Consider the following 72,089-nt stretch of genomic DNA (forward strand, 5'->3'; position numbering starts at 1 on the left):
GATAGTATGCTCACCAGCAGTGCGCAAGAAAGGAGGGGTCATTACAATCATAAGCAAAAAAGCCAGACTCACGATCCAGAACTACAGCGCACACACAAACGGAAGGGTATTAATAACAAGCCTGAAAAGGGGTGAGGAGTCGATTCACGTAGCCAACATTTATGGGCTAAACACGGCAGACAAAACCTTCTGGATGGGGGTGGAGAACAAACTAAGCAACATCCCCCAGGGTGAGCTACTGATCCTAGCGGGGGACATGAACCAAACCATAGATAATGCCACAGACAGACACCCACATAGAACCAGCCACGGACCACAAGAACAGAGCACCCTCAAAAACCTCTGTGCCAAACTAGAGGTAGCAGACCCATGGAGACTCCAACACCCAAGCGCAAGGGAATACACCTTCTACTCACACCCGCACAACTCATATAGCAGAATAGACTACATCCTCATGTCTACCACCCACATACACCTCACTGACTCAACGGAGATTGGCCCAATCACAATCTCAGACCACGCACACATCACCCTCACGATCAGCGGCAAACACAATGAGACCCCCAGCCGCAGCTGGCGACTGAACAGCGACATCCTAGAACACCCAGCCAACATAGCGGAAATAGAGGAAGCAATTATAGAATACCTTGACTTCAACAACACGGCAGAGGTAGACAAAGCTACCCTGTGGGAAGCACTGAAAGCGACAATTAGAGGCAAAACATCAAATCTAGAATGAACAAATAAAGGAACAAAAAAATAACAGAGCTAGAGAATCAGATCAAAACACTAGAAAGAAGCCACTGCACAAATCTCTCAGACAAAAACACCCTCACAGAGCTAACCAAAAGGAAGTATGAACTCAACAGAATCTTGAGCGAAAGGGCCGGCACATGGATTAACAAATATAAATCCATAAACCTATGCTCGGCCAATAAAGCAGGGAAGGCTCTAGCAGGATACCTAAAAGCAAAGCAGAGACAACACTCCATAGCAGCAATAACAGACAAAACACACAAAACGCACACATCCAACAAACAAATCCTAGAGGTTTTCAAAGACTTCTACAAAGAACTTTACACAGCTGACAAGAACCTAGCAACAGACTGAGGTGCGAGTCTGCTAGGGAAACTCAACCTTCCTAGGCTCACAGACCAGCAAAGAGAAACATTAGAAGGAGAGATAACGGCAGCAGAAGTAGAAATGGCAATAAGCTCCCTGAAACCAAACAAAGCGCCTGGCCCCGACGGGTACACGGCAGCTTTCTACAAGCAATTCCAACACCAGCTGAAGGACACCTTGGTCGAGGTGTTCAAGCTCTGTGCGCAAAAAGGCAGCATGACCGACTCTATGGCCGAGGCTAACATCATAGTCATTCCCAAGGACGGGAAAGACCCGCAGCTCCCACAAAATTATCGCCCGAAATCACTCATCAATGTCGACTGCAAAATATATGCCGAAATAATGGCTGCAAGGCTAAACATGTTCTTGCCCCACCTCATCCACAAATAACAGGTAGGATACCAAAAAAATAGGCTCTCTCAGGACAACACAAGACTCCTTTGTCATCTCATACACCGCACAGCCAACTGCCAAGAAAAAGCAGTCATGATCGCGCTAGACGCGGAAAAGGTCTTCAATAGGGTCTCATGGCCTTTCCTGGACCTATGCCTGGAAAAATTCGGTCTAGGGGCCAGATACCGCAGCATGGTCATGTCGCTATATAACTACCCCAAAGCCCGGGTAGTAGTCAAAGGGGGCACATCAGAAACTTCACACTAGAAAGAGGTACAAGGCAAGGCTGTCCGCTCTCCCCAGGCCTATTCCTACTAGCTCTGGAACCACTCCTTGCCATGATCAGAGACAACCCGCAGATAACAGGCGTTCAAGTCAGGGACAACACAGTTAAATTAGCGGCCTATGCAGATGACATTCTGATCACAACCAACAACCCCGAAACCTCAATAGCAGCACTAATGCAAACAATTGAGGAATACGCCGCAGTTTCAGGTTACAAATTAAACAGGGAAAAGTCTGAGTGCAAGCCCATGAACTGTCACACAACAAGTACAGTCCTGGGCACATCGAGACTAACATGGCAAAAAAAAAACCTAAAATACCTTGGCCTCCTCTTTGGCAGGGACCTAAGGTCGACCCTCGACCACAACGAAGAGGCTATCCTCAAGACAATCAAAGCAAAACTAGATGCCTGGAGCCCCAAATTCATTAGCTGGTGGGGAAGAGTAGAGTCCATCAAGATGATGATCACCCCTATGCTCAACTACCTGCTCAGCATGCTGCCATTAACACTAACGGAGGAATTCCACAAGAAACTCGATAAAACGATCAACACATTCTTGTGGAGAGGTAAGAAAGGCAGAATAAACCTACAAAAACTAAGATCAAGGAAAGAACTGGGGGGGCTGAACATGACGAACTTCAGGGCCTTCCAAACAGCATGCCTAGCAAAACAAAGTATACACTGGATCAACCCAACTCCAGACTTCACACCTGTCTGGCTCGATTTAGAGAGAGACATCCTGGGGGGGGGCAACCCGGTAGCAATACTCACAGCCAGAGGCTAACAACGCTGTGCTCAAAAACACTAGGATAGCGCTCCTAAAAGTAGACAAAGAAATGGAACGCAGCATCAAAAGGTCAAAATGGGAGTCGATCTGGTATAACTCAACAATAACGTACAGAGGTAAAACACTGGCAAATAAAGAGTGGTACGAGAGAGGTATCACAACACCTGCTCAACTAGAAAAGGATAATGCTCCGCTCACATTTGAAACGCTGAAAACAACCCACAGCATTCCAAATATCGAATTCTACGAATTTCTCAAAATCAAAGCAGCAATAGCCAAAGCAAACCTCTCCAAAGAGACCCCCTCCATCATCAAATACACGCAAAACCTAAACAAGATAGGCCACCAAACAGCCCATCTATACAGACTCATATGCCCACGCACGACAACAATAAACACCAAAGCCATGTCCTTCTGGGAAACAAGACACAACAGGACCCTCAGCGAGGATGAGAAATCCAAGCTCTGGGTCTCAGCGTCCAAGAATAAAGTATCCCCTCAACTAGCGCAAACAAAGTTCTGGCTACTGCACAGAATGTTCTGGACGCCAGCCCGACTAGCTGCAGTAGGCGCCACAGAATCTGACAAGTGCTGGAACTGCTATAAACAGAAAGGGGATCTAACACACATCAAATACGAATGCCCTAAGGTCAAAGTCTTTTGGAGCAAAGTGTATAACTTCATTGACACAATAGTGGGAGGCAACATACAACGGAGCCTAGCAGGAATAGCCACAGCTTTCCTAGCCCCTGACCTAAAATGCAAGGAGGATAGGGGACTAGTGGACCTTCTGCTCACAGCTGCTGTCAAGACAATACTAGCAAACTGGAAAAACACCAGCAAAGCAACAGTTAAGAGGTGGTTCAACTGGGTAACCTTCCTGAGAGGCGCTGACAACATCACCGCGAAATACTCAGCGAACCACACAGCCAAAGGGGGAATGTGGGCCGCCCTAGACTCACACCTTGAAACACACAAACCCCCGTAGACCGGCATCACCCCACTGGCACACACTGGTACACACAGCCAAAGGGGAAATGTGGGTCGCCCCAGACTGGCACACGCCAATCCCCCCGCCCCCCAATTTCTTCTCTTCTTCTTCTTTCTCTCTATCTCTCTCGGCCAAGCACTGAGGGGCAACGACCACCTGCCAAGCAATCATTGAGCAATGCCAATTGTCATTAACCCCTTCTAAGCTCATGACAAGGTCAGCTCGTCATGAGCGTTACCTGCGCTACGCGGATGACGAGCTGACCTTGTCACGTAACGCGGGATTTTTAAAATCGCGGCGCGCAGCGGGAAAACCGGTTAATGCCAATGTCGATATACATAACTAGGCGTTGAGATCGTCTGTCTTGCCCCCGCATCACTACTGTACTCTATTGTATAATTATATCTGTAAAAAAAATTCTATTAAATAATTTTGAAATAAAAAAAAAAAAGTGGCCACATTTGCATATTGCCTTTGCAAAACACTGCTTCGCCGAAGTTTTATTAAAAAAAAAAGAGGGGGGGGTGTGTGAAAAAAAATGCACGGATTACCTTCCACTGATGAAACACACCTGAATAGAAGTGAGGCCACTTTTTCTCCGGGCCCCCTGCCCCTGCACAATATGCATATGGTAATGGGCCGGCCCCAGCGAGAGAAAGGGAGTGACACCTCTGCCCTTTGATAAAAGGAAGGTAATGGAGGCCTATCTACCTCCAGAAAGGCCACTCAGGCACCCACTGGGCTGATGGTGGCATCTGAACAACACAGAAACCGCCAAATCGTCCCCCAGACTGCTCAGTGTTCAGAAAAGCAGCCCACAACTGACACTGGACACCGGCCCCTCGGGCAATGCCCGAGTGCCCGCGTTACCAATCCGACGCTGCCCACACACCATTGGGGTGTGTTTAATCAACACATCCGGTGTTTAATTTTAAATTCAATTTACATTTCTATGTAAAAGGTTTTATAAGCGCTACCAATCCCGCTGGGTGGTTCTCCCCTTTGGTATAGGACTCTATCCATTCCAATGGCGGGTGCTCAATTCAAGCACATTAATCTCTATGGGTTGCATTTACATTACCAATCCAGTAGGGTGGTTCTTTTATTAAAGTGTAGATTTGACTATTCTAACTGAACCCTTTCACCCCCAGCAATCAAGATGATGAGCCCCTCTCAACATTGACTTGAGCCTAACCAGGAGTCCCTCTGGTTATTGTTAGGTTAGTCACCACAGTCACCCTCAACACGATAGCTACTAATAAGCTATTGGAACACAGATGTTTTCCTGAAGCTCGTTCCTTCTTACTCAGCAGGCTGCCATTCCCCGCCCCCACCCCAGTCCTAATGAAGACCCACTTTGACCAATAACTATCGCGCATATAGGGTTGAAACGTTGCTGATACCTCCCTGTCCAGTACAAGGCCCCGCTTGCAAGAATATTGAAAGTGAATAGTGCAGAGATTAATTTTGTATCTGTTTACCCCGGCCTCTCCCGTATATATGTCATTTTCACGTGGTACATATCGCGCACTTGTTGAGTCACTGAACACAAAATGTCTCTTTATCACAATTCACCTTGATTCTCACCCCATTGGCAGCTGTGTATAACAACATTTCTCATATGTGGGTATATATAAATGATTTAATTTATATAAAATACTGTAATACCCAGAAATTCTCTTTTGTATTTATTCTGTGTTCTTTGGAAAATGCTTCCACATCCAACAGGTGCATAAATCGACTTGTCCGCAAATTGAATTGCATTTATAAGAAATATTGTGTTCATACCCGACAGAACCATTGTACTTTTTGCCTTGCGATACCCAGGTTCTGAGGGACACAGAGTCACCCCATTGTTTATTGAATATAGGATAAGATTCAAGGCAGTGAAAGGAGTTGGACAAGGAAAGTAAGAAATAGATTAAGTGGTATTAAGAACCTCCATTCTGAATGTGGTACAATTATGTCCTGTTCCTCTTTTCCAGGTAAACAAGTATTGAAAGAGTCTGTGGCAAAGGTGGCCAGAGCTCTTGACATTGCCTACTGGAGTCAGAAACCTTTGTTCAGTTTTTCAATACACCCTCTAGGTCTTGATTCAGTTTTCCCCTACCTGATGCAGGTACCTGATCCTGGCCTGAGGCATGACATTTTACGGGCAAGAGCGGGATGTAATCAAATCCATTCATCCCTACTGTTAGGCTAGGGTCCAGGATAATAATGGTCCTTGTCCCTGCCCCCTGAATGTAAAATGCTCTTTGTGCATATACTTATGGACTGTGGGGCAGATTTACAAAACCCTTGCAACACTTTTGCACTGCCGTAACATTACTTTTGTGATGCAGCGGCGACGTAAAATATGCGGCCAATTTACAACGTCACGCATCTAGGGTGATGGGTCACGTTGTAAAGCCCTGCGTCACATTATACCTGCGTCAGGTACAATGTATGCAGGGTGGGGTTCCAATGCAGGAAAGCTGTGTAAATTGATGCAATGAAATTGACAAGATTTCACTGCGCCACTTCTAGGACGCCACTGCGTCAAAATCATACGCTTGCTTGAAGCAGGTGTAAGGAGTGACACAGTGTTGTGAGGATAGGGGCCTCCCCATGCATTGCTGAAGTTGTCATGCTTGCAACATGACTCCAGCAATGCGTGACTTTTTCACTAACAGATGCATCGAAATTTCTAATGCATCTGTCAATCCTTGCGCCGTATTGTAAATACGGCTCATCCATGGTGGCGCAAGAGTTTTACAGGCTGACGCAGGGAAACTAACACATCTCTACAGATGTGTCAGTTTCTTGTAAATCTGCCTTTGAGTTTTTTATCTTTTGAGCCAGATTAAGTTCATGTGAGCTTTGTTTTTTAAGTCGGAATTGTACACAGGATGAAGGCTGTAGAGTTGCTTTCAGAAATGCGTTATTTAGATGAGGCATTAGGAATTGCTCGGTTCTTACGTTCTGTTAATGAGTTTTAATGATGGATTACAGTAGGCGGGGTGATGGTTTGGCCTCATGGGTTTTAAATCAATTTTACACTGTAACTGTTTTATGTATTTTTTGGGACTGTTTTATGGACAATTGTCAAAATACACTTTGTTTTTGCCTACCTACCATTAGGCACATATATTTATTGTTGTGAGTTCTCACACCCTTAAGAAACAAGTGAACACACACACAAAGAAACTCTGCACTGTTATTTTAAAGGCTTTATTGTATGCCAACTGTAGTGTAGAATACATTAAATAAAATAGTTGCAGGAATCAGTAAAATCTTCCCTACATGCCTAACTATTGAGCAAGAAAGTTATTGCCATAATGGGGTTTGAGTATTTCGACACAATCAGCACACTTTCTTATCTGAAGTTCATAGATTGTCCTAGTTTGTTGGCCTGCTTTCAAGACAATGCTAAATGATATCTCTTTTGGATGAGCTACGAGACAAACAATTCCCAGATGACCATGGGTGGCTCAACTCAGAACCGTGCTGCTCTGCTCTCTGGAATGCTACTGATTTTGCTTTCTCTTTCTCTCTCTCGGACTGGGCAGTGAACATCTGTTATATACTCTCTGAGCCATCCAACCTGAGAAAAATAACCCTTGTGCTTGTGTTGTGAGGTGAGAGAAATAATGTGAGCATTCCCTTGGAGACTCATATTGAAGCCAAAGCTATTTTCCTAAGCACCATCTATTATAGTGAATATATCAAAATATGAACTAGAACCTTACGATCAAAACACACAATAAATGTAATGCATGGTATGCACATTGTAATGAATAATACTTATGAAAATAATGGCAGAAGCTATAACAAAAGTAAAATAAATTGTAAAGCTTAGGCAAATGAGCAAATGTACCATATGGGGGCATAAAAAAGACATGAGGCAAAATATATGACACTACCTTTAAGTTATTTAAACCAGGTGATAGAGGATCTGTCTGCCCAAGACATTTAGAACCTTAGCATAGGGAAGAAGGCCTTCAATAAACTAATCAACTCTACAATAAAACATTTGTCTCACTCAGCGGATGAGAATACTTTACTTCAAGGACGGTATGCCTGGACAGTGATCAGCTCATATGGGACAAGGAAGCCCCAAGAATATTTATCCGCCTAATCTTCACTTACCCAAAAACATCAATTTGTGAGACCGCGTCTTGGCATGTGGGAAACAAAAGATCTCATTCCCTCATGGAAAGATCACAGGGAAAATCTAGACTGCAGATTATGCGGATACTAATATGAATCCATCCAACATATTTTTTGCGTATGCCCAAAGTTATTAAAAGAACGGAAGTCACTATTAAAAGTACTACTGAACAGTATGAAAATACGAACATGTAGAGAGGAAGTAGTCATCTGGCTCCGCGGGTCCACAATCCCCCTAGTATGCAGGGGGGTAAAACTTTTGAATTTGTATTTGAAAGAAATTGGTTGGAACACTGTGGAGATCGAAATAGATTATTGGACAACCATTGAAATTTCGAAAAGCAAAATGCTGTCTTATATATGGTCTGTTATATTTACATGGGCTTTCCAAATCTCGATTTTAAAGGAATTTTTAAATAACTGTTGCACAGAAGTAGTTTGTAGATTAACTGTGTAAAAATTCCACCAACGATTTTATTTTGTTTATATAAGTATGTAGTAGCACTATCTGAAAATGTCATTGGTATAATGGTTTTATTTTTAAAGACCGATCACTTAAATAAAATTGAACTTAAAATGAATGGATACCTTTAAGAACACGTTTTATGCAAACATATTTTTGGCATAATTTCTTTTCTGTTGTATTGCATAATGAGAGCAGACCTCCAAGACTAAAGGTTTGCATTTACCAACACTTTTTTTTATGTAAGTGTGTGTGCTCTGAATGGTGTTTATAAAACATTAACTCATCAGATGTACGCCATCTCTTCCCTTCCAGCCATCCACTTTACCTTTTTTCTCACTCATCTGTTTGCTCTCTCCTCAGTTTGTGCCTCTCTCACTCTTTCTTTTGGGTCTCTGCTTTCTTTTATTTTCTTCGTTCCCAATCTGTTTGCTCTCTCCCCTGTCTGCTCCTTTCCCTCCCCTACTTCCTACTCTGCACTTTCTCCCTGCTCAGTTCTGTCTAGTCCACTCTGTGACCTTTTGCTGCGCTCCATTTTTTGGAAGAAAGATTTGTCTTTTTGTAAGGATGTGTCAATTACGAATTTCTTCTTTGAATGTGTATGCATTTCTGCGCAGACTTCATTCTTAATTTACCCTTCAAAAATAGCCAATGTCTGTCAGTCCCTCTGGAGGGGCCATGGAACAAGCAGGACCCACTTGGCCTAAACCAAGGGTCTTGATGTTGTTTGCATTTGACATTCTAGAGACCCTCCCACTCCAGAGGCCCACCATCACCAGAGTCCAAATATAGCTCTGCTCAAACTTCTTCTGGGTGACCCATAGACAGCGGGGTGCTGCTGCATCCCACTTCTCAAGTACTGTCACTCCTTCTGTAGGTTTGCCATGCTCCTATAAGCCTGTGACAAGCTTCTATAAGTGTCATGATAGCTACACAGCTCTTTTAGCAATAGGTCAAAAAGGTAATGACCCCCTCTCCTGTGGGAAGCTGGCTGACACCAGCTCTGGCTGCATAACAGTTCAATAAATACTCTGCGGAGCACTCCCTTTCTTAACTGTTGAGAACATGGAACTGGAAAAAGCATGTGGGGTGTTTAGGTCTCACTTTTATACAGCAAAACTAGACTGGAGACTACTTTTTCAGGGCTGTTTTATAGTGGTTCACTTTTTAAGGCTGCCCTCCAGACGACACAGCTTTTGTGTAGAGTGATACTTCTCAAAGCTGGATTGTCCCAAGCCTGGTGCCCCCACAATAAAGGCATTCTGTAACTGGCTGTCATCAGCCTCACTGAAGAATAATCAGGTAAAAGAAATAAGGCTGGCCTAAATGAAAGATTCTCCTTGCGTTGCTCATCAGAGTCTGCAGTCCTATCCCCTACCGTCTAGTAAATGGCAGTCTTCAGGAGGATTTAGCAGCAGCTCTTTGTCAAGCCAAAGACCTAATCACATTTCTAAAGGAGCCATGGCTCTACTTCCCTCATGTAAGTGCCTAGATTTCCTGCCCCAAGCTCCAGGAATATTAGCGTGCACTGGTAAATTTTGGGAAAAACATATACCCTCTATTTTGTGAAAAGGCCACACAGGGGTTATGCTAAAGGAATTTCCCTAGCCTCCATTACTATGGCTTACTCACACACACTATGCATATGCAATGCAGGGCACAAATACTACCAACACACACTTGGGATATTAGCACTAAGAGTTAGGTAGGTGGATAAAATCAGACCTTTACCTAAGTAGCCCAGTAGGCTTCCACTCCAGTCATACAAATAAAACTGTTAGGTCAAATCTATGGATTCATAAATCACCACCGCTTTATGTACTAAATTTACAACAGTAGGTCACTGTCTGTCAATTAGGACATACTTCAATCACCTCTTCAGGTCACAGGACAAGACCAGGACCTTACATTTGTCAAACAACAGGCCTAGACTTCGATATACATGCTAGATTAGTATGCATGTGCAAGCATACACACGCATATGCACACAAGGGCCATGATCTCAGAATGTTTTTTGTTGTATTTTAAGTGCAAAATATTTTCATCATGGATGCTGTCAGCCACACATGGGCAGCCTTCTTCATCTTAAAATGTTTTTTCTCATATTGTACAACAAAAAGCGTTCAAAGTTGGCCACCTATTCTTGCGCGAGTGCGCACATGCATGCTGACAATGCAGCATCCATCTTGGAATTTTTTTATACTTTGATATAACATTACTATTCTAAGATGGTGGGTGGGCATTTTTGTACGGTAAATAAATAATATAGAATGGTTGCCAAAGTGCTGAGTGGTTATAGGAGCGGCAATGTCCAGCATAAATAAATACTCCAAACATATAACTTTCATGGGTATTCACAGATTCTTGGCATATAGAATCCGAATTTGAAAATACACAAGCATTTTGCTTCTCTCAAAGTAGGAGTAAGTGGGTTTCCAGATTGGGAACAGAGATAAAAGCCCTCATACATTAAGCAGAGTGGTAAAGGGGAGGGGTTGTCCATGGGGAGTACATTTTTCTATATTTGCCAGTATTTACTCTTGTGGATTTTCAACCTCATGGCCGTAGGGAATGCATACATTGTAGGTATGTAACTCCTCCTAGAAATCTGCACCTACACATTTCCAAGAGCACTCATATGCATAATATTACAAATATGATACCGCAAGGTGTGTCTTTCGGTATATTTTTTCAGATGAACAACTTTTCCTCCCCATTCAGCTCTTCCAAAACCACACCGACCTGCTATATTTGAACTTTATTATACTTTCCTTACTTTGATGTTATTTGAAGACTAATTGGTAGGTTATTACATGCAAAACGATAACAGCTTATAGTCATTTGCATATAGCACAAATCCACATTTGTGCCATTATCTTTACAGCCCACTTTTAATACCAGAATAGAAAATCATGCTCTGCTTTTTTTATTAATACAAAATTAAATGGCCTATCAACCTCTAAGGTTGGCTGAGGACCTGATGTTTGTCCCCCCGTGGAGGAATATATTTAGATATCCTTGCCTATCTAGTGGGACTTTCTGTGCTTGCAGTGAATTCTCCATTGTAGTGGATTCGCTGTAACACAACTAAATGTTGAGAGGGCACTGTTTTTTTCGACAGCTATGCATTACAAAAGCAGAGGTTTTTCAGATAAATACAAAAGAAATGCCCCTGGTGCCATCTCTCTATCTCCATCTGGGCCATTGTTTGTGATGTGGGCAAACCCTACCTCTGCTAACTCATTGCCTTTTGGCAGATAGATGACGTGTCATCACATTGAAACACTGGAGCCAGCTGAGGCTGTACCATTGAAAACCTCAAGACTCCCATCCTCTAAATGGAGAGAGGAACTGTAGGTTTGGTAGGGCACACGCTCTATAACCTATGTGGAGCTCTGACTCTGCCGAACTCTCAATGGCCGCCATAGCTTTCATTATTGGTTTATGCCAGTTTTCTATTAATGTGAATTTTACATAATGGAGACCTCTATTTTCTGAATTCCTATCTCCTTTTACATTATTTAGGCCTGGACTACAATCCATCCACCAGTAGTTTCAGAGTTATTAGGTTGTAGATATATTTAGAGAGTGGCAGGTGGCAGGATAATGCTGTATAATCCCTGCTGATGTAGAACCATGTTAGTTCATCAGGTAAGGGTGGGGTGTGCTGAGGACTCCAGCCATCAAATACAACCCAACAGATGACAAAGCTTTGAAGAAACATAGTCCTCAAGAGTGAAGCATGCATGTGAGCCTTAGGTATCTGACAGCCAGGGCTTTAAAGACCAACTAAGGAGAATGTTTTGAATAGATCTGGATTATCACATGCCAGGAACAATAGCCAAACTTAAAAAATGTCCTGAAGTTGGCGTTGAAGTAATGCTTAAATCTCAGATGGAGTGATTAGGAGTTCTGCAGGTATGAACTCTAAATATGAAATATTGAACCCCTGAAACTCTTGTATCTGGTGGAACAGGAAGACAATATACATCTATTTATGGATCTGAGACTACTGATGGGTCTGTTTGACAATTCAGTGATCAGGCAGTGATTACATTTTGTACTAGGCAAAGTGCTTTAAAGGTTGCTCTTTTGCTTAGTGGGGATTTCTAGATCGATGTGTTGCAGTCACATCTTTTCAAGCCAAACAAGAGATGGAATACATAGGGCCTCATTTATGAGAATTGATGCATCGACTAAACCTGGGTGGAGATGGCTGAGTGGCACTATGCGGAGGTGCACGGAGTTGGACCCCAACTCCGTGGGCCTACGCATTGTGCCGCTTGCCTCCACCCCCCCAAAGAAGAATTGCATTAAATATACTTTAAAGGTTAAAAAAAATCAACACTTACCTTAACTGCGGCGACCCCGGGCTGCCGTCCTCCTCTTCCTTGGTTTCACGATGATCTGCGAGTGCGCCCGTGCATGCGCATTTCTCGCAAGGAACAAAGCAGAGCTACTGCCAACTGAAAGGCAACAATAGTGCAACTTGGCCACAATTCCTACAAGTCACACATGTCCTACACATCAATGTTGATCTCAAAGTTGATGAGAATAAATTCTTTACATCATCCAGAATACTCATGTGAACATCTAGCATAGATCACCATTAATATATCTCTATTTCATTGCAGAGTGAGAAACAACACCTCCTGAACAGGTGCCTGTCCTGGATGATCAACCTGCTGGTGATGACATCAGGCCCCTGTGGACGATGACACCTTTCATCAACTCCTGGACTCCGTTGGAACACCTTCTCTGGTTGCGGATGGGCTGACACCATCACAGTGTCTCCAGAGGAACCACCTACCATGGGACATACCTCATCTGTCAGTCCAAACCCTGTCCTGGACTCCGAGGACCTCACAATTGTTTTCCAACAGCAGGTGGTAGGAGTTCAGCAGTAGCTGGTAGATGAGATGTGGGCAGGGATGAAAACCGTCACGGGCACCCTAAAGGGAGTACATAGGTGACTCAGTCACAATAAGGACACCTCAGAGGCAATAAGAGGCACCTACCCTCCGCTTCATCGATTGGAACATGACCGCTGGTGTCATGTGGCAGAGGCAAGAACAACAGGCCTGCCGATGGGATACCAGTGAGTGTACCAGCCAGCTGGGGTCTATCCGCACTATCTTTAAATCTTTGGAGCAGAAGCAGGACTCCTAAATTGCAACAATGGGTGCCTCCCACCACAACATTGCTGCTGTGCGAACAAGACAGCTCACCCTTTCCTGCTCTGTGCTGCCTTCCTTGGTGGCACAGGCAAATGCTGTTGGGGTCAGGGAGCCACATCTTCTGCCCCTGATGTGTGGGTGAGTCTCAGATGCCTCCTGCACCAACACCACACTCAGGGGGGGCACCACACCATAGGATGAAGATGGTAACTTTAACCCTCTCTGGTGGACAAGTCCCCACTGAGATTTGTGTGCCACTTGGCCAGTTTCTCATTGGACCTGTGCTCATGATCATTGCACCAACCTTGCTACCTGGTACTTTTACCTCTTTTGCAATGCCCACCTGTTTATTGATTCAATTGTGAACTGTCAATATGACCTATCTTCCCTAATAGCAATTTGGATCTCCTCACTGGAATACTCCTCTCCTCAACATGTCACATGACGTGTATCCCCCATGGACTCTGTCTGAGAATCCTTTGGCTTTCAAACAATGTTGGGGTTGTAACTGCAATATCCGCTACTGTGAATTATCCTATGAACACACCTACCTTGAACCTGTGTGTTGTATGCCTGTGGAAGATAGGACTAACTAAACCATGGTGGATGTGCAGGAACAAAAAGTACTTCCTACCATCTCTAGGAAATTGCGCTACAGTCCCTATCACTTTCTCTTGTTGGACAAGACCAAGCATGTTGGACCACCCTTGCCATGGGATTGAATTGCAAATCCCTTTGAACTATTGAACATCATGGCGTGACAATAAGCATTGGTAACTTCAGTGTTACACAGTGAAATAGGCCAACTAATCACACAATTGCAGAACTGCACAAAATGGGTCCTGTGATGCAGATTAGCCACTAACACATGCTCACACTTCCACAGATATCTTGCTCAGTTATCATGACAATGTCATTATACACATATGTCAACTGAAATGCTTCAATTGAAGATATCCTATGAGTACCATAATAATGCATGCACTGACTATAAGCAGATATTTATGGCCAGACTCCTTCTGTATAGCATCATATCTATGCGACTCAAGGATGTAGAAGCTCAGTGCTACACTTTGGGGGCCTCATTTATGAAAAGTGTCACATTGCTGGGCAAAAAAGAGATGCAACACTTTTCTTTGGTCCCTCCTTGCGACACCATGGAGGCGCTGTATTTACACTACTGCACACCATGTCGTAAGTATTGTCCATTTACGTCATGAATCCTGACATACCTGGTGGTGCAGTAATGATGCATTGCTGGAGTGTGTTGGTCAACTGACACAACTCCAGAATTGGTGTCTTCACACATGGGTGAGTGTCATGTGAAAAGCCCTGTGTCACTCCTTATGCCTGCTTAATACAGGCATAAGGATTTGAAGCAGTCAAGTTGTACAAGTGGCGTAGTGAAATCTCATAAATTTCACTGCACCACTTCTACGAGCCTTATTTATGTGGGAAAGCCCACCCTGCATACATTATACCTAACACAGTTATAATGAGGCACAGGCATTTACAAAGTGACACAACTACCTAGATACATCACTTTGTAAATGAGGCAAAGTATGGCATATTGATTACGCCACCACAGCGTCACTGAAAACTGATGCAATGGCGGTGTAAGGTCTTCATTAATAAGGCCCTAGATGACATTAAGCATGAACTGCAACTTTTAAGTATTTGGGGACCTGTGTCAAATGATAATAGGTTTAGTAAGGCACACTGGCATACGTAGTGACAATGTGCCCCTTTTGCCCTGAGAGCTCTCACAAGCATTGAGTGCGAGTGTAACCAAAAATGACATCAATTGTACCATCCACACACATAACAATATAGAGGAGCCAGAGCACAGATCCTGGGACCAAGCTACAAATCCCTAGGCTAAGAGCAAACATCAGATAATTGTGTATTTTAACTTAGCAAGTAGTTGCACAAATCCATATGCAGAAAGTGACACATTTAGCAAGTACTCAAGGCCAAGGATGAAAGACATGTCGGGGCTGGTGGGGAACACTTTCAAGGATACAAATCAGCAAACAACAATGACGCACAAGTACAATGCTGAGTGAGTGCGTAAGTGGCGGACACCAGTGTGTGTACCAACACAGCCATGAATGGCTACCACGGGGTGACAGATTCATCCCTACTATACATGTAGCATAACGTACACACACAGTGCTACAGTAGGTGACTGTCTCTGTTGGGCTGTGCATCCATTACACAATGAGTACCACTTTCAGAGCCCAAAGATTCTTGAAGATCCCTTAATTGATTCCATTGCAACATTGACTGACTCTTAGCCATAGGCGTTCACAAAGTTACACACATCTACAAACACTGCAGGAAAACTCAACATCATGTGCTAACCTACCCTACCTAACTAACTAAATCGAATCTAAGTTTCAGATATCTTAACCTACCTATCCTACACTAACTTAACTTAAAACTACCTTAACCTAGCTAAACCTAGCTTAATCGATGCTACACATTTACCACACTAGACATGTTAAACATTAACCTCCCCACCCCCTTAACACACATAGGCACACAATACAGACATACACCACACCTATACAGAACAATCTACACATTAAAATCTAAACAAATATATATTGTATTGGTATTTAGTTTTTTTTCTTTTTGGGAATTTTTCTTATTTTTTTTAAACAAAGCCTAAAATTAACCCCCACCCACTAACACCTTATTAACCTAAATATTCTAAAAGCTATAAAGATACTTAAAAATACTAAAACCTATCTAATCTAAACCTATTCTATATAATGACTACCTAATTAACAAAAATAAACACTAAAATATACAACAAATTTGATTGTTCACAGTAGCTGGGAATTCTGCTCATCTGCCTCCTGCAGGTTGTTCAGGTAGATGCTCTGCTGGCTCCGTTCCTCACGTATGCCATCCAGTTTCCGATTCGGTTTCTGTAGTTCCTGGACAATGATGTAATATCATTGCTGTTGGGGTGCCTCCTGGACCATATAGCCACATGCTGTGTGGCTGCTGGGAGAGCTGGTGTGGCAACAGTTTGGGCTGGCTTTGACTAATTTGGGGCTGCTCTGGGCTGGTTCTGCCCAGCTCTGGCGTGGGTTGGGTCCTGGTCTGTCCGTTTGAGGGGGTAAGGTTGGCACTGCAGGTGTTGTTGGTTGGGCCATGTTCTAGGACCCAACTACTTCGGTCCACACATTACAGTTTTTGCATTTTTCTGAAAGCCGTTGCTACATTCTGTGCGCGTTTCACAGCTGTCATGTTGACTAGGGTGCAAATAGAAATAATCAGTTAGCACAGTCAGTACATGTACATAACATCTAAGATATATCGCCTGACTTTGTAACAAATATCATATCTTTTTTAACCAAACTAAACCAACAATGTGAATAGATGCATGGCCAATATGTTTTCACTGCATAGACAATTAGACATCCCGTACTTGAACCTGGAAAAGTGGGTCAAGTGCCATCTGTGTGGGAAAATGCCTGCCTGTACCCACCCATTTCCACAAATGTGTAGATTTCTCTGACGCATCCGTACTAAAATATCCAATGCATGAATAACGCACAGCACATTCATCACAATGCGTATTCAACGTATAGGCGCTGATGCGCGACTTACGACCCACGCAACGGGGGCAATGCACAAATGGGTCAATGCGTGGGTGGATTCTAACACACACAACTGGCCAATTGTCTATTACACTGAGTAATGCAGGTACATACACCTTGGGCTCACTTTCCTTGCCCTTCTTCTCTTACCTAACAGCCTTAATATCTTCAGTTGTCTGGATTTCTAGCGGTAAAAGTGCACCTATATGTAATGTTTAGCCTTTATCGTGGTGAAATATGGAGTGACAATATATTGATCATGATTACACATACATATTGATATGTAGAGAAATTCATACTTTTAAATTCTTTTTTCAGTTTGTAGTATGCTTGAGTGAACGTAGGTCGCTGTTCAGTAGGCATATTATTGGTCAAATATGTTGCTTTGCATTGCCTATGACTTACACTACTGTATTCACCATTATGCCCATTATCTAACTTAATACACATTTTCAGAATACCTGCTATACGATGTGTTACAGATTTAATACACACTAAGGGAAGCACAGGGACTGGCAGGTTCAGCCAGTCTACAGTGTATGCGACATCCTGCTTGACATTTACCTGAATGGATGTGATAGGTATAGTGCTAGGCCAATATGACGCAAGTTATGTTGGCCAAACATCATTTATCACACTAAACTAGTCAACTTCCGTATGAAAATGTTGTGGTACAGGCAGATCTGCTGTCTGGGCTGGAGGTCTGACACAATATGTGCACCTCATGCACACGGCACCTTGGAACATGTCTTTGCTCAATCTGTTTGGCTATTGCTTGAGTATCACGAGCCCAGATGGAGTAGAATCCCGAGTGACACTATATGTAGTATATCACTTGTTAGTTATATTTATAAAGCGTAAAAAAATCGCCCCTGTAGGGGTCTATAAAACAGAACCGCAATTTCAGAAGGAGCTAAAATAGCCAGGTTTTGAGGAATATCTTGAATTGTGCTACGCCCAGACAGGATCTTATGAACAATAGCGGTGGGTGGGAATGTCCATTCCGCTGGCAGAGTACACCGAGTTTTGCAACTTCGTGCTCCACTTGGAGTGTGGAGTTCGGCAACAATCCAGCCACCCGTCGCTTGATGTATACCAGCATGCCTACCCCTAACACACAAGTAGCCTTTGGGATTACACCTGTATCTCTTTTGATTTGTCCTAAAACTGAATCCGTACTGCTTAAGTACCTTGGCATGACATCACGTTTCATCACGTGACTATGCAATTTAGACAATGGGGAAGCTTTCGTCTCCCATGCATGCTTGTTCAATTATCTTAAAAGTTACTCGTGAGAAGAGCTGAGGCATGATGAGACAATTTGCAGTTCTCACATTAGGATTCAAGTAATGGCATTAGCCAAAAGTCATCCTTCAGCACCGTTTATGGGAAGAAAAGAGACGGATGAGAAATTCACTGCAGAGAACAATGCGGCACATCATGGGCTGCGAGCGCAGAGACTGTAAGTGCATCAAATTCAAATAAAAGAAGGGATGGCTGAGAGGACTACTGAGACAGAGGGGGAGCGGGGTGGAAAGAGGAGAGGGCATGTAATAAGTACAAAGGTCCTATAGTATTTGTGCATCATCCATTCTTATTGTAGGGCTCCTCCTTGCCTGTGAGGCTCATCGCTCAAAAGAGGCACTTTAACGATTAATGATTATGGAGGGTGAAAATAGCAGCATTATTGAACTTTCAGGAGGGAGAGTATCCTGCAGAAAGAGGCAAGATGTATTACAATTTATTGGCTTGTGTGATTCTTTATGTTGTTTAGAGAAAAAAGGGGTAGCACCATGAAACACCAACAAGAGAAGCACAGACAGTCAGTGTCCATTACAGTTCTCAAGCACTACCCCACCACCTTTGCACTCACCTCATCAGGTCGCTCTCTGCCAAGCCGCCACCAGACGGGACTCTCATGCCCTCCCGCTGTCCCCCTGCTTCCTTATTAAGTTGTGGTCCAGCTTGTTACTCCATCGAATTAGAGCTGTGGACAGCAGAAATTAAAGCAGGGGATTGAAAACCCTTTTTCCACAACTACTGTTAAGTGAAGTCATCCATCGCAGCTTTCAGAGCTCACCACTTCACCCCCACCACCCCCCAGGCACAACACCCATTCCTCGCAGCTCCAGGCTCAAGTGAAAGAGGGACATCCACAGGGTCGAACCTGTAGGTTTTCTGTGCTGAGCCATGAATCCCATTCTAAAGAAAGGGGCTAGTGAGTGTGTGGAGTGGTCCTGGAGACCAAGGAAACTATAGTTGGCATGTTGCATGCATCTCCAAGACCAATGCACCAGTTTGGGTGTGCCCTGGGCTCTGCAGGTCATTGCAGTTTTACATTTCAGAGCGGCAAGAACAGACTGGGGCTAAGAGCTGCAGCTGTGCCCAGAGACCAGGGAGAGACTTACTGGTTATCAGTGTGGCAGCCCTAGGCACTGCATGCGAGTCTGCAAGAACTCACCACAGTTTAAGGTTTATTATTATTTGCACAAGTAACGCTGTTACAAATCACATTGCGGGTTTGGCGGACGTCCACAGAATAACAAGGAGTCTTTATGTAACTCCTCAGAATTCCACGGAGTACGACTCCACGAGGGCCACCCACCCCTAATAAACAAGGGTAATTTGCTCTAAATATAGGGTGCCAAATATGAAAAGGATCTGCCCCTGTGTCTAACGGTATGAATGCGGTGGGGGCGAAGTAATGATTGAGCTCTGGATCTGAGGTTATGTGTGGAAGTATAGAACTGCAACTTGTTCCACAAATAGAAAAAGTGACTTGTGAACAGAGAAGTACAAAAAGGGAGAGCTTTTTTATCGGAAGCCAGTACAGTGACCTAAGAGTGGGCCCAAATGGAGAGTAGGATAGCAGGGTAGCAGTTTGCTAATCAGGCAGGCAGTTGTGTTTGGTACCACCTGAAGTTTAGAAAATAGCGCTTCATTTGCAGCAACCATAAGGGCATTTCCATAATCCAGGTGACTTATAATATATGCCTGAGTTATGGATTATCTGGCCTGCAGAGGCAGCCATTGGAAATCTCTCCTGAGAAGGTGCATAATTCCAAAAACAGGGCCCAAAGATAGAATTGATCTGATATTTCATGAAGAGGGCATCATCAATCAGTATGCTCAGATTTCTAACGGCCTGTTTGGGATAAGGACCAGACCTAGTTCAAAAGGCTACCAATCATCAGACCAGAAAGAGGAAGCCTTTCCTAATAGCAGGATTTCAGTTTTTACTGCATTAAGTTGGAGGTAATTGGACAACATCCAGAGGGCTACTTTTTTCCTTGCATTCCCTGAAACTGATCTTGGTAGATTCAGGGGTTTCCCTATGTTTATGATAAGTTGTGTGTTGTCCACATGTGATATAACTTTGAACCCTCAAGATCTTATCACTTGAGCCAGGGGGGCAACATAGATATTAAACAGTGTATGGCTCAAAGATGAGCCCTGGGGTACCCCCTGTCCAGGCCCATGGTTCGAGAAGTAAAGAGGTCTAACTGGACTGTATCAGTCCAATCTTTTAGAAAGTGTTTTAGTCAACCCAGGGCTCTTTGACCGATGATAATCTCCATCAATCTTTAGACTAGAATTAAATGTGAGATGGTGTTGAATGCTGCAGATAGGTCTAAAAGAACCATCATAGCTGGGTGGTCATCATCCAGAGATACCCTGATGGTATCAAGAACATCCACTAATGCAGTTTCTGTACTATGGGATGCCCGAAAGCCAGACTGGAAAGAGTCCATCAAAGAGTGGGTTTCGAGGTGACACCAGCTGTTTATTCACTATTGTCTCCAGGATTTTTCCTAAGAAAGGGAGCAGCGAAATTGGCCTGTAATTCACCAGTTTGAGTGGAACGACGTGTGTTTCTTTAACATAGGTCTCACCTGTGCAGTTTTCAATTTTGTGGGAATATTTTCAATAATAAGTGATTGATTAAACAGACGTGATCATATGAAGAAATGCAGTAGCCTTTGTTGCCATGATAGGGGGAGGAGCAAGGGCCACTGGTGCACCCGATTTAATCTTTTTTATCAGGACCAAAATTTGGTTGGAGGAGATTGCGCCAAAAGGTTCCAAAAGAGTAGGGTAAATAGAAGATGAAAACACAGGTGGATCCATCACATCCTGTGTGAGACCTTTCAAAAGAGTGTGATACATTTTCGAATGCTTTTTGTTGAAGTGATTCACAAGCTCATTACAAAGAGACTGAGATGCTGGAGTAGAAGAGGCACATACCACAGGCTTGACAAATTCCTTTAAAATCTTCTATAGTTCTTTTGTTGCATTTCTGGCTTTGTTAAATCAGTATACTATGTGAGTCTTCATAACAGATTTAATACTTTTGTGGCAAATAACCGACTCTGCTTTATTGGGGAATTTGTCTGCAGGTGTTTTGGTGGTTCACTACTTGCTTCTGATTTTCTGCAGGCTGTCTTTACTGCTTTAAGGGACTCTGAGAACCAAGGGCACATAGCTTATGTGTTTTGGAGTTTTGGGGAGTGATGGTATCTAATGCCTGTGTAAATGCTTTCTCAAGGTCCTCCAGAGCAAGATTCAAATCTTAGTGGACGAACAGAAGGAGGAAGGAAAATGTGGAGTAAAAGATTGAAGAGACACCTTATCCATGATCTGACTTTACTTGGTGCTACAATCTTGGGACTCGAGGATTCTTCCAAGTGACCATTGAAGTTAATAGAAAAATGGTCTGTCCAGACCTGTGGCACGAGAGGGCGGGTTCAACTTGCAAGTTAGGTGAGTTTGTAAAAATCGGGTCTAATGTGTGCCCAGCTATGTGTGTTGGGCCTGATACTTTTTGATAGGTCTGAGAGCAGGCATGAAGTATCGGGGTCAAAAGGTAGGTCTGTGCGATATTTGAAATGCCCAATCAACATGAAATAGTCCGATGCCACAATATGAGGAAGAACAATTTCAATAAAATCCTTGCTAAAATCTTTTTTTTTAGACCCTAGAAGGTGGTATACTAGAGTACACATCCAGATTACATTAGATAGGGATTCCAATTTGAAGACACAAAGCTTCCCCACTCTTTTAGAAAAGAGTCCAATAGAGTGACTTTCAGAGGTTTTCGATAGGCAACAGCCGCTCTGCTGCCTGTTTTGGGCTCTCTAGCTATTCTAATTAGACTGTATTCAGGAGGAATGATGTCGAAATACAGGAAAGTGCTATAGGGTGGAGCCATGTTTCAGAGATAAAACAGATGTCTGGTTTATCAGTGGCCAGAAAATCCCAAAGTTTGAGGGTATGTTTGGGGTTAGAGCAAGCATTGCAATTGATATCACGTAACTGGGTGTTACTGGATTATGTAATGTTAGAGGTACTGTTTCTGTTGTCTGAGGAGAACAGCCCGTCATAATGTCCAACTGCTGGGAATTATTACAAAAAGACGTATGTCTTTCCTGAGGAGTAAGGAGCAAACATTCACAATTACAGATTCAACAGACATGGGGGCCGTCTTGTCCTAATAGGAGTACCGAAGTACATAAAATACTGCAAGCCTGAGAAAGAATATTATTTGTTTAATACTTTTAAGAATATTTACTGGAATATGTTATTGTGAGCAATATCTTACTATTTTGTGCAAAAGTAGCAGCATTTCTGGTGTCCAGGTGCATCAGGGCGAGTCCAGGCGCAGACAGGCTGACCTTTGGCACGCTAGCAGGTAGCGTCCTCTATGCCTCTGCGCCAGGACTTCTCTTATGTAGGCTTCAGCTCCCAATGAGGCAGAAGAGGACTGCAGAAGACTTGACTGCCAACCGCACAGAAAAATGGCAGCGGCAGCTGTCTTTCTGAATCTCTAAGTAAGTCAGCAGTCTCCCTTTGTTAAATCGGCCACGCCATGACGGACCGGGGAGCCAGCAGAATGCACATCACACCCAAATGCAGTGTGGGCCGGGAAAATCATTAGAACAGCAGTCTGTGCAGTACATAAAAGTGTGCTTCGGCAAAGTTATTAAAATATCGCAATTGTTCCAAAGTAAAAACATTAACTATGCGAATATAAAACTCCAATAAATGTTAAAAGCGGCATTGTACAGTTCAGCGCATCCTCGCCAGGACTCCTCTTGTGTAGGTCTCAGCTTCCAATGAGGCAGAAGAGGACTCAGAAGACTAGACTGCCAACTGTACAGGAAAATGGTAGACGCAATTGTCTTTCCGAAATTCTAAGTAATGCATTCAATTAGCACACCCTGTGATGCACCTGGGACACAGAACAATGCAAATCACACCCAAAATCAGTGTGAGCAGGGACAAACCATAAGAGCAGCTATCTGTGTGGTAAATACCAGTGCCTTGGTGCAAAGTTATTAAAATATTGCAATTGTGCCAATGTAAAAACATTAACTATGCAAATAAAAAATTACAGTAAATGTTACAAAGTTACCAGTAGAGTTCAGCGCATACTCCCCAGGCCTCCACTTAATGTAAGCCTTAGGACCAATGAGGCAGAAGAGGACTACGGAAGACTAGACTGCTAACCACAATGGTAAATGGCAGCTGCAGCTGTCTTTTTGAATCTCTAAGTAAGTTTGCATTGCATTTCTCAGTGCATCAGAGGGCTTCCTTGAGCTTTGCATGTGAGTAAGCATTCACCTCAGATGGCAATATGTCCATTTACTTTCAGGTGACACCAGGCAAACATGGTAAGGTCTGTGAGTACTACCTTCACAGGAGTGATATGATATGTAGATAGTCCTGGACATCTTATCTTTACTTTGATTGTCTTTGCGTCTTGTGTACAGATGCAGACATAGATGGAGGACTAGGGCTAACAGTATTTTTAGGTTAACAGTAAGACACACCATCACAGTCTCATCCATTCCTGCATGTAACAGTTGCATAATTTCCTCATGGGGCAAGTGTGCCTGCACTGGGGTTAGGTGGCCAATCCAGCACGGGCACAGGTCAAGAGTCAACATTTGTAAGTGTTATTTTAGATACTGTACTTATCTTGCTATGTGCTTGCAAACATTGATGTGGTATAGGGAGACTATCTTTGCTGCACTGTGTGGTCATGTCCATTATATACCCCTCTGTTTACAGTCACAGGACAGCATGTAAACTATACTTTGATTGACATATGTAAGATGGCAACATACATCATGAAGTGCATGACACACAGTCATTGCACACTGTTTGGTACTAAACTCACTTTGGACTGTGAAAGAGGGTTTGTAGCTGAACAACTTAAGCAACACACGCAATCTCTGCATGTGCAGACTGTTCACACATTATAAAATGTCAGCTGTGACTTGCACTGGCACACATGTGACACACATTGTGGTATCATGCCCACATATGTCATAAAACATGATGTAGATCTGTGGTCGGTGTGCCACATAGCAACAGACCTTTTGATAGGTGAGAAATCCATCAGTCACCAATGGAGTGAGACATGGATAAATAGTCCATTGTACTTGTGATGTTGAATTAACACGATGCTGCCATCCACACATGATCTGTATCTTACTCCTGTCAACATTAGTAGCAATACATAGTCTCTGAGGGCAGGCCTTTGTGGGTGCTACCTGGTTCAAGGATGCTGCACTCCCTGGCATAGGCATATGAAATGGCACACACTCAACTAACATTTCACCTTTTGGGTGGATAGTATATGTGTTATCTGCTCAACTATGCATTTGTCCACACAGTTCTGTGGTACACAACTATTGACATGCTAAGGTAAGTTCATATCCAAATCACTCCATCTGACTGTGCAATTCAATCTGTGTGTGCACTTGCATTTTTATCTGACTTTTGATCCAAGTGACATCACACTCGACATCTCAGTATCCTTCAGGTGTTCAAATGTTTACATATTGTAGTATTGATGGTGGGTTCATTGTCGACATTGCTAAGTTAGCATGAGCTTCGCTGCCATGAGGCTGATTATTGCGCATGACACTATATGCTTTTATTTTGCAAGACTTTGTTTGTGCCCTTTTCACATGAGAACTGTCTGCTTTTCACGTTCTCTGCTGTGCTCTGAGGTTTAGTCTGCACATGATGTACAAGGTCGATAAACAATGCACTTGTTATTCTGTTCTGGTCAGTCCCTCGCACCTAGACATAACATGACACACAGCTGCATTACTGAAAGTCGTATTCTTTTATGTTACAGCGAAGCATGTTGTTCACGCACTTGGGGAGAGACCTTTCCAGAGAGAAGAGCTGTGCTTGTCCTGAGATTTAAATCTTTCATCTAGGCCTTGAGGTATGGGGTACCTGACAAAGCCCAGAGGTCTTTATTTAATAAACTACTTCTTATCAAGGGGAGGGTGGTTAGGCACTGTAGCCTTTTTCCACTCTCTTTATAAAATGATATTCTCGTTTGTATTCTATGGAATTGTGACAATGCTGACAATATTGTTTTTATGCATTTTGCTGCTAGTAATGGCACGTGTACTGTACCATAGAGCGCGTTAGTTAAAGTAAACATTTGAAATTATACAGTGAATCTGAATACTCTTATTGTGGACAATTATGAGTGAGTGAGCGAAAGAGTTGTCTTGCTTACATGATTCCTGAGAGAGTCGGGAGTGTTGTGTTCTGGGTTGTTTACTCATTGGTAGCTTCGCTGTTAGTTGGAGAATGTATGAGACACTATTGCGATTCAGTTCTGGGGATTTTGGGCACTGAGGTGATGGGTTGGTACACCCCTATCCACCAAGGTCCTGGTTTCCTATGCATAGTTCTGTATATGTGCAGAATCCCTGCAACATAACGCCGCCAACGTTTGGTCTGATTCTTATCTGCGAGACGCTTGAGTAGTGCTTGTGCTTGTCCACAATCCCCTCACTTCTGTTTCCAGAGACAGCTGTGATGGTGTAGCCTCCTATATTGGTGTTTTTAAAGGTTCTTTCAAGCTTGACATTTTAAGAAAAGGTTTTCTCTTTATTGTTAACCCATTGTTGCGCTGCAGCTCTCTAGGTTGTTAATCTTTCCTTTCCGTGACGGCGTTTAATATTATGCCTCACAGTCAAGCAGCTCTCCAAGTCTTTTTGACTCAACATGGAGTCCCTGATGCTGGTGTTGTGCTGATTTTTGTAGTAGAAGCAGATGCAGCATACCTCTTCAAAGTGTTTTATTCTTTCCGGCGGTGGATGGAGCGGATAATCTGTTTCATTAATACACTGCCATGACCCTTCCTGATGCTTATCAGCCCTATCAGACTTTGGAAATTCCACTTACAGTTTAGCAGCACCTAATTTGGTTTGATGGCACCCTTCCTCACCCAATAACGCCTGTCCGTTTAGGACCTTTATCAATAGATTGGGCCACATGGCCCGTTTTGGCGGGGTATACCCCTCACCCGTGTCACCTGATGGCAGCGATGCTTGCAGAACTCTGCGTATTACATACTTCTTTGATCCACATGCATAGGGCTGTTATACAGTTCATGGCACGCAACTTCCAGGTGGGACCACATGGCTTTGCTGCACAACCTGCTGGACCTGGTGGTGTAACTATCAGTCCAGTTATGCTTAATTCAGTAATAGATAAGCGCCCACAGAATAAGGATGATTGACCTTATTGGCTTGTTGAAAAATTTGGACAACTTGAGGCTGCCTTTCCAAATACCAGTCCTGTAGAGAAACACAGGATATTTCCTATAAGTCTACCTAAAGACACACTTCCTGAGGTAGCTGATTATAGCACCTGGGGCATGGTGTTTGCAGCAGTGTATTCAAAGTGTTTCAGCACTCCCTCCATGACTGTACTCCCGTCCGTGAGTAAATGTGCTCAAGATGAACACAGAGAAGAGGCGACTGTAGAGCTGGGGATGAGACTGTGGGGTTTTTCAATGTGGTTGCTGATATGATCCTTGCCAATGTCAAGGACGATGCAGTATGCTTTCAAGTGGCAAGTCGCTTCTGGCGGTCACATATGGGGATTGACAGCTGGGTGCGCTTCTATGGCATACAAAAGGGCGTTGGGACCAATGTCCTCCACTGAGCCGACTGCTGGCTGCTATCTGGTCTAGGGTGGTTAGACGGCTTCTACAGGTGCAACCATTTGCCCCGGAGGCAGACTTTTGGCTGATGCCGCCTTTTGCGTTCATTGACTGGGTCATGTCTATCGATTAATGGAAGGCGGGATGCTGTCTTATGTTGGTGGACCTCTATCCTGAACAAGGGTTCATAACATATCAGGAAGCAGTAGACTCTTTTGAACTAGGACCGGGGCAATTCTTACAATATGCCAAAATAGCGGCAACGGCACAGCATCTATGGCCTACGTTCCCGAACGCCCCGGAACACACACATACTCTGGTCACAATGATAGCCATGGTGGGAGGGCGGAAACTTGTCACTCATCTGTACAGGGCATTTCGGGACGATAGAAAATGTGCACCTCTAAAAATAGAAGGTAGATGGCAGGAAGTGAGCCCTCAGGAGATCACACAACGAGAGAGGGTAAAAATTCATGAGGGCGTCCGTAAGGTGGCGGTTTCTAATAGATTTAAGCAGATACAATACAACATGGTCCGCATGACATATCTCTCACCCAAGCGCCTCCACGCCATCGATAGCTCGAGAGACCCAAGATGCCCCAGATGTCACTATGTACAGGCAGATTTTTCACATATGGTTTGGTCATGTCCCTTGGTACAGAGGTACTGCACAATTATCCTAGAGGAGTTACACAGAATAATGGGATGGAGAGTTGCCCTGGAGATACATACTTGTCTCCTTGGACTGATCCCCCGGGACCCTAAACATAAAACCAGCAGGAAGTTCCTGGTGTTGGGACTTGTAACGGCTAGGCGAAGAATAGCAATTAACTGGCTGACACAGAGTGGGCTGCTGGCAGCGAACTGGAAAGCAGACCTGAAGGAATGGGCGCTAGCAGAGGAGGGGCACATACGCAGTGCTGGAGGGATGCTAAACTCCCGGAAGTATTGCAGGCATGGGGGGTAATGGTCCAGGAGATAGGGAGGAGCTCCCCGAGCAGACAATGTTAACTGGTGTTAGTCATGTGGGGACTGCAGACAGGGGGAGGGACGGGAGGGTACCCCTGAGGTACCCCTGATTGAGATGTGGTTAGAGAGACCTCTGGACGGGTGGGCCCGATAAGGCGGTGTTAGAATTGGGAGGGGGTGGTCAGTTAAAAGTTCATACGATTGCTACTGACACTGTTTACACTAATTGCTGGTTCGGTATACGCTTCAGAGACAACCCAAATTGGGCTGACTGATGAAGACAGCTGACACGCTGGTTGCCCCCGATAGACTGTATAATATAGTTTTTCAAATTGAAGGTGACATTGAGCATGTAATCACGGGGATCTTTTGGGAGAATCTGACTTCTTCTTACGACATTTTGCTGGCGGAGGCTGATTGGCCCCCACCATTAGTTCTGGTCGCATCAATGGGGGAGGATGTGATACTTCTGAGTTTTTCACGCTACATCCCCAAGGAGCATGCAGAGGCCTTTGCAGCTGAGTGGGCTTTGGCCCTTGCACCGGCGGTGTACCATTATCAAGTGGGCTGGGATAAAGATTCTCCACCACTTGAGATTCCATTGCGGTCTATGCCACAGCCTCAACCTCAATATCCCATCGGCGGGAAGCTAAAGGTCCAGTTTCTGATGTTCTAACTGAGTTGGAGTATCAAGGTGTGATTGAGACATTTGTGTTACAGATGAACAATCCTCTTTCTACTGTATCAAAACCTGATGGGTCTTATCGCATAGTGTTAGCTTACCGGCATGTGAACTCTCATTGTCGTACTTTTGCGGTACAGAATACTGATACCTCTGCTCTTATAGACAGTCATGTTCATAAGAAATATAAAACGACACTTGACATTTCCAATGGCTTCTATAGCCATAACCTGTCCCCTGAATGCAGTCAATGGACAGCATTTATGGCCAGGGGAAAACAGAAATATTTTTGGCATTTACCTTTGGGGTATAAGAATAGCCCCGGGGTTTTCACTGCCTGTGTTGTCTTTTTGTTGGACAGCATTGACCCAGATGCGTACTTGTACGTTGACAATATTTATCTAACAAACGATGAACTATGGCCACATGTATGCCGCGTTGAATGCATCATACTTATGTTTGCAGAGTATGGTTACAAATTCAATTTTGCTAAATCACACATCGCTTGTTATGCAGTGCTCTTTTTGGGCTATGAGCTCAATAATGACGGTTGGTGCCTGGCACCCCACTTTCTGGAGAAATGCGCACGCTTGCAGTCTCCATCTATTCTTAAAAAACTTCAGTATCTGCTGCGATTTTTAAATTTCAGGCGGTCTTACATTCCTGATAAAGCCCATCGTATCAAGCCTCTTTATGCTTTGATACAACCTACCTCTTCAAAACCCAGCTGGCTTCCGTTACATTCTGCTATTCTGCACTCTTTGCAGTCAGATCTACTTGAATCTAAGTATTTGTTGACACATGATAACCACACAAATCTTGTGATACGAATCATCCATGGCGCAGTGGGTTTCACTTATTTGACGTACAAGGAAGGTGACACAGTACCTATTGCATACAAATCACACTTGTACACTTCAGCCGCAATGCGGTTTTCCACTGTTGAAAAAGTTTTAACAGCTGTGCAGATGGCAGTCCTGAAGGAACGCGCACTGGCGCAGGGGAAACGTATTTTGGTGGGTCACACCTTTCCCTGCTTTAGAAGCTGGGACTAAGGCAAGTGTGCCAAACTCTAAAGCATTACATCCCTGTTGGATGCAATGGGCTGCTTCTTTGACGTCTCCTGATGTCATGTTTATCTTTGACCCCTCTCTTAAGACACAGGAGTTCTTGCAATATGAACATGTTCATCCACCTCCTCTGTCTTTGCTTCCTTTATAGAAGTACACATGTATCATTTACACTGATGGTTCGTCGCAACTGGCCACCAGCTCTAAACACACTTATTCAGCAGCTTGTGCTATTGTGGCTGGTACAATAGTGAATGGAGAATTCAAGTCTAATATAGTGCATACAAAGGTGCTAGGAGACTGTACCGCCCAACTGGCTGAGCTGCGCGCTCCGGTTCTTGCTCTCTAGTTTGCAGATCCAAATGTGTCTACTCTTATTGTGTGTGATTCTTATTACTGTGTTCAGTCTTTCAATGACAACTTATTCTTTTGGTCTCAAAATGATTATCAAGATTCTACAGGCAGCGCAATTAGGCATAAAACGCTTTGGGTTCAAGTAGCAGATCTTCAACAACGTCTGCCCCTCACACATGTTATTCATACTATTGGCCATCAGCATGTGGGGGCACATGCTCTTGGTAATTCTTTGGCTGATGAAGGAACCAAATCTGCAGTAGCCACGTGTTCTGTAGCAGCCGTTACAAGGTCCATGACTAAGATTGATAATGAGATTTTGGCAGCTATAGCTGCTACTACGGAGGGCACTAATTACCCGCAGGGTTTCCCTTCAAAGTATAATTATCAATTAACTTCCAAACAAGTTCCTTTTGCAAAAATACCGGACGTTGGTGATCGGCTGATTCCCAACGTGGACCACAGATGCTCTATGATCAAAGCCACACACGAAGGCATGGCCTCGGCCCATGCCGGAGTGTCTGCGACAGTTTCTGTCTTGAACCAACATTACTGGTGTTGTGGTTTATATATATAAACAGACCCGCAATTATTTATTTTCTTGTGACATATGTCAGCAAATTAAGCCTTCTACGGTAACACGTCCACCACCAACTCAGCTATGCATTTTTGACTGACCTTTTGGTTGCGTATAACTTGATCACTACGGTCCATTTTCTTCAGATACTGCATATAAATGCATTTTTGTTGCAGTTGATTCGTGCACTAGATTCATTTGGGTTTGGCCACAACGCAGTGCTGACGCTTGAAATGTTATCAGGTATTTGTGTGTTTTTGTAGGGATCTTTGCCTGTGGCACCTTTCATTCAGACCAAGGTCCAGTGTTTGCCTCTAAGGCGTACAAGAACGCGATGAAGTATTTGGGGGTGCTGGTGCAGTTTTCGTCTCCATACAGGCCTGAGGGCAATTCAATTTTGGAGCGGATGAAAGATGACTTAAAGCAATCTTTGACAGTTAGAGTCTTAGGTACTGGCGGGAACTGGCTAGCCCATTTGTATAGAGTTCAACGTGCACTTAATAATCTCCTTAGAAGACTTCTGGGTGGGCGGACCCCATACGAGATGCTCTTTAGCATCAACATGTTTGTGCCAGACCGTGATGGTCTGGACATTGCGGCGGCTGCCGCAACCTTTGACATAGATAATCATTCTACTATGTTACAGTGCCCTCTGCCACTGATGCTGCACTGCTGATTCTGGTGGCTGGCTGGCTGGCTTCCAAAAGTTGGTGATCTCGTCCTAGAGAAGTTGGAGAACAAAAAAGAATTTGGTCCCTCTTATCGTGCACATGTTCCAGTCCTTGGCTTAAAGGGTACTCATACAGTCATTTTACCACCCCTTCCTGGTCGCAAAGACAACAGATACATCTCAGTGGACGATGTCAAGTTAAAACATCTGGCTGATTCTGAATAGTGTGACGCCTGCTGTTTCGTGCCCCACAATTTTCCAGGAATCCTGGGTTAGGCGCATCTTTCAACTCACCACACGACACTGTTGTGGAGATGGACCCTATTGTTGACCATTTGCCTGTCCCTCCTGCTTCCTCCTGCAATGAGGAAATGGAATACACATACCCCACAGGAGAGTCTTTGCATGGATTGCCCGTAAGTCCTTTACACCATGGCAGCTTTTCTTATGCCTCCACCTCCTCAATTGGCCTACTAAATTGACTATTTTTGTCTCTTGGATTAAACAGACTTACTTAGTCCCTCCTTGGACATATATCTGGTTGACACTCATCCTGATTTTTCTCTTCATGTCAATTGGTTTTGTGACAGTGTTTTTCCTAATCATAAATGGTCACTACTTACCCGAACGCTCTGCTGTGTACTTGGTTGTTGGTATTTTGGCTCCCCACTCATCTTCCCACACCATGAAGCTTGCCATACGTATTTCGTGTCTTAATGGGTGATGTGGTAACACAGGACATACATTCAGATGACTGAGATGTGCATGCAATACAATTATTGTTTTCAGATTTGAAGTATTATGCTGCTTTTAACCACTTCGCTGTGGCGAAAATTCCGTCTCTGTGCTGGGACATTTTAATCTTGGGCGTGACTCGGTCGGCCTCCGGCAGTCGTATGCACACACCCACCGTGACTCTTGACCGCCGGGGGCCGTCATGAGCACAGAAGAAGCTAATGCTGAAGATTTATATTTAAATTCTGCCAATTATGCCGATTTATCCTGTTATCAACATTATGGACATCATTTCCTACATAAGACTAATACATTACGACCTGTTTTTAATTACAAACAGTGGGAACATTGCCCAACACCGTTAAAAGGGAGCTCGAAAAATCTTAGAAATAAATGTACTTACTTCTCAGAATTTGAAAGGTCAACACATGAGTCCTATTATTTTAAATTAAATCTTTCTTCAAATCCCAAAGTCATGTTGACCTGTACTAAATTATTTATTCAAATTCTTTTGGGCACGATCTGTCAGTAAGCCGTTATGACCATTGATTTGAAATCTATCTGGGGTTCTAAGAGCTGGCAGGTGCGAAGCACTGAAGCCTTACATCGTGCCTGCCTCACCCCAGCACAAATTTTGTTTTTAAATCATACAATGTACCAGACAACTTTTTTTGGTTTGGCAACTGCAAAAAAGTTGAACGCCCCTTCCATTCCCTCTTTAGCTGAATATAATAATTGGCGCTCATACACAAATTATATCATTGATGTCTTACAAGCTTTATTTCAAAATAACACATTTAATGTCTCTGAAGCAGATCCTTTAGGTTGGCTGGTATGGCAGATGAAGTTGAATGCCTGCCAGCTACATTTTTATAACACTACTTGAGTTATACACAAGATAGACTCGACACAAGACTTTCGGATGCACATTCGGTAACAACCTATTCGGTTAGGAAATTATGTCAACAGTGGTTATAGCACTCTACACTATCATCCGTCAAACAACACTTATTGTTGTTGTCCAATAACAGGAATTTGGCCGACTTTGTCTTGGGACCCATGGCTCCTAGAACAAAGACATTAATTTACGCAGTTTTCAATGAAATATGGAAACTTTCACAGATTGAAGCAGCGTCACGTCTGCGGGAAATTAACCAAGCAAACTTAGAAAAGGTTCTTGCTGTTGGTGACAAGAGTATTAACACACTCTCTTCACGCATTTACACATTGGATAATATTGTTTCTTCTGTGATTGATATTGTACAAGAAGATGTGTCTTTGTTAAATCATGGCCAAAATCAATTGCGCTCTATGATGCAATTCGCATGAACTTTACAAACTCTAAAAATTGGAAAAGTACCATGCGATTATTTAAATGTGTCTGCTCTGTTTTTGCCATTTAATTTGGCCGACAAACAGCAGTTTATGTCCATGAAAGATGCAACCGACACTCTTCCACACATAGAAAAAATAGCCCCTTTGCCTTTCCCTGTGGCGAAGACTGACTTTGCTGTTTGACTAATTCATGGAGTGATATCTCTACCTTTCTCTTTGTTTGAAGTCAGTTCTTGTATGAAACATTACCCGCTAGGCCGCTTTGAACTTCTGGGTAGCACTTTTCTGCTTGAATTATGGTGTTTGCATGTCACATACAGATGTTTTCAGGAAGAGAAGGAGGTATACCTCACGGGGGGCCTGTGATTCAACTGTAGGTCATTCCCTTGTTTGCAAAATCATAAACTTGCACAGGGCTTGTAATGTGTCTGCCCCGAACCTTGCTTGTATTTTAAAAGTTAATCCAGTTCCCACTATAATTCCCACATTCACTCTGCTTGATAATGGTAGTTATCTTATATTAAATAGCCAAGAATGCTGCGGTTTGCTTGCTGGAATACTGTACATTGTAACAATTTCATAGCACGTGATTTATTGTAAAAATGTGCTTTTTACTCCCCAATGTAGGAAGCTCAATAGCTCGATTTTGTCTTCCATACCAACTTTGAAACTAGATTCCAGCAAGTTGAGCAGACTAAAAGCACTTTTATTCCAACAAGAAGTCTCCCTTACTTCCACGCTTGACACCTTCAATTTGCAGGTGACCAGCACTGCTAGTGAAATTCAGACCCTTCTGAACACTAACCTCCCACTACATTTTGGGGAGCTTATACACCGCATTTTTAATGCGTCTAATACTCATGGCCTTGCACATTGTTTTACAGCTGTCGGCTCTGGCCTTATGACTTCTTTTCAGACAATATATGGTGTAATCCCTGCATTCATTCATTCTATCTTTTCCAGTGTCTTTGGGGGATTCCCTTTATTACTGGCTTTAGCTGCTGAAATCCTGCTTCCGCTGTGCCTGCTTCACAATGGCTGCTCCTCTTGTAATACTGCACAGACCAGACCGGCTGCAATTGTTCCGTGACCGTATGTAGGGATGCTACAGTACACTACCACTGGCAACTCTCAGTGTGTTTTATGGGTTGTCCTTCCGCTTTGTGTACTTCACTTGCATGCAACCAGTCTTTTCATGTTAACGATGTCCGTTTACATGGGCGTTGGTTTTATGCCTCTCCAATACATCATGGTCAGACCCGGATTACCACCAGTTAATGGGTCCCTTAGTGGACCATGAGCAGGACTGTTCTGGGATTGGCCTTATGGCATGTGTGGCTGCACTTGGAGTCTTGGCTCATTGGGATATCTGTGAAGCTTCACAGAATCTCCTACTTCAACGTTACATCACATATCACGCAAGGTATCCAGCGATGATCTTGGAGGCACCCAACTGTGAGGAGCACGCTTGTTCACTCAGCTTGCTGAATTGGATGGCATCCCTTTTTTCTACCAAGGACAATGATGTCCTTTTGGAGGGTGTTGCATTCTTTTGCTCATACACTATGATGGATTAACCTCGCTAATGCACCACACACATCTCGCAGGTTATTAGATTTCAGATTGATATCTTCGAATTTTTTTCCCTAAATGTTTTTTTTCCCCTCTTCTTTTCGCTCTTTTATTTTTACAAATGGGAGAGCTTTTAAACTGTGCTCGCACTTTTGAACTCTGTTTTCGTCCTATATCTACATGCTATGGACCTACCAGGGGGGTGTAGTGTGGATGGTAGGGTCACTATCAACATTGCTATGCTAGCATGAGCTTTGCTGCCTTGAAGGCTGCTTTTTGCGCACAACACTACATGTGTTTATTTTGCGAGACTTTGTTTTTGCCCTTTTCACATGAGAACTGTCTGCTTTTCGTGTTTTCAGCTGTGCTCTGAGGTTTAGTCTGCACATGATGTACAAGGTCGATAAACAATGTCCCTTGTTATTCTGTTCTGGTCAGACCCTCGCACCTAGACATAACATGACACACAGCTGCACTACTAAAAGTCGTATGCTTTAATATTACAGCGAAGCATGTTGTTCACGCACTTCTAGAGAGACCATTCCAGAGAGAAGGGCTGTGCTTGTCCTGAGATGTAAACCTTTCATCTAGGCCGTGAGGTATGGGGTCTGCTGACAAAGCCCAGAGGTCTTCTTTGGTATAATAAAATACTACTTATCACGGGGAGGGTGGTTAGGCACTGTAGCCCTTTTCCACTGTCTTTATAAAATGATATCCCTGTTTGTATTTTATGGAATTGTGACAATGCTGACGATATTGTTTTTATGTTTTGTGCTGCTAGTAATGGCACGTGTACTGTACCACTGAGTGCATCAGTTAAAATAAACATTTTAAACTATACTGCGAGTCTGAACACTCTTATTGTGGACAAGTATGAGTGAGTGAGCGAAAGAGTTGTCTTGCTTCCACGATTCCTGAGAGTCGGGAGTGTTGTGTTCTGGGTTGTCTAATCATTGATAGGTTCGCTGTTATTTGGAGAACGAATGAGACACTATTACTAGTCGGTTTGGGGGATTTTGGCACTGAGGTGATAGGTTGGTACACCACTATCCACTGAGGTCCTGGTTTCCTGTGCATAGTTCTGTATATGTGCAGAATCCTTGCAGCAATATAACCTATTGAATTCCATAGTGTCTACCCATTTACGCACTATACAATGTCATCTGAACATGTTGTCTTTTTAAAGACCTTTAGTGCTCATTGCATTGCTTAGCAATGCATGGCAAGAAAGTCTTTTATCAACTGTACCATGATCAGGTATATGTGGCGTAGGCAGGAAATAGCTCATATGAGCTTTGTTTGTGGTAAGCCACATGTGCATGTATACTTTCTTTCCCAGTGACTGCGTTTACATGTTTGCATGACAGTGGGCCTTTGTCCATGGCAAATGTCACTCCTGATCTCACATGGCATCTGCAATGACATGAGTTCTGCAAAATGCTGTTAGTCAGCATGAGAAGACATTGGTGAGAAACACTGCAATGTAAGGTTATTCTCAAGAATGGTAGTTTGTATTCCTGACTTCACAGAGTAGCATATGTTGTTCACTTTGCTGTGCTCAACACAGCAAGACTACTAGCTGTGACACTCTGCACTGCTCAAGTGCAAGGGGAGAGTAATGATCAATGTGGATCTTGAAATGTGGCATGGCTGGCTTGTTTCTTTAATGCAGAACACTGCTTCTCATATCGGTTCTGTTTGTGTGCAAATGATAGATGTGAGGCATGGAACAGTGTTGATCAACCGGTCTGATGACATAATAGCTACATTTTGAGGCCTACTTCTAGTTGATGAGATGTTGGTGAGTTAATGTTTACTGGGAATGTGACATACATACCAACGCAATGATGGATGCAAACTTTTATTTTCACGTTGAACCTTCCTATTTTGTTTGAACATCATCTTACCGACACCGTGCACTGTCTTTGTTTTCATCGTTTGCCAAGGTACTGTTCTTTGGGGGTCTGTGTGACTCAGTGCCCGATGCCCCGCACCTCGCTGTCTGCAGCGTACTTTGGATTTTCATCTGTCCCAAAGTCATAATAGCTCCAGGTGGAGCTATTTTTTGCCACCCTTTATTTGTATTAATAACCCACTTTGGAGGATATCTTGTATATATGTATTGTGGATTTTTGTCATTATGGTCTTGTTTGGTTTAGATAAAGATTGCTTGTTTTTCTAAACTGGTGTGGTCTCCATTAGTCATGTTTTCACTTTATTACTGTATGTATCCACAAATGCTGTACACACTGCCTCAGAGATAAGCTTGTCTGCTCATGCCAAGCTACTAAGGGGATGAGCAGGGGTTGTCTAAGGGCGTAACTCCCTTACCTTGACTAGAAGTAAGGGTCCCTACTGAGACAAAGGTGCAAACCATTTCCAACTAGAGACCCTTATTTCAAACAGAAGTAAATTAATTAAATGTAATTCATATTTAGTTTTTAATTAATAATAATTATTTTATTGATAAATGATTATGTTAATTGTTCATTGAAACATTTTTTACACACATTTTAGATTTGGGTTGTGGATTTTGTAGGGGTGTAGGGTGGGAAGTAACTTAATTTTAATTAAGTCATAATACATTTTTTAATTCTTATTAATAATTACATTGATAAATAATTATAATAATTGTGTAAGTTACCCTTCAGGAGTGTGTTGTGGTAATTTTGGAGGGCATATTGTGGGAATCAACTTCATCATAAATAAGTAATAATTAATTTCAAACTAATGATAATTTAGTTTATTGATAAATGGTTATGTCAATAGTGTGAATAATTTGTTTTTTAAAGTTGAGGTTTTAGGTTGGGGTTGTGGGTTTTGTAGGGTTATAGGGTGGGATGTAACAAAAATAAAATTATTTAATAAATATTGTTTTGTTAATAAGTAGGTTTTAAATACAATTATTTATCTAAAAGAAAAATATTGTTTATGATAATTATAATAATATTTGCAGTTATTTATGATCTGTATTTAACATTGTAATACAGATATTTGTTTAATTTTTCATATTTATTAAATATGTATATTTTTATTTGTTTACTGCGTTTCTGAAATTATTTTATTGTGTCGAAGAGTGTTTGCTTGTTTTTAATGTAGCACTGACTGTAGAGGGAATAGTAAATGTTACCCCTCTGCAATCCATCACTTTCCCTATTGTTGCACTTATTGAAGTTGGAAAAATATATGTTACCCCTCCACAGTCCTACACTTCCCCTACGGTTGCACTCATTGAAGTGGGAATAGTGGATTTTACCCCTCCGCAATCCAACATTTTCCCTACTGTTGGACGGACTGGAGTGGGAATAGTACATTTTACCCCTCCGCAACCCAACACTTTCCATAATGTTGCACTGAATGGAGTTGGAATAGTAAATTGTACCCCTCCTCAATCCAACACTTTCCCCACTGTTGCCTTGATTAGAGTGGGAATAGTAAATTATATCCCTCCGCAATCCAACACTCACCCTACTGTTGCACTGACTGGAGTGGGCTATAGTAAATTTGCCTCTCCTCAATCCATCACTTTCCACACTGTTGCATTGACTAGAGTGGGAATAGTACATTTTACTCCTCTGCAATCCAACACTTTCCCTACTGTTACATTGATTGGAGTGGGAATAGTAAATGTTATCCCTGAGCAATCCAGCATTTTCCCTAGTGTTGCACTGACTGGAGTGGGAATAGTCAATTTGACCCCTACGCTGTCCAATATTTTCTCATGTACCAGTTTTCCTACTGTTGCACTGCATGAATTGGCAGTAGTACATTTTATGCATCTTTAGTAGAACACTTTTTGAGCTTTTGTATAAATTGTAGTGGGAATAGTATATGTATTAAATGTAAAATTATGTAATGTTGTTTTTTTTACAATGTATATTATTATGTTTTGCTTGTTAAAAATTATATTATTTATAATTATTAATGTTTTTAATGTGTAAAATATGTTTATAAAATTGTTAGAAATGTATGTTGTTTACTTTTTTCTTTATTTGAAATGGTTTGTTTTATGGTTTTATTTTATGTTATTGATGTATGTATGTATATATATATTATATCATACAGTTCATGCTCTCTTCCAAGTAAGTAGACGGCCCAACACAACTCTGGGGAATAAACTAATGGCTTTAATGGTTTTTCCATGCACAAAGAGATTCTGTCCCTGAAACGCTTGGCATACGCGTTTCAGCCTTCAAATGGCTTCATCAGTGCCAGTTTCAAGGTGTTCTTGATGTTCCAGGGGGGGGCAAGCGATGTTATGATCTTCCTGAGAACACTCCCAGTCAGGTGGTCTCTAGCCCCTCCTCCGCTGAATGATGTTCAGCTGCTTTGCTTACAATCCCCAGACAGGTACATGCTGGTCTTGATAGTCCATTGAGGAGGCCCATTGAGTAACAGGGCATTCCTTGCACCATGTGGTACCCCAAACACAATTGGCTGCGAGTATCAACATCACTCCTGGTTCCTGGGAAGTCCAGCCATTCCTTTGTCCCCTTATCAGGCACACATTGTTGCTTCCTCTCTCCCCTCGCATCCATATAATATATATATTTATCTGCTATATTATTACATTATAAAAAATTCAGAAATTATTAGTTTAATAATAGTTTTTTAAATAGATATTTGTAAATATATATAGATAAATAGATATAATAATATATTTGTTTCTTTAACTTTAAAAGAAGTTTATTGGTTATTTTTGTTGAAACATATATTACATCTATTTTAATTTTATTGAATTAATGTTACTATTAAATATATTTAATGTTTAAATGTATATATTAAAAAAACTACATTTAATACAACGATGATAATGACAACAATATATTTTTGGGATATTTTCATACTTACAATTATAAGTATAGGATGTCTATATTTTTGACATCGATATTTTGGTCACAATATTTTGCTATGACGATATTTTCATAGGCGATATTTCGGCAGTGTACCTAGGGCACCTGCATGACTAAGACTGCTGTACTAATATTGGAATTGTTATTATCACAGATGATTAAAGTATATTTGGCTACCATGGCAGTGTTTGAGTACATCCCCTGTGCTTTTTTCTGTCACATGCATGTTTACAGCATATTGTTTTCCTCTGGGTGAAACGGATAGGTTTCTTATAAGTTTCTGCATTCATTATATAATGTTTAACAAATATTCATTATTTGCTTTGCCTCTAGGGCTAATTTGTCATCCCTTTCTCTCTGGTCATGATGAAGCCTTAAAGATTTTGAAGGCTGAAACTCGCTGACCAGTTCTTTTCTTGGAGAAGTATGTCTACAGATGGAAATTATGAATTAACCTATTCTTGATGGGATATTGTATTAAGAGATATAAATAAATCACTGCGTGCCCTCACAAATTACCTTTTGGTTGGCATTTAAACCTCTGTAATAGAACTAATATAACCACCTTTATATTTGTTAAACCTGTTGCGAAAGATGTGAGTGAGAGACACCAAAATTGGTCTTGATTATGTTTTGTGTTTTTAACAATTATTTGTGTATATTTGTGGCAGGCGTTCCCCCACTGACTGTACAGCCCCTGAGAGATGGAGGTCCCGGGGGCAAACATGAGCCTTGGTAGTGAGCCCAATGCACACCTCCTCCCTGGTTGGAATAAATAAATATTCCTTGTGCAAATCCTTAGACCCTGGCCCAACCCAGGGGTAATGGACAGGAGATGCAGCGGAGACCTATGTGCTCCATTTTTGTAAAAGATGAAAGGTCCCCAACATATAAAAGGCCATAACTCAGGCCTTGTTGGGCAGATATAGATGATAGTGGTCGCATTTTACTCCTGGTGGTAACTTCTAACCACCAGGAGCAGCTTTAGCAGACCTCCTCATCTCCAAGGCAGTGTGCTTTGCAAGGAACTATTTCCATTTGCTCCCTGTGCCAGCTCTCCTCCTGGTCTTTGTTCCTGGGAGCAAACCTTTCCCCCAACTGGTCCTCAGATTGTGTAAGGGGACCAGCCTCCCTGGTCCTTGGAAAGACCAACTGGTCCCAGGGTCAACAGGGACACAGGGTCCAGGAGCAAAGAGCACAAAAACATCAACAGCCTTTTCTCTCTGTTTAAGCAGGAACTACAATCCAAGTCAGGGTAAGTCACAAACACACCCTAGATTAACCTGTACTCACCCCTGTAAGCTTGGCACAGAGCAGTCACACTTAACTCCATGAGTAAAGTATTTATGCAACACTTCAAACAGTAAAACAGTGCAAACACTACACTAAAAGATGCCACAACTAGTTGAAACGATAGACCTTAAGTTAATGAACAAAACAAGACCAAACCAACAAAACTCCAATAAGTAGAACTGGAGTTACACATTGTTTAAAAATAAACTGAAATATAGCGCTTGAAAGCATAAAGAGCCAACCAAGGCTATCTGGTTGCGCTAGACAGGGTCAACTCTAAAAATTCAGGCGGACCACCGATGGAGCATGGGTCGGATGCAGAGTCCAGCCTTTGCCCGCTGCAAAGTACCTTGTTTGCGTCGACTTCGAGATGTGAGGGGTAGAGGAGGCGAAGCGTCTTCGAGGATCCAGAGTATACAGGCTATGCGCCGGTTCTGAGCAACGCAAAGTCGAAGATGCATCGCAAATTACGTTGATGCGCCACTGAATCGGCAATGCGTTACAGATTATCCTTGCAGCGGCTGAGATACGTCATGGTCGTTCCTTGCGTCGATGGAGAAGTGTCGGTTCCAAACCGCGCAAGGGCATTGATGCATGGATTTTTGCAGGAACAGTACTTTATACCCACATGCAAGGGCCCATGACTGGGTTGACACCACTTAGCAGGGCAAGGCTCACAGATAGCAGAGTATAGGTTCTGTAGCAGTATGGTTGGAAGTCTTTGATGTCCCTGAGACTTCAGACCAGGAGTCAAGCCAGCAAGCCCTTGGAGTCACTCTGGGTTCAAGTGATGTGGTTCCAGTCCTCCTCACACAGGGAAGGAAGGCAGCAGGCCAGCACAGCAAGAAAGATGTTCCAGAGCAGCAGTGTGGCAGTCTTTCAGCTTAACAGCAGTCCTTCTTCTTGACGGAGTATCCACAGGTCCAGAAGTGAACTGAAGTGGCAGGGTCAGATGTTCAATTCTTAAACCCTGTGATGCCTTTGAAGTGGGGGTGGCTTCAAAGAAAAGCTTTGAAGTGCACAGAGATCCTCCCTTCCTGCCCTGACTCCAGGCCCACTACAGGGGGTATTCAGCCAATTGTGTGGGGACAGGACACAGAGTATTCAGTTGTAAGTGTGAGGTTGTGTCCAGCTACCGTCTCCCATCCTGCCCAGGAGGACCCATCAAGTCACATCTAAGCTCCCCTTGTGTGTGGCTGTCTAGAGGGAATGCAAAAGCCTAGCTATCACCCACCCAGATGTGTAATGGAGACTGGATGCAGGCACAAAGGGCGAAGAGCGGAGCAATGCCATCTTTCCCTAAACTTTACCCCAAAAGAGGGGGTTGGCCCTAATTTACGCATCTAGAACAGACCGGTAAATACAAAAGAACAAATTGTCTAGCTGGCGGCTTACAATGATGTTTTGTACTTCAACAGACTAAGACCAAACTCAAAGTTCCTTGGTCTCCATAATTTATTATGTAACATGATCAATTATGGAGACTGAGACACTTTGAGTTTGGTCTTAGTCTTTGAAGTAGAAAGCAGTATTGTAAGCCGCCAGCTAGACAATTTGTTCTTTTTTATCTATCCAAAAGTGGCATTTTTACACTTGTAGTGATAAATTTGACTTTGCCAGTAAAGAGGGTTTATCATTACAGTTCTATAGGTGCTCTACTTCCTTCCAAATTGGAATTACAGCTTATTAAGGGTAATAAGAAATCCCCAATGTTAACCTATAGCAGGGGTAGGCCTCACAGTAGTGAAAACTCATTTAGGTGTTTTTTACTACCAGGTCATGTAAAACTTAAAAGTACACGTCCTACCTTTTAACTACACAGTACCCTGCAATATGGGCTACATAGGGCCTTTCTTGGTGGTGACTTATATGTAAAAAAAAGGAGTTTAAGGCTTGGCAAGGAGTTTTAAATGGCAAGTTGACATTGCAGTGTAAGTTGCACACAGGCCCTGCAGTGGCAGGCCTGAGACATGTTTCAAAGGACTACTTAGGTGGGTGGCACAATCAGGCTGCAGAATCACTAGTAGGATTTAACTTACAGGCCCTGTGCACATGCGGTGAACTTTACTAGGGACTTTTAGGGAGAAACCACAAGCACTTTAGCACTGGTTAGCAGTGATAATGTGCCAACAAAAACAAATTCAGTTAAAAGGAGAGGAGGAGGGTAAAACGTTTGAGGGTGACCCTGCAAAAAGGGCCACTTTCTAAACTCTCAATTATGGAGGAGTTTCTTAATGGGGTGGACGTTTCTAAAACCAGGCACTAATCATCAGGTGCCACATCACCTCTCCACCCTTGTCCTAACCCTCCTGCACAGCATCCTGGGATGGTTCCAGTTGATGTCATCCAGGAGTCACTGGCCACATCTGCTGCTGGGGTCTCAGCTCTGCCACTCACTTACATCGCTACCAGGGCCTTTCCACCAAAACTTCAAAGAGGAGCCCCCTCCTGTATTGGCTCCAGTTGTCTGGAATTCCTCCTTTGTTCTGTGCGACTGGACTGTCCCTGGTATAGTCTGACAGGTAATTAACAGATGCTGCTTGTTATCCCCACCCTTTCCTCTGCAGGAGCTGAGGCAAGTACTCTTAATTACTCCTTTGGTGTGGGGACCTTTGCTCCTGCAGCTGGAGTGCAGATTAATGAACTTGGCTCAGTGGGGTGACAAAAGGGATGGACAATGATCTTGAGCTGACTCAGAGAAATATGCCAATTCTGGATGACCCATAACATGTACGGATACACTTTTGGAACTCTCAGAATTTGGAGCACATGTTCCACCCTATTGTGATATTCTACTAAACATTGTAGGCCAAAGGAAGTGAAGCTGCACTCTTGGGCAGTTTTCCCCCTATGTGTATAATAGAGTGTCACTGAAGACAAACAAGTAAACCACACTGACTTTCCCTATAAGCAGGGACACTGGAATTAGGAGATTGAGCAGCCACAGTGATTTTTGAATAATTATGAATTTGCTGGATTTGCTACATAATCCATTATCCCCCACATAATCTGCAGATTTTAATAACAAAGTTGTTTCTAGCTCAAATGGATCAAATATTGCACAACATATGGCAACTAGTGCTCCTGCGCACCAGAAGGCTTTTCATAAAGACTGACTGGTCATCTTTCATTTGCTTATTGCTGTATTTGGGTGTTATATTGGCACTAATTAAGGTGAACCCTTTTCTGAGACACTGTTACCGGTGGTAAAAATGACAAAATAATGAAGTAATACTATGACAAACTGCGCTGCGTTATGCCCCATAATTTGCCTGTTATTGGCACATAATTTGGTCAACATTGCAGGGTAATTTATTGCTCCTCTACTACATATTTGCAGTGGACCTGCCCATGAGTGTACACTAACATTATACAGTCTACTCCTGGTCATTATCAATTCCTGCTGAGTCCCCTCTGTTGCAGGCTACCTGTGCATAGTTACCGGGCTGCGCACAACAGTAGTCTCACAAGAGCAGCCCACACACATGTGCACATGCGTGTGCATGTGTTTACAGGTAACCAGCCAAGTACCCCTTACCAAGCTGCATCGCAGCAGCCTTATATTAAAAGGGGGATACTGTCGGTAAACATGTGCAGTGCATTTACCTTGTGATTACCTTGGGTTAAACACATGTAGTGAGACTCACCCACATTACAAAGTCCTAAACTGGGTGATCCAAAAAGCAAAGAAATCCAGGTATACTGATTGAGCAGAACCCAATTGCAACATATCTACTTCCAACTACCACCCAGACACCTCTGTTCTGTGGGACTCCTACTTGCACTCATTCCAGTGCATACACAGAACCAGATCAGGAGGAGGGGCATTCTCTTACATTGCTATTATACGGTAGAACAGCCTCCTACTTCACATCAGAGCCTCCTTCTCTCTTCCTGAATTCTGCAAGAAGCTGAAGACCTGGCTTTTCAATTAACCTAACCTACCATAGGCAGGGCTAGTGACACAGACCTGCTCAGAACAAAGACACCCTTACTGGTGATAGTACACTCTACAAATATACAGAACAAAACAATGCTGTGAAGCAATGTTTCTGTCCCCGTAAACAAAGGTTGTAAAAAGAAAACCCAGGACTTTCAAATATTGTCCCGGGTGATATGCGATCATCTGGTAACCTCTTTACAATCTTCATTCAGTAGGACTGACAGATGAAGATTCTGCTAATCAGAACCTGACAACGGCTGGTAGCATTTTTTGGGCTCCAGATTTTCACTTAGGTGCGCAAAAAGTTTAAAGAAGTGGTCCCTAAACAATTAAGAAAGTCTTATTGTTCTAAAGCTTAACAGCCAGCATAAAAGACATGCTATTCTTGAAAAAATAATCCACATCCATTTTGAAAAGTGATTTGGTGTATTACATGCAGATGCCACCCGATAATAGTCAATATTTTGGTAAAGGTTTTCAATAGTTTAAGAAAGAAGATAGATATTGATTGGAATGTTCTTTCTGCTTCAGCAATTTACATATTTGTGCTGATTATGGGGAGATGTGATCCTGATAGGGTCGTACCTAGTAACTCCAGCAAATATTAAATACTGGCAGAGCAAGAAGGCATAAATAACCATAATCTAATTATGACAGTAATACCTGTTGGCAATACTCAGCTGTCCGCAGGAATCACAGCGGTATATTCCTAATTGCAGCCAATTAGGTTCACTTAGACCCTTGTGAGCAGCTTGACCATATATTAGATCTGCTCCCCTGGCAAAGGACCTCTGCTCCATAGTTAGAGATCCTTGACTGTCAGGCAGGGATCTCTTTGCAACAGCAGGCTAAGGTTTGAGCTTTTTAAGCAGGCGCTGTGCTTGTTGGACTTGCTCAGCAAAGTACCAGTCCCAGAAACAATATCCTAAAGTAGGGGTTTGGTGCTGGAAAATAAAAAATAGCTAATGACTGTGATGCCCAAAGAATGTTCTTCTTCTGCATCAGGGCCAATTAACTAATTTCTCTGCACGAGTTTGCTATACATGCCGATGCAAGGAAAACTAGGGATGGTTGCCCTGTCCAAAACAAAGAAGGATAATTGTCACTATACCTCATTGAACATTTGTCAGATGGGATCCCAGGTCAAAGGTTGGCAGTGGCAGAGCCAGCTGAGGTTTCAAAGATGCAATATCTTTAAATGGGGTGTAGGAACTGTAGGTTTGATAGGGTAGGAGAATGACCAAAATACGTCAGGTCTCCGGCTCTGAAAACACCCTAAATGACCACCTACATCTCAAGATTCACAATATACCAATATGGCTTTATTAAGAATTAATGGGCCTCTTTAGGACAAATGAGTTATCCTAGTTGTAATTAATAAAACACAAAACACAGTCAAGGTGCAATTTAGAACAACAACTTCTGCTTCACGCAGTTATATTTTCAACTATTTTTCTCCTGCTTCTAGCTGAAAAATTGAGCTCTCAGTAATTAAAAGTTGCCTGGTGTAGATTAATTAAAAATGAATTTCAGAGATGGAAATATGTGTGTGCCTATGAAACCACCTATTTGTTATTGCCTTCATTGCTGGAAGACAGCTGCTCCGCAGTCAGATATTTTATTTTCAATTTTTTTATCAAAGCATTTATAAGAAAGATATATCTCAATGACTCATAATTTTCTCTAAATGCATTTAAGAGATAACTCGAGTGCTAGTTCTTTGCTAAGGCTCACAAACAGTGCCCTATGCCGTGGTGACTCATACGTTCCAATGTTCCTTTTCATTACCTGCTTCAGTTTGTAGGCATTTTAGTGTTCAGTTCCGGTTTTGATGTTAAATATTACCTGGTGTACATTAAAATGCATGTAGTCACACTTTGTACTCTTGCAGAAAAATCTACTTATTCTCACAATTACAGGTGCAATATGCAAATTTCTCACATTGGCAGCTTTTGCCGTGCATAATTGGTGGGGTAAGCACATCAATTATTTGACCCACAGACCAGCAATATTTTTAAGGTCAATGCCAAAGCTTTCAATCATTGCTCATTGTAAACAGTGTTCATAACAGACCACGAATGAGAGCTCTGGTGTTGAGGCTGAAGGCAGTGTGAGTTTCGTACAGTACATGTCACTGGGTCATAAATATAAAAATAAAATATACACCTAACCACTTCAATGCACTGGCTCGCCGCCTCTGGTCCTCGTGCTTCCAGCCTGTCTGCGCTGGTCTGAACCAATTCCCCAAACCAATCCAGATGCTGATCTCATTCTGCTGATAATGTTAAGAAGCATGAGAGAAGCACCAGGATGGGTTGGAGCAGGCTGCCTCAAAGCTCCCGCAGCCACTGGGATCCTTTGCCTGCTCTTCAATCAGCTCTCTAAGACAATAAGGGTTGAAGAGTTTTAAAGTGCGCAAAATTCAAATAAAAAAATTGAATAACTTATAAAAATGCAACACATATATTTAAAATACAAACAAATCTTCTACAAAACATTATACATCACATATATATAAAATATATACTAAAATACATAACAGTAATAAAAAATGATATTTTTAACAACTATATTTTTGCAATCAATATTAAACACTTCAATATTTTTAAAATCAATATTACTTACCTTCAGTCGATATTCTTGACCACGATATTCTTGCTGTCGATATTTCTGACCCAATATATTAATGACTTGATATTTGTGCAACTCGATATTTTGTACTCGATATTCTGTCTCAGCACTGATTTCACCAATTTGTCCTTGAGATTGTGATTCTTCCAAAAGGCAAACAATGGTCTAGGTAGTACCGAATCCACCTCATTAGTTTTAAGAATGTGGCATTGAGAATGAATAACCTGCCTGGTTTTATTGTCTTTACATATATTGATTATTGAGTGAATTGTTTGGCTGATCATTTGGCATCATAAAACACTGAGTGGTTGGCAGGTTTTTTTCTCTGTAGTTTGTAACCAACAGTAGCTGTGGTTCCATCAAGATCAAGTAAGAAACAAAATAACACATCTCTGAATCATTTGGAAACATCTGCACCCAAGCAAAATAAAAGCACAGATTTCCCGCTAAATGTGGTTGATCCATCAATGAACAAACATATGTTATGCTTATTTTCCAATACGTCCTTTGTACATTTTTTCCTTGTACCCGAAGCTAAGAGGTATATAATTGCAGTAAATGAACTGTTACTGTGAAGAATGTGGTTCATATTCAATCCGTTCAGTTGTTGCACGTTTATATTCAGCGACATATGTACAAATGGCCATCCACATTTCTCAATATTGTGTGGTATACGAAACACATAGCATATCATTTCCTGTTCTGCAATATTAATCAAAAGTGTATGAATTATTACCACCTTCAGACACAGCATATTCAATACCGTCCGCACACTCCAGCTCCTTTTCCTTCTTTTTCATACCTTGGAGGTACTCTCCTTTTGCAACCATTTAATAAAACAAATTTTTACCATAAAGACTAGGGACCTAATTAGGATGTCAGTGGGACTGCCATTGACAGGCTGTCGGTGGTGGTTGCAGTGACATACAAGCCATTAGTCCGACCGCAGCTTTTGGATGCAGATGGTCGGACTGCAGAAGTCAGGAGAAAGGACCGCCACCTCCAACAGGATCCAATATCCCATCGTGGCAGTGAGCTGAAAAGGCACTGTCGTAGGGATTAGAATGTCCCTTTCTGACTGCCTTTTCATGGCGGTCCACCATGAAAAGGCAGACAGAAACAGACTTTGGAGGCCCCAAGCATGGCTCCGTCCTCCGTGGGCCTCTGCTAAGTGGCCCTGGGGGCACATGTAGTGCCCCCCACACATCCATGCACCATGTGCCAGGTTCCACAGGGTGCCTGGCACCCAGTGTACGAATGTGCAAAAAGTGCTTTTTTCTACTGAGGCTTGTGCTGCAGCACTTATCCTGGGCCGCAGCACAAGATACAGTAGTGAAAAGCACTTTCGGACTGCCTGCACATCGGTCTCATCCTAATTGGGTGTATGGGACTGCTGCCCACTGACATGGAGGTTGGGCCTAAATTTGTATATGAAACTACTTAGGGGCCGATTATGATCTGGGTCGGAAAGCTCTCCAGCCGAGCCAGATCCGGAGTGTTTTCAGACCGAGCCAGACTCCTGCAGTCTGCCCGAGCGAGTACGATGCAGCCACATGCTGCCAGAATCGGTTCGGTCAGACTCCCATAGAAGTCAATGGGAGCCGTCCGTACGACGCGTACATGGGCTCCCATTGACTGAATGGGTACGTCTCACACAAGAGCACCCCTATAGTGGGTACGCATAGGTGCCATCCGCTACGTACATTCCTGTGTTGGGGAGACCCGAGTTGTAAGACTGCGGGTGACGGGGGGTCTGACGTGGACCCCCAAAGGCAGCTTCTTGGACATTTTGTGAGCTGGAAACTTCAGCTCGAACCGGCTGTCCAACACCTGCATCGTACTGCCTCGGTCGGAAATCGACTCCATGACACTGCACGGTTTGCTTACGGGCGAGATGTACGGAGAGGTCAGACCCTGAAACAATTTGGTCGACAAATTTTGCACTGCTGGCATCGTACTCGCTCGCTTGTACAGCTGTACGAGTCAGGCAGAGAACACGCGTACGGCTCCTACTTTCCCTGGCCGGATCGCGTTCGGAGTCGCGCCCCTTAATGTCTGACCCCCTTTGCAAGGACTCACAAACACTCCCCAACACAAAGCACTTATTGGGTTGCCCTTAAAAGAATGGCCGTGTCCTGATTGCTTTTGTAATGTCTTCCGTATAGTACCACACTTCTGTGAGATTTATTCTGTATAGCAGTGTTTCCTTTCTACCGCACAAATGTGTGTTTTTACTCTGTTTGTACTTTTCTCGCTCTGTTGAAGATGTAACGATTTTAATTGATTTAACATCAATAAACTAAACTTCTTAACAGTTACTCCTTATTTTGTAATCTATTTGTGTTATGTTTAATCTATTTTCCCGGGACAAGGTTGCTGTAAGGTGCTGCTGTTCTTCGCAACAAGCTACGTGCACTGACGGCCACAAAGATGTGGATGGGGGATTTCACCGCCACCGTGGCGGTGGCATCCTAATGGCCGGTGCGGGACTGCCACACCACTGGCGACCGGTGCCAGCACCGCCACGTCCGCTCGGCATCCTAATAGGCCCCTAAGTCTTTTTTATTTAATTTCTTTTGGATGGGGACTGTTATATTTTATTCTTTGTGTAAATATTATGCGATTATTATTTGAAACTGTGTGGTTTATGTGTTGTAATTATTTTATGTGATCGATTGAGTTTTTTAGTGTTTTAGTTGGTGATGGTTAAATATTTTGCATAAATAATTTCTTTATCATTTTATTGTCTTCCTTAATATTGGACTTTTATTTAATTTGTAGACTTGTAATAAAAGATTATATTTATTATTAAAAAAAGGATTTGTCATGTTGGTACATATTTTGTGATCGTTTTTTGGGACTTTGGTAGGGTAGTATTTGTTTTATAATATGCTTTTGGCTATTATATTTAAATATATACTGTTATTATAAAGAGTTTGACTTTAAATTGTAGCATCTCATACATTCTTTTGGCTCTTTTGATTTTCTTTGCTAAATTTAGGGGCAATTTGGCCAACAGATTGATTGATTTTAAGGTTTTGGTAGCTTTGGTCTTTTTGTAATGCTTATATAATTTTATTGGAATTATGAAAAGAGTTGGGTTGTGTCCTTACTAGGGCGGGGTAGGACAACGTAACAATATTTAACAAATAAAGGAACCCGGTCACTAGAGCAGAACTCAATAGTGACTGGGTTCCTTTATTTATTAAATAGTGTGGATTGGAGGGGGGCGTGGCTTGCAACATGGCCGAGTGAGACGCACTCTGTGCTAGCTCCGGCCGGCCGTATAAATCCGACAATTTACTACCCATCTACCGGACACCGAAAATAACGCCTGTGACGGCGGAATACTAGCTGACCAGAACTGCGATATCGGGAGCTCCCTGGAGGCTCAACGTGAGGCGAAATCCGGCGATCTGGAAGCCCGCGCCTGAGTCCGGGACGGAGGCAAGATGGCAGAAGCAGCAACGCGGCGCTGAGAATCCCTGGGTCTGCGCCTGCACGCCCGCCCTCAGAGCTGCGGGGCTGTGATCTGGACTCACCGCTTGCACGGTGAGGCTACGGCTGGCGTCACTGTAATATCCCCGGACCCAGCGCTGCTCCCTGCTCGGTGGGGACGAAGCAGTGGGAAGCGGCGGGGGCCCCTCGGCCCGTGCGGTGGAGTTCCTGGGCCAGGAGACAGCGGCTGCGGAGGAGAGGGTGCCCCTGGAGGAAGACATCCGAGGTGAGCGACCACCGAGGGGGGGACGCCTGGAGAGGGGGCCGCCCACCAACATCGGCCCGAGAGGAGACCACTACGGAGGAGCCTTCAGGGTGCGGCAATTCAGAGTGCCGGTCTGGGACACGTAAAATCTGCGGTGGTGTCACCCGGTTGGCCTAGACACGAGGTCCCTTAAGACGCTAGACTCAGAGTCAGGCCTGTGACACCGGGAACACGAGGGCCCGATCCCTGGAGCGGAAGAACTTGATACTAGCCCCGGGTCTTGGGGAGACATCCGTGGTGGGGCTGCGGCCAGGCTGCTGGGGGACTACTTGCCCCTGTAGTCCCACGACTAACTTCGACGTCGCAAAGTGCAACATTGCTGTGGCTGGCCTCCCCGGTGGGCACTGCGGGGTGCGTCCTAGCCCCGTGAGCCGTCCTGACCGGGAGAAGACAAGATGGAGCGTCGCAGCGGCCGTCAGATTCCCGCAAGGGCGGTTGCTTTTCCCACCCCACACTTGCGGCGCAGAGGTCAGGCCATCATGGGAAAGAAGGACATGGCCCTAAACACACAGAAGCAAGGGCCAATTGACAAATTTGCGATGGCACAACAGACGGGAGGCACGGAGGGAGCGGGGGCGAACTCGGATACTGTCCTCCTAATGAGTGCGATACAGGCCTCCAGAGCAGACATCCAGGCGTCTAGAGCGGCCCTTGAGGTGAAAATCGGCGAGGTGGGAGTGGAGGTCAATTTGTTGCGACAGGACTTTCGGAACCTCACAGAAAGGGTCACTACGGCGGAGACCAGGCTGGGCAAAGTGGAAGATTCCATACAAGACCTCCGGAAGGCTGTGAAGGACCTGAAGGACACCCGAAAGCAGCTAATATGGAAGGTGGACGATGCGGAAAATAGGGCGAGACGAAACAACCTACGCTTCGTGGGCTTTAGAGAAGGAATTGAAGGGACGGATATGGTGGGTTTCCTGCACTCCTGGCTCCTTGAAACGCTGCCCCAAGCAACCTTCTCTAACTGCTTTATTATTGAACGGGCGCACAGAGCTCTCATGGCCAAACCTCTGGTGGGGGGTCGGCCGCGACCGATAATAGCGAGATTTCTGAATTTTGCAGATAGAGACCTGATCCTCCGAGAAGCGAGGAAGCTAGGGGAGATCCGGCTGGAGGACTCGCAAATCATGATCTTTCCTGACTACAGCCTGGAGATGCAGAGGGCTCGACGCTTGTTTGACTCGGTCAAAGCTAAACTCCGGGACTTGAAGAACCAATATATGCTTCTATTTCCGGCCAAACTTAAGGTCATCTACAAGGACAAAACATACTTCTTCGTACATCCAGATGATGCCTGGCAATGGTTGGAGGAGCACCCGCCCCTTCGCAGACGAGAGGAGAATGGCAACGAGCCGCCGAGGACAGGCCTACCATCTGGGACTTTGTGGGAGAGGGCGCTGCCGCAGAGGAGACGCAGAGCGAGGATCTTGAGGGAGACCCAAACGACGCCATACCCCCCACAGAATAGGCCACCGGGGAGACGCCAAGCTACCGATCCGCCACAGATGGACACGATATCCGGATCTAGGTTCTCGGCCCTCGCACTAGAGGACCCTACCGATAGAGACAGCGCAGCAGAGGGTGAGGCATCGGAGGTGGAAGAGGGTCAGGGACAGGCACCGCACCCGCTGGTGCTGGCCATACATGAACTGGAGGGAGATCCAGATGCTGATGGGCCATCAGGGCAGGGAGCGTCTGGCTCCCACATCGCTTGAAACTAACAATGGTGGATGGACACGATATCGGATGGCCGCATGGAAACACGCAAGTGACTCAGACGCACCCTACTTTTGGTTCTTGTGGGTTGTTCAGTTTTGTTCATTGTAGTGAGAGAGGGGAGGGTAGTGTTTTGTTTCTCACTTCCCCTACGTTCTAACGGACTTCCGCTAGACTTTTTGGACTTTGCGGAACTCAGCCATCTGGTTACAGGTTGATTAATGAGCTGGGGTAGTTCAAAGAGGGGGAGAATTTCAGGGAGGGCGACAGACCTTTTCTTACCAGCAAGTCCTGTCAGGAGTGGAAGTACTCAATAGGTCTGCTGGGGGAGAAAGGTAGGGTGGGGGGAGTGGGTTTTGGTGGGGACATTATGTTGAGTTTGATTGGATGGGCGAGTTGGGGCAGCGGGGGGATGGGGGTGGAGGGAGGAGGCAGCTGGGGAGGAGGGGGCAGGGGGGATGGTTGGCATGAGCACTGCAGTCACTTGTTGGAAGAACAGGCGCACTTTACACCACACACCAAAAGGATTATTACGATGTCACCGAAGGCTCCTTCACACACGGATTGGCAACACACGTACAGCACACGGCGAATGCCGGCGCGAGGCGCCCGAGACCGCTTATTGAGACTCCACCATTATGTCGGTAGGGGATCCGGATAGAATGGCACGTGGGGGAGGTATTAGAGTGATGACCTGGAACATTAATGGACTGGGCTGTAAGATAAAAAGGGGTCTGGTTACCAACTATATTAAGCGATCTGGAGCAGATGTGATACTCCTACAGGAAACGCATTTGAGGGGTACGAAATGTGCCTTCCTAGAGAGAGGACAATATAAAGTTCTGGCTCACGCTGGATTTACTTCTGGGTCGAGAGGGATAGCAATATTGATTAAAAAATGTCCACCAATGAGAGTAGCACAGGTTTGGACCGACCCAAGGGGTACTTATGTGGGAGTACGAGGGCTATGGGGAAGGAAGGAATACACACTCATCTCTGCCTACGCTCCGCCCAAACTCCAGGCGGACACGTTAAAGGGGGTGTCCGACATCATTCTTAACACATCCGACATGATCCAGATTCTTGGGGGGGACTTCAATGATGTAATGCGCCCTTCGGTAGATAGGACGGGAGACAGAGACAGACCCATGACCGTGACTCCATTAGCCAAAACCATAACTGCCCTTGGCCTATTAGATGTATGGAGATGGTTGCTCCCAAATGCCCAGGCATTCTCCTTCTTTTTGGGAGCACATAAAGTCTATTCCCGCCTGGACTATATCTTCATGGCGAGACAAACGATACAGATGTCAGACTCGGCAGACTACTGTGCCCGAGGGGTGTCTGACCACTCGCCGCTGGTGTTAGAGGTGGGCGGGAGGAGACGAGACGGACCTAGAATTCTCAGGCTTTCGGCATGGGATTTGCAGAACCCGGAGCTGCTAAGGGGACTGAGAGCCGACATTAAGGTATACCTGGCAGAAAACGTGGGGTCTGTGGACTCTAAGGTGGTCGTATGGGAAGCGCTTAAAGTAGTGCTGAGAGATAGGGCGCACTGCAGATTGGCGGATGCTAGGAGAAAGGGACAGGCGGAGATCCAAGCCCTGGAGACGCAGATATTGCAATTGGAGACGGATCACTATCGTACTAAAGACCCAGGAACCTTGAGACAATTGATGGATATAAAAGCCCAGTATAAACAGTTAGTGACAGGGGAGGCCAGGACACAGGCGTTGGTCACCCTACATCGCATCTATGATGTGGGTGACAAGTCCGGAAAGCTTCTGGCGTGGTTAGGTAGGAGAGAGAGGGACGAGAGATGGGTGGAAAGAGTGAGGGTTGGTCCAGATGAGTGGGCATGTACTGACACCGAGATAGCAGACGCTTTCGCAGACTACTATGGGACCTTCTATGAGGCCCGTGACCTGGGGTCTAAGGAGGACGCGCTGGCATACATAGCAACTGTTGACATCCCGAAGCTCGAGGAGACGGACTGTGAGGACTTGGAGGCTGATGTCACGGAGGAAGAGGTCAGGGTGGCACTGACAAAACTTCGTGCAAGTAGGGCCCCTGGCCCAAATGGATTCCCTGCGGAGTTCGTCAAGAGGACGGCGGACCTTCTGTCCGGACACCTTTTGGGCCTGTACCGAGATGCTGAGGGGGAGGGACACTTCCGGCTGGACCTCAGACAGGCCACGATTATTCCAATTTATAAGACGGGAAAGCCCGTGGACGACTGCACGTCCTACGCCCCATTTCCCTGTTGAATGTCGAGGCGAAAGTTTATGCAACCGTTCTGGCTCTTCGCCTGAGACGAGTCATATCACACTTGGTACACATGGACCAGACAGGGTTTATCCCAGAAAGGGCGACAAGATATAATCTGCGTAGGACACATAATTGGCTATGTGAAGTGGAAGGCAGGACCGAGCCACATTGGTTCCTGTCTCTTGACGCCGAAAAAGCGTTTGACGCAGTACACTGGCCCTTCCTGGAGGGAGTCCTGGAGCATAAGGGCTTTGGGCCCAAGTTCCGTCGGAAGGTTCGCCTCCTCTACTCCGGCCCTAGTGCTCGAGTCCGGGTGAATGGTGCGACATCCAAGGCCTTCCCCATACAGAGGGGAACTCGGCAGGGTTGTCCCCTGTCCCCCCTATTGTTTGCCTTGTCTATTGAGGTCATGGCGTGCGCGATTAGGCAGAACCCTAGAGTAACAGGACTCCGGCTGGGACCAGCAGAGCTACAGGAGGAAAAACTATCCCTCTATGCTGATGATGTGTTACTGTATGTGACGCTGCCGGAGACAACGATACCGGCGCTCTTTAGTGAACTAGAGCAATTCGGGGCCAGATCTGGTTATCGAATCAATTGGCATAAGTCGACGCTCTACGATCCCCGAGGGCAGAACGAGTGGCCTCAGCTACCAGAAAGACTGCAAACGTCCAGTGAGGGATTTCTATATCTAGGGATATTCATAACAACGAACTGGGACGTCTCCTACGATCGCAATATTAACCGTGTTCTTAGCGCCTTTAAACTGGACACAGGCAGGTGGCAATTACTCCCCTTGACAATTCTTGAAAGGGCGGCCATGTTTAAAATGATCTCCCAACCGAGATTCCTGTACGCCTTTCAGAATGAATATTTTCCGTTGAGGCCCAAGACTCTCCGAGAAGTCCATGCAGAATTGAAGTCCTACCTGTGGTTGGGGAAGCACCCCAGGGTCGCGCTGGCGACCCTACAGAGACACCAGTACGATGGGGGGATCTCACTTCCTGACCTGGAGGCCTATTACTGGGCGGAACATCTGGCCCCCATCAATGAATGGGTGCATGCGCCGGCCACACACCCCACATATGCCTTAGAAAGGTACTCTATGGGCACACACACTTGTCTGCACTACATATATGAGGGGAAGGGACAGACCAGGCTCCTACCGGCCACTAGACTTACTCTGGGGGCATGGAAGAAGGCCTCGACAGCTACAGGATGGGCGCATAGACCCTCGAGACAGACCCCGATCTGGGACTGCTCTTGGTTGAAAGAACTTGGTAAACTGAGAGGTTTCAGAGGTTGGGACGACATAGGTATCTCCTCCATAGGAGATGTCACTAAAAGTGGGACCCTGAAGTCATTCCAATCACTACAGGCGGAGTTTGGGCTACACCACTCACAGTTATACAAATATATCCAATTTAGGCACGCATGGCGAGCGGAAAGGGCACTACAAGAGACACTCCCGGAATACGCGCCTCTAGAAGGCCGCTTGCTGCAGGAAAAGATCCCCGAAAGAGCAGTCTCACTGACATACAAGAAGATTATGAATAATAAACCAGACAGATTAGAGGGCCTTCGGGCGGAGTGGGAGAAGGCAGTAGGAGAGATGGATGATGTGGATTGGGGGATAGTATTAATGCACCCTAGAGAGGTGGCGATAAAGTCGAGACTCCGCTTGATACAATTTAAGATCCTACACAGGGTTTACTTTGACAGATCCGGCTCTTTAAGATGGGGAGGATCACGGACCCTAGCTGCTTGCGCTGTGGATTTGCAAATGGAGATTTCTTCCATACAGTGTGGTTGTGTCCACATATACAGACTTACTGGGGGGAGGTCAACGCTGAACTGGGTGAGGTGCTAGAGATGGCTATCCCACTGGACCCGAAACTCATCCTCCTAGGGATGTCCAATGATGTGGACCTGGCCCGTCCGCTACTGATTTTCTTTACCCTAGCACTGGTGGTAGCCAAAAGGGATGTGGCCAGGAAATGGGGAGCGCCGGATACGCCCCAGTTAGGAGAATGGAGGAGGGGCATGGATTTGTACATGGATGCCGAAAGGGTTACATATAGGGCAAGAGGGTGTCTGAAGAAGTTCCGTGAAGTGTGGGGCAAATGGAGACGTTACCATGGTTTAGATGGAGGACTGTGAGAAATGCTGTTTGTACGTACCTATGATGCATACTTAAGATGGAGCTGCTCGAGTTTCAGGGATTGTACACCATGGATATGTTGACGAGCCGTCACTACGTGTGTATCTGACTAACACTAGGAGGGGCCTAAATTCTGTTGGAATGTGCGGGGGGAGGTGGGGTGGGGGGCGCAGGGCCGTGGCTTGACAGTGACATGCTTGTTATGTACCTTCTTTCTTTTGCTTAAAAAATAATAAAAATGTTTTTAAAAAAAATAGTGTGGATTGGAAGGCATTGTGCCATCCTTCCACTGAGTTGTTCATTTTGTCTTCCTGTACCAAAGTGCTGTCATAGACATTCCACCATTGTATTTGGAATTTAGGTTGGTGCTCATGTCCAGTGTGATGCAGTCTGTCAACCCAATTGTCTATTAGGGGGTTTAGTTTGTCTTCTTTTATTTGGTAGAAGGGCTTTCTTTTAGTAAATTGGAGTGGTTAGCTACTTCTGAGGCAGAGACATAAGCTTGTGCCATCACTCTTTATTAAAGGCAAATTGACTGTTCGTAGAAATTTATACGCTTAGGGGCCTATTACGATGGCGGGCGGACTTTGTACGCTCACCACCGCAATGGAGCACGGGACTGCCTGCTGAAGTTGCGGCGGTCCCGCCATGCAAATTAGGATGCGCCGCCACACTGGCGGGCGCATCCTCGACATTAACATTGCGGCGGACGGTGCTGTAAGCAGCACCCACCGCAATGTTAATGCCCATGTTGGCAATGATGGGGGTACCATGGGCACCCCCAGTGCAGCCAACCCGGGGCTCGCAATGGGCCCCCACAGAGATTTCCTGCTTGCCTTTCCATGGCGGAGACTCCGGCATGGAAAGGCATGCATACTAATATGGATGGCGGTTCCGGCAAGGCACCACCACCATATTTAGTCCCTTTTATGCCCGGCCGGCAATCCGACCGGTGGAAAAGCGGTGGACGGTCTTCCTGTCCACGGGGGTGCCCCGGCCATACTAATATGGTGGGGGGTGAACCAAGGACATTTGGCGGGCGGATCGCCACCGCTGGGACGCGGTGTCCACTGCCGGCTCAGCAGTGGCGATCCGCCTGATATAATAATGGGAGCCAAAGGGCAGATTGTTGGAGGTGTCTCCTTATGCTTTGATTGAAACTCTAGGAACAGCCCTGTATAGCTGTCTGGGGGTGAAGTTTTAAAATGATAAGAATCAAGGCTTGCTGAAAGTCTAAGATTATTTTTTGGGGGGTAATAGTTATTTGTTTTATGTTTGAGATGGTTTAACCTCTTGACTGTGGTGGTGATTCTGCCGCAGTGCTAGACATTCCCATCGAAGGCGTGGTCACGACAGCTCCTGGCCGTCATGAGCACCCTCCCACCGTGACTCCTGATGGCCGGGAACCAGCGTGAGCATGAAAGAGGTTAAAAAGTCGTAGTAAGTGCTGCATTGTTTATTTGGTAGTAGGACATATATAAAAGCAATATTTGCTTTCGATATTTAACATGCATGGTGCTTGTCTGAGTGAATGGTTTGGGACACATTTTAAAAGGTTCCATCCATCATTCAGATTTGACATTGACTTAGTTTTAGTAACTTATTTGCTGTAGAGAATATTAGGATTTGTTTCTCATTTTTAGATAATCATGCAAAAGGAAATATTGCTAATTATTCAGGTATTTCTATGTCCTGGTTCCTTCTAGGGGTAGGTGGAATGTCCCTGGTGGCTTTTATAGTTTACGAAATTAACCATTTAATATTTATTAAGAAGTAGGTTTTAGTTTAATTATAAGTTTTACTTACTTTTTTAGATAGTTGTTGGGTTCAGTGCTGGACTAGAAACCCAAAGCAGCCCTGGCAATGTTGACCGACCAGCCCCCCTGCTGCTTTTGCTACTAGGGGCTGATATAGTAGCACTGCTGCAAAACGGGTGCAAAATCCTAACTTTAAGACTTTCAGTATTCACATAAGGCATTTAGGGTTCCTAAAGTTAGGACTCCTAACTTCTGTGAATACAGAAATGAGTAAGTGCCTTCTGTGAATACCAAATTGAGTAAGTGCCTTCTGTGAATACCAAAATGGTAGTAAGTTTAGGATTTTGTCTTAAGTTAGTTCTGTGATTCGGGCTCTTACGTACTTTCATCCTATACATCAATCAATCAATCAATCATATCACTTGTATAGCGCACTACTCACCCGGGAGGGTCTCAAGGCGCTTGGGGGAGGGGGTCCGTTACTGCTCGAACAGCCAGGTCTTGAGTTGTCTCCTAAAGGCAAGATGGTCCTGGGTCAGCCGAAGGTGGATGGGGAGAGAGTTCCTTAGGGCGAACAAACCCAGATCAGTTGACTGGGGGTGAGTGTTTGATTTGTTCAAACGCTCCGTCCATCATCCCCTTTTGTATCGCTTTGTGTGGCAGGGTATACTCAGACGTGAGTCCCTTGTTCACTTGGCCACTGGATTCAAGATAGCCTGGCTGATGAGGATTATGAATCCGAAACCGGTCCCAGGATGCTTGTTTCCGGTCCAGGGAAGACATGGCTTGGCAGTTCGGGCTGGACTATTCCCATGAGGCTTAGGGTCAGACTGATTTGCATATGACCAGGTCTGAACTGGGGTGGCTGAGTGAACTAAAGAATGGTGATGGATTAAACGCAGATCAGTTGACTGGGGGTGAGTGTTTGATTTGCTCAAACGCTCCGTCCATCATCCCCTTTTGTATCGCTTTGTTCCCCCTAAGTTGGCAGGGTATGCTCAGACGTGAGTCCCTTGTTCACTTGGCCACTGGATTCAAGATAGCCTGGCTGATGAGGATTATGAATCCGAAACCGGTCCCAGGATGCTTGTTTACGGTCCAGGGAAGACATGGCTTGGCAGTTCGGGCTGGACTATTCCCATGAGGCTTAGGGTCAGACTGATTTGCATATGACCATGTCTGAACTGGGGTGGCTGAGTGAACTAAAGAATGGTGATGGATTAAACCCAGATCAGTTGACTGGGGGTGAGTGTTTGATTTGCTCAAACGCTCCATCCATCATCCCCCTTTTGTATCGCCTCTAACCAGTGAGCCACACTTCTCCACTGAGCCACACTTCTCTGTTGACGGGGAGCCAGTGCAGGTCCCTCAGGTGGCCGGAGATGTGGCTGCGTCGGGGAATGTCCAGGATGAGTCGGGTGGAGGCATTCTGGATGCGTTGGAGTCTTTTCTGTAGCTTGGCTGTGGTTCCGGCATAGAGGGTGTTTCCGTAGTCCAGTCGGCTGGTGACGAGTGCCTGGGTGACCGTCTTCCTGGTTTCGGTCGGGATCCATCGGGAGATGTTGCGGAGCATGCTAGGGGGTGTGAAACCATGATGAGGAGACGGCTTTGACTTGTCTGGTCATCGAGAGGGAGGAGTCCAGGATGAAGCCCAGGTTGCGTGCGTGGTCTGTTGGCTTGGGTGCGCTGCCTAGGGTGGGGGGCCACCAGGAGTCGTCCCAGGCGGAGGGCGATGGTCCCAGGATGAGGACTTCCGTCTTGTCCGAGTTCAGTTTCAGGCGGCTGTTCTTCATCCACTCGGCAACGTCTTGTATCCCTTCGTGTAGGCTGGTTCAGGCGGTGTTGGGGTCTCTGGTGAGGGAGAGGATCAGCTGGGTGTCGTCGGCGTAGGTGATGATGTTGAGGTTGTGTTGGCGTGCGATGGTTGCAAGAGGTCTCATGTAGACGTGGAAGAGGGTGGGGCTGAGTGATGATCCTTGCGGAACGCCGCAAAGGACTTTGGTGGCCTCGGATCGAAACGGGGGAGGCGGACTCTCTGTCTTCTTCCGGCGAGGAACGAGATGATCCCCTCCAGTGCCTTCTCCTGGATGCCGATGTTGTTGAGGCATTGAACTAGGGTGTGGTGGCAGACAGTGTTGAACGCTGCAGAGAGGTCTAGGAGGATGAGTGCTGCTGTTTCCCCGTTGTCGAGCAGGGCTTGTATGTCGTCGGTGGCTGCGATGAGGGCGGTCTCGGTGCTGTGGTTGGCTCTGAAACCGGACTGTGAGGGGTCGAGGGATCAGTTCGTCTCGAGGAAGGCGGCAAGCTGTCTGTTGATGATCTTCTCAATGACTTTAGCAGGGAACGGGAGGAGCGAGATGGGGTGGAAGTTCTTGAGGTCGGTGGGGTCCGCCGTTGGTTTCTTCAGTAGGGCGCTGAGCTCGGCATGCTTCCAGCTCTCCGGGAAGGTGGCTGTGTTGAAGGAGGTGTTGATGATGTTCCGGAGTTGGGGTGCGATGGTGGAGTCGGCCTTGTTGAAGACGTGGTGGGGGCAGGGGTCGGTTGGAGATCCGGAGTGGATGGTGTTCATCATGTGGGCTGTGTCTTCGGTGGTCACCGTGGTCCAGGTGCGGAGGGTGGCGGTGGGGGGCGTAGGTTCTGCGGTTGGGTGCGTGGATGGTGCGCTGAAGCTGTTGTGGATGTCGGCTATCTTGCGGTGGAAGAACAAGGCGAGAGAGTCGCAGATATCTTGTGAAGGAGCCATGTCGTTGTTGCCAGTGCTGGGGTTGGAGAACTCCTTGACGATGCTGAGGAATTCCTTGCTGTCGTGGGCGTTGTTGTCCAGTCGTTCCTTCAGTGATTTCTTCTTGGTGGTGCGGATAAGCTGGTGGTGCTTGCGGGTGGCGTGTTTGAGGCGGTCATGTTGTCGGTGGTCTGGTCGAGGAGCCAGGCTTTCTCGAGGGTGCAGCAGGTCTTCTTGGAGTCCTTGAGTTCATCGGTGAACCAGGAGGCCTTCTTGCTTCTGGGTCTGCTGGGAGGGTTCTTCAGTGGCGCGAGGTCGTCGGCGCAGGAGGTCAACCACTGCGTGAAGTTGCGGGCTGCTTCGTTGGGGTCCGTTGTGCTGGCGGGTGGGTTCTGGCTGAGGGAGGTGGTGAGCTGGTCGGCGGTGATCTTGCTCCAGCTCCTGTGAGGAACCTGTTGCGGGTGGTGGTGGGTCGTGGTTCTTCTGAAGCTGAAGTGGACGCAGCTGTGGTCGGTCCAATGGAGTCCGGTGGAGTGGCTGAAGGTGATGTGCTTGCTGGATGAGAAGACGGGATCAAGCGTGTGGCCGGCATAGTGGGTGGGGTTGTTGACCAGTTGCTTGAGTCCGAGGTTGGCGAGGTTGTCCAGCAGGGCGGCGGTGTTGCGGTCCTTGTTGTTCTCCAGGTGGAAGTTGAGGTCCCCTAGGAGAATGTAGTCTGCGGAGGGGAGGGCGTGCGGGCTGATGAAGTCGGCGATGTCTTCGCTGAATTGTGTGCGTGGTCCCGGGGGTCTGTAGACGAGGGTGCCTCTGAGTGTCGTCTTTGGGTCGGTGTGTATCTGGAAGTGGAGGTGCTCGGCGGTGGAGAAGGTGTCGTCTGGTTGACGCGGTCCCTCCTGATGATCTTGTATCCGTCCGGGATGGCGATGGCGATGTCGGGGGCTGAGGAGACGTTCATCCAGGTTTCCGTGAGGAAGGCAATGTCCGGTGATGATGTGTCGAGGAGGTTCCAGAGTTCCACGGCGTGTCTGTGGACAGAGCGGGTGTTGAGCAGGATGCACTTCAGGTGGTTGCTGCTGGTGTTAGGCTTGGCGGGTGCGGTGCAGGTACGGAGGCAGGTGAACTTGCAGGTTTTGCAGGTGAAGGGTCCGTGGATGCGTTTCGGGGTGGCCCGGCAGCAGGCGGGGTTCCGGCCGGCATTGAGTGCGTTGAGAGCGGCGGCGTCGTAGGTCAGTCGGGTCGTCTTGCATCGGTGGGGAGGGCCAGGGGTCCTGGCGCTGGGCGCGGTCCAGGCGCGGGCGGGCGCGGACGGGCGCAGACGGCCTTGCCTTTGGCACGCCTTCTGCGCACAATCGGCGCTCCCGCTGCGCGTCAACGCTGTGCGTACGCGGGGGCGACATAAGAAGGAGCCGGGAGGGAGGAGCAGTTGGGTGGTGGGAGCGGGGCGGCGAATGGGCAGGAGGGGGGCGGGCCGCAGGGAGGCAGCAGTGGGAAAGGAGGGCAGAGGGCGGCTCAGCGGCGGCTGGGTCGCCCTTTGAAAAACGCTAGGAAAGGAAATAAAAAAACTAAGAAAACGAAGGCAGCAAAACCAAGGCAGCAAAAGGGCACAAAGGGCACAGCTGATGGAGGCAGTAGCAGGGGTGTGTGGGGGCGACCTCGCATGGTTACAGGCTCAGCGGTCATAACCTCCATTTCCCTCTCAAATTCTTGCTCGTCAGTCACAACTCTGAATGTGACATAATTAAGATCCCATGCCGTGGTGTTTACAAATGGAGTATCAAGACTTGCCGACAGGAGCTGGGTCTGACCGTGTATACAGCAAAGGAATACGTGGAGGAGACATTTGTCAGTCAGTGGTGGTATTTCTTGGGGAAAGACCAAAGTATCTGCTCCTACAGCATGTGGGATGTGTGCACACACGTAACATGACTCCTGTGTGACCTTTTTCCTTACTGAGGTAATGTCCCTGTACCACATGTTGTCTAACAAAGCGTTATGGGCCCCATGATCACTTGTTGATAGGTCAAGATTAGGGGAATGGAAGGCAGGCATGGGATGCTGCTCGGCAATGAAGACAACTGTGTCGTGAAGTGCAGAGGCCCAACTTGTTGCTGTCTGTTTTGATCTTTTAGAGGTGTGCTTTATAGGGGTGTGCCTTTTTGGTGTATAGACTCGGGGGCCTGCAAAAACAAATCTACGTGTTCTGTGCAGGGCCTGCAGGAGTTGTTGGTATTGTCTTGCCATTCTGAGAGCAGGGGCCTATTGTTAGATCAAGGATACCATTGCATGTGGTATATGTACCGTCCCATGTAGTATCTGTACCGCCTAGAATGGAAGTTGGGTGTCAGGGATGCATACTAGTGTGTGTGCGACTAGTGTTCCTGTCAGGGTGTGTTGGTCCTAGTGTGTTGTGGTAAGCATTTTGTCTGTCGGCTATGGGTGGTCACTGGTAAAGTGGGTGGTGTTGTAGGTCTCAAGGCATTTTTGCTATCTGTATTTTGAGGAAAGTAACTCTGTACAGTAATGAAAATAATGTACCAATTAAATGTTGCTAGTGCCACTCCAAAAATGATACATAACATTAATATAGAACCAATACATATCTTTGCGTCGCGGCTGCTGTACCCATGGAGCAGCACGTGAGTGTCGTCTTCGTCTTCATCAACAGTGGAAGGGAAGCCGCTGTCCTCATTCAGGGGGACCAAAGGCATGTAATTTTCTTCTTTCAGTCCATTGTCTGGGGCTGCTGAGGTGCAGGGTTGAGTCTGATATCACGGTGTTGGATCCCTGCCTATTTCTCGAATAATCACCTCAAATGGGCCCTCAAATTTGGGGTCCTTCCAGTGCCTGACATGTTTCTGGATAAAGATTAAAGTCGCAGGACTGATCAGTGGGAGCTCAGGATCGATGGGGCCCTTCTCCTTCCTCTTGGAGACCTGGGTAGAAAGGAACTGCACAGAGCATGTTAATGTACACAAGTAATCGTAGAGCTCTGCTTTAACAATCTCAGAGGATGACTCACTATCTGTTTTGGGCCTGGAGGAAGGGACAGCTACGTTTATGGATCGTCCGGTTAAAAGCTGATGGGCCGTGAGGTGGTGATCCGAACTTGGGGTATTTCTTAGTGAAAAGAGGGCAATTGGGAGACAGTAGAGCCATTTTTTAACGATTGTGGCACTTATTTGGCTAATTTTACTTTTGAGCAAGCTGTTGAGCCGTTCACAGATGCCATTGCTTTGTGGGTGATACGCTTATGTTAGTTTGTGTCTTATGCCTAGCATTGCTGTCAGGGAGGAAAAAATAGCATTTGAAAAATGACTTCCGTTATCGGTCCGGATGGTGTCGGGGACGCCATATCTGGAGATCACCCCATGGAGTAGGAATGTGGCTGCTGCTTTGGTATCACAATGGGCACATGGTCCAGCTTCGTTACAGCGTGAGAATGGGCATACTACTACAATGAGATATCGGTAATTTTGGCATCGATCAATCATGTCGACATAGTCGAGGTGGAGTTTTTTGAAGGGGCCAGAAGGTTTAGGGATGGTGGAGTCGACTGTTTTGAGAGTTGGGTTTGGTGAATATTTTTGACAGATAAGGCATTTATTAACAAAGAGTTGCATTTGCTCATGGGCATTGAGAATGAACCAGTCTGTTTGTAATGTTGTAGACATGTTATCTCGGGAGACGTGTGTGGGAAGGTGTAGTTGATCCAGTGCCACCTGCAGTAAGGCTTGTGGCATGACAGGCTTTCCAGTCATGGTTTGCCTGTAAATGAAATCAGCAGGGTCCTGCTGTACTCCGCTCTTCTTCTATGACTCTTTCTCTTTATCTGGTGCACTTTCTTGTATTTCTCTGAGATGTAGTTGGGCAATGTGATCATATTGTTGTGTGTCATTGATAGTGTAAGGGGTGTTTGCGTCAGGTGTTCCTTCATCAATGTCTGTCTGCTCTGTTGGAGGGACTTTTTGTGCAAGTAGGATAGGGGCGTTCTGAGCATCCGGTGCAGCTACAGGTGGGGGACCTATGGCTGTAGCTTTTGCTGCCCAGTCTGCCAGAGCGTTACCTCTGGAGATAAAGTCCTGTCCATTAGTGTGTGATGCACATTTGACTACAGCTACCTCAGCTGGCAGTGTGAGGGCCTCTATTAGTTAATAATTGCTTGTGAATCACAGGCGTCCCATCTGATTTAAGAAATCCACCCCTTTTCCAGCGCAAGATGCTGGAGTGTTTTGTTGTTGTGACATATGCAGAGTCTGAATACACAGTGATGCAGTTGTCAGCCCCAAGGTTTAAAGCGGCAATAAGTGCCACTAACTCGGCTGCTTGGGCTGAGTAGTGTGGAGGCAATGAAATCTGCTGTACAATGTCTAGGGAATCAGAGGACTCATGCTGTTGGACCCTGACCACTGCGGCTCCTGTTTACCTGACCCCTGTTTCTTGGTCAATGTTGAAGGACCCGTCATCAAAATATACGGTGCTGTGTGGCAAGGGGTCCTCTTTTGCTGCTCCTGACCCCTCTGGGGAATATGTGGCACAGTCATGAGTATCATCATCCGAGGCTTCAATGGGATGGGCAAAGAACTTTGCAGGATTGACTGTGTGACATTTGACAACTTTCAGGGAAGGCAGTGACAGTATGACTTCGTAACCAGACACTCTCTGTGTTGTTAATGTTGTCTTGGCTTTCTGAATTATGGCAAAGACGGCTTATTCAGTCTACAGTGTTAACGGGGATCCCATGACAATGGGGGTGCTTTTCTCTACAATGAATGCCGCAAGAGCTTGTTCGCTTCGGTAATGACCTTTCATGACAGAGTCTAACATACCACTGATGTAGGCAATGGGCTTATGGCCCATGGGATATTTGCATAAGTACTGCAGTCATGTCTTGGCCGTTGCAATGAGTGAACAGGTAGAATTTGTTTGTGTAGTGAGGTGAGTTTAACACTGGTGCGTTTGCTATTTCATCTTTTAACTGCTTGAAGGATGGTGTCATCTCAGGTGTCCAGTCTATTTTGTTGTGTCTGTCTTTAGCTGTTTTAACTGCTTTCAGCAAAGGGGCAGTTATTGTTGAGAAATCAAAGACCCATTGGCGGACATAATTCACTAGTACAAGGAATTTCTGCATGTCCTTGACTGTCTCTGGCTCAGAGGTGCACTTTATTGCCACAACTCTGTCTGGCATGACTTGTCTTCCTGATGCTGACAGTAATTGGCCAAGATAGTGCACATCTTTTTGGCAGTATTGAAGTTTGTTCTTGTTCACTTTGTAACCTTGGTGGGCCCAATTCACATAATTAACTTAAGACAAAATCCTAAACTTACTACCATTTTTATATTCACAGAAGGCACTTACTCATTTTGGTATTCACAGAAGACACTTACTCATTTCAATATTCATGCCTTCTGTGAATACCAAAAGTCTTAAAATTAGGATTTTTCCCATTTTAGGAGTCCTAAAGAATGGTGAGATGATACGTGAGAACGGTGAGATGATGCGTGAGAGTCAATGTCAGAATCTTCACTTTCCTCCTCAGGTGGTGGTGTGGTCATTGAAGTGGGAGTGAGTTTCAGTATAAATTGTGCATCGATCTGTCCTGATATTCCTGGCCCTGTGGTGTGTATCGTCGGGCCACTGCTAGTGATGGGTGGTGCAGGTGGGGGCGTACTACATGCAGTAGTGTGTGGAGGGGGGTCTGGTGGGGAGGTGAACCATCTGGAAGTGGTTTGAATCCGGCAGCTGGTAGGCTGTAGATCTGGATTTGCCGTGTGGGCGAGCTCAGTGTATATACCGCTGGCATGATAGGGTAGAGGTGCTGGAGGAGCAGTTGGCATGTACGTATGCATCATGGCAGCGTGCTCCTGTGCATTGTTCTTGAAAATACACCAGAGATCTAGGATAGCCTTCCTCTTCTGTAACTTGGTGCCGGAGTACTTGGTGTCTAGGAAGGTGTTAGCATGATCTAGTATTATTCTGTCTAAACTACGCTCTGACGGCCATGGTTGACTCATGTTTTTTGTGAGTTTGTGAAGCTCTCTACAATGTTTAAGTATGTGTTGTTCCTGCCCACCAAATGTTTTCAATACGTGCTGCAGGGGCGTGGGCATAATGCTGTAGTTTGATGTGTAAATACAAGGTAAATTACCTAATGGAAGGAGGGTGTTGCAGTGAAACGCACTCTATCTATGTTTTTCTTTCCCAGTGGCTGGTGTTCAGATCTGGTATAAGTTATTTTCCTACACCCTGAAGGACGCGGAGGTATACATCGTCTTGTAGGGTGAACTCTTGTGCAGGAGTGCACCCAGGACAGTGGAGCTGACCACCAAAGCAGGCGTCAAAAATCTTAGTCTGAAGGGGGTGTATCGGGCAAAAGCTTGATAGCATGGTTGGGCCCTCCCAACTTTCGACTCGTATGATAAAGTATATGTGAAAGCCAGTGGTTGTTTTCTATACTGTAGAGCTCAGTATCCTATTTATAGGGACACTAGTGTGAGAGCGACACAGTGTAAGCATGAGAGGAGCAATGTGCTTACTGCGGGGGACGGGAAGCGTACCCTATTTATCTTTTCCCAGACTAGTTATTGGAATTGTTGGGATGTAGGTCTTTTGTAAGTTTGTCACCTATGGCGTGAATAACGATAAGGTAGATTATGAATCTTAAATCCAATTCCTCTGGTCCGGTGTATATTCCCTCAGGGGAGAAATCAGGGAATTCTAAATTATGGTGGGAAAGGGCAGTAATAATCTTACTTTGCAGTGGGTTACGTGGCCACAAAGTGGTCAATGTGGTTGGTAATCCTAAGCCAGGAGATATTAGGCAGATACGTACGCAGATCCACTCCAGTGTTTTGTGCACAGAGGTGCCAAATATTCTCTTGTTGTATATTGTATTCATGGGACCTTTTTAGTCGTGAAGGGTGGAGGGTACAGAAGTATGCCAGCAGGGATTATTTTTTGTTGTGCTTTGGTGCACAAGTTTTTGATGTAATGGGGTAAAAAAATGCTGGTGCTATTGAGAGCGTGATTTGTCATGTGTGACTATAGTCAATACCGAGTGCTTGAAACATATTAAGGTTGACAGTACTGGTTAAGGGTGTCACGTAGATAAAATAAGAGGGATGACCTTCTGAAAGACCCATGACGTGATTGTTGATCAGGTATACCGTGAGTTGAGGTGGGGTATTGTCGTGGGAGTTGTCGGTCATTCCCTTATATTGTCAAGTCAAATAATGCTTTATTCGAGGTACACTCATTAAAGCAAGTACACAAGACAAAAATTGACAATCAATTACAATCATTACAGTTAAAAAGTAAGACTTTCTTTTTAAAATTTAAGACTTGATAGTAAAATACAATTTAGATGCATTTACAATATAAAATTCTATACATAAAAAATATTTTAAAAGGTACAGGTATAAAAATTGTTAGAATAAAAAGTTTTAGATAAAAAAATGACAGTATAAAAAGCAGACCGACTAATTAGAAGAAACACAATCAAGTGGCTATTAGTCTCTGTCTAATAGACCATGCCCATCCAAGGTACTTGGCTATAGCTATCACTAAAGGCATTAAAGTGCTTGTGCGAATGATTCGTAAGGCAACGGTACTACTGGTGGTACCTAGATTTTTGCATGTTTGTGCTAGCCAAATGCGTCTTGGGTCAGAGTACGCCGTGCAAGAAAATAAAAAATGACCAACTGTTTCTTTAGTAGCACCACAAGCAGGGCAGCTATCATGTAATCCATCACCCCACCTTCCCATCAATTATCTAAGTGGGAGCGCTCCTGCTCTTAGTTGGAAGAGGAGCTTTCTGTCGCCTGGCTTTGTTATAGCATCCCAGTATGGTTCAAGGCAAGGATATAGCTTGGCTTCTAAAAGTCCTCCAGCCATGGACACTGCACTGGAGCTACTCCAGGTCCGAACAGCAACCTTCTCCCAGTAGATTTCTTTTATGGTTTTTTTTGTTGGGAAGGGGGTACCCGCTGGATTTTTCCACAGTGCCTGAAGACCAAGTTCCCTCAGGGTTAGACAGAGAGTTTTAAGCCATCCGATTTTGTGGAACTCATCCCTTTTGATAATGTCTAGGAAGCCCTCTGCATAATGTGAAAGCTCAGGCGTAATCCAGAGCCTTCGCCAATACAAGATCGGACGAAGTCTAACCAAGTCTCCAACCGCTTTTCTACCCAGATCATACCTGAGAGGCACCAGTGGGGTACGCTTAGGGACAACAGTGATGGCCCGGAAAAACTTGTTTTCCGAGGTTTGGAGGGCTACTACCATCTCAAATCACCACAGCTCAGCACCGTATAGTGCAGAGCCGAGAGCCTTTGCTTCATATACCTGCAATGCTGGCTTTATTGTTCTAGTCAAAGATTTTCTATGTTCTAGACCAAGAGCGCCAGCCAATTGCCTGTGCCTTAGTGAAGCAATGTCTATATGCTGAGACCATCTGAGATCGTTAGATACACGGATTCCCAGATATGTAAAGGCTTCCACTACCTCTAAAGGACGACCATTCATAGTTAACTTGAATTTAAAGCTACGGTGGGGGTTAAAAATCATAAGTTTTGTTTTGGTCACATTGACTTCTAGACCATGCTCCCCACAAAATTGGTCGAAAATAGACAGAGCACGCTGTAGTCCGCTCGGCGTCTTAGATAAAATCAACGTGTCGTCTGCAAACATTAAAATAGGAATTTTTGTGCCAGCTAACGAGGGAGCATCCACGTTCGAAGACAACATACGAGCAACAACCCCATTGATATATAGTGTAAACAATGTGGGCGCCATCGAGCACCCTTGGCGGACGCCGCGCTCAACTGGGAAATCTGCAGTCACCATTCCCTGCCCCCCCCACTGGATCTTAGCAAAGTTGGCTTCATGGAGCCTCATTATCATGGTCAACAGCTCTTCTGGTACACCCTGATTTCTCAGCACCAGCCACAGCTTGGACCTAGGTACTAGGTCGATGGCAGCCCGCAGATCGACAAAAGCCGCATACAGGCTGCCCCCTTCCAGCAACACAGTCCTCCACTGGAGCAAGGTGATGCGGAACACCTGGTCAACCGTACTAGTAGACCTTCGAAATCCCGCTTGGAATTGGGACAGGGCGTTGTTCTCCTCGGCCCAGTCAAGGAGCCTGTTTACAACTAGACGACCAACTACCTTTTGAATGGTGTTAATAAGGCTTATGGGCCTGTAATTACCCGGTTGGGATCGATCGCCTTTCTTGAACACAGGTATTATTACTGCACCCTGCCAGGATGTTGGTACAGTTGTGCCCCGAGTGATTGCGTTGGTAAGAAGATGAATATACTTACACCATCGCTCTTTATCATTGATAAAGATAACAGCTGGAACACCATCTAATCCTGGGGCTCTGCCGCTGGACAGTGTGCTAAGGGCCGTCATTATTTCTTTGATACTAAAAGAGTCCTCTTTATAATAAACGGGAGTTAAGTCAGCCACCACAGTGGCATGTTGGTTTTCAGCATATTGGGGCTTAAAATATTTGACCCACTCCTCTTCTGGCACATTATTATTGGGAGGTTCAGGTAGTCCCTCTCTGCCCCATTTTACAATATTACAGAAATACCTGGGATCTTTTCTATCGCTTGCTGCCTTTAATTCTAACCAATGGAGCTCGTCCCATGCTTTCTTTGCCTTTATTACACTATCCTTGTAATCCTTTCTAGCAGATCGGATAGCCATAGGTTGCCTCTCTTTAATAGCGGTTCCTATAGCTAAACGGGCTTTCCTGCATTGGGTATTGTACCATTTTGCCTGCTTACGGGGTCCTTCTCCCTTACTTCTCACAGGTTTTACAAAATGGTTCTTGATGGCACAAAAGAGAGTGTCATGAATTGCAGCTACACTGCTTGAGCCTGGATAGGACAAATTAATTTGTTCTATGGCCAATATTGCTTTATCAGCTTCAGTGTTGATGCTAGCGATAACCTGTTGGTTAGTCGCAACATGTGCCCATCTTAACCTGCGCATGTCGTTTGAAGGGACAATCGAAGACGGGAGAGCGCCCTCGGTATTAGAAAC

At 45.0% G+C, this 72,089-nt stretch overlaps 1 pseudogene; it reads left to right on the plus strand.

The window, feature by feature from the left end:
• Window positions 1–1,853: 1,853 nt before the first annotated feature.
• LOC144820183 (uncharacterized) lies at window positions 1,854–30,616 on the plus strand (annotated as a pseudogene).
• Window positions 30,617–72,089: the final 41,473 nt, after the last annotated feature.

This window comes from Lissotriton helveticus, chromosome 2_1, assembly GCF_964261635.1.
Source record: "Lissotriton helveticus chromosome 2_1, aLisHel1.1, whole genome shotgun sequence".
NCBI classification, from domain to species: domain Eukaryota; kingdom Metazoa; phylum Chordata; class Amphibia; order Caudata; family Salamandridae; genus Lissotriton; species Lissotriton helveticus.